Source organism: Salmo salar, chromosome 19 (genome assembly GCF_965601325.2).
Source record: "Salmo salar chromosome 19, fSalSal1, whole genome shotgun sequence".
In the NCBI taxonomy this organism is placed as follows: domain Eukaryota; kingdom Metazoa; phylum Chordata; class Actinopteri; order Salmoniformes; family Salmonidae; genus Salmo; species Salmo salar.
The window spans coordinates 45,892,637-45,964,725 of NC_138309.1; the positions used below are offsets into that span (position 1 = coordinate 45,892,637).

At 41.0% G+C, this 72,089-nt stretch overlaps 1 protein-coding gene across 1 annotated transcript; it reads right to left on the reverse strand.

Annotated features, from left to right (window-relative positions):
* Window positions 1–2,029: 2,029 nt before the first annotated feature.
* LOC106578856 (germ cell-specific gene 1-like protein) lies at window positions 2,030–50,234 on the reverse strand. The gene is made up of 5 exons (XM_014158082.3): window positions 49,739–50,234; window positions 48,525–48,572; window positions 17,636–17,788; window positions 3,334–3,445; window positions 2,030–2,712 (listed from the first exon to the last, which is right to left on the reverse strand). Exons 1-5 carry the CDS (start codon window positions 50,043–50,045, stop codon window positions 2,370–2,372), a joined length of 963 nt encoding a protein of 320 aa, XP_014013557.1. The 5' UTR covers window positions 50,046–50,234; the 3' UTR covers window positions 2,030–2,369.
* Window positions 50,235–72,089: the final 21,855 nt, after the last annotated feature.

The window sequence follows — 72,089 nt, forward strand, 5'->3', positions numbered from 1 at the left end:
ACACAAGGCCAGATCTACACTGGAGTTGCTTAGCAAGAAGGTGCTTCTACAAAGTATTGACTCAGGGGTGTGAATACTGTATTTCATTTTCAATAAAGTTGCCAACATTTTTAAAAACATGTTTTCACTTTGTCATTATAGGGTATATTGTGTGTAGATGGGTGAGGGAAAAATATATGTAATCCATGTTGAATTCAGGCTGTAACACACTAAAATGTGGAACAAGTCAAGGGGTGTGAATACTTTCTAAAGGCCCGTGTATATACACTTTCCGAATTGATCAATTTTGACCCTTAATCATCCTATATCCATCTCTTTTCTATCCATCCCTCCTCTATCCATCCCTCCTCTATCCATCTCGCCTCTGTCCATCCCTCCTCTATCCATCCCTCCTCTAGCCGTCTCTCCTCTATCCATCCCTCCTCTATCCATCTCTCCTCTATCCATCCCTCCTCTATCCATCCCTCCTCTATCCATCTCTCCTCTATCCATCCCTCCTCTATCCATCCCTCCTCTAGCCGTCTCTCCTCTATCCGTCCCTCCTCTATCCATCTCTCCTCTATCCATCTCTCCTCTATTCATCTCTTCTCTATCCATCCCTCCTCTATCCATCCCTCCTCTATCCATCTCTCCTCTACCCTCCTCTATCCATCCTTCCTCTATCCATCTCTCCTCCATCCATCTCTCCTCTATCCATCCCTCCTCTATCCATCTCTCCTCTATCCATCCCTCCTCTAGCCGTCTCTCCTCTATCCGTCCCTCCTCTATCCATCTCTCCTCTATCCATTCCTCCTCTATCCGTCTCTCCTCTATTCATCCCTCCTATTTCCATCTCTCCTATATCCATCTCTCCTCTATCCATCCCTCCTCTATCCGTCTCTTCTCTATCCATCCCTCCTCTATCCATCTCTCTATCCATCTCTCCTCTATCCATCCCTCCTCTATCCATCTCTTCTCTATCCATCTCTCCTCTATTCATCTCTCCTCTATCCATCCCTCCTCTATCCATCCCTCCTCTATCCATCTCTCCTCTATCCATCTCTCCTCTATCCATCCCTCCTCTATCCATCTCTCCTCTATCCATCCCTCCTCTATCCATCCCTCCTCTATCCGTCTCTCCTCTATCCATCCCTCCTCTATCCATCCCTCCTCTATCCATCCCTCCTCTATTCATCTCTCCTCTATCCATCCCTCCTCTATCCATCTCTCCTCTATCCATCTCTCCTCTATCCATCCCTCTATCCATCTCTCCTTTATCCATCCCTCTATCCATCCCTCCTCTATCCATCCCTCCTCTATCCGTCTCTCCTCTATCCATCCCTCCTCTATCCATCTCTCCTCTATCTATCCCTCCTCTATCTATCCCTCCTCTATCCATCCCTCCTCTATCCATCTCTCCTCTCTGCCTTTCCATTTCCAAAGCCGTGGGAAATAGGGGTGCTGAGGTTGCTGCAGCAACCCCTGAAAATACATTAAATTATTTACTTTGTCCATTTCTATGCTTTATTACTGTATCGTCTGTCTGTCTGTCTGTCTGTCTGTCTGTCTGTCTGTCTGTCTGTCTGTCTGTCTGTCTGTCTGTCTGTCTGTCTGTCTGTCTGTCTGTCTGTCTGTCTGTCTCTCTCTCTCTCTCTCTCTCTCTCATCCTCTACACATCTCTACTTCAGCTTGGAACATCAGGGAAACCTGGAGTTGGATCTCCTCTAACATGAAGTCACTGTTGCTAATGCAATTTGGTTAGTACACTGGGTGCATGTCGGAAATCATTCCAGAAGAGAGGAAATGTCTCTGTGTTATTCTATTGAAGTATATCAAAGCTGTGTCTCAATGTGGCATCAGCTCAACAGTGTTTCCACAGAGGTATGCTGTAGGAAAAATATGTTTCTCTTAGTGTTATATCCTCAGTAGAAAAGGCAAATGAGGAGTTTTCACATAAAATTCACGCTCACACACATACACACACACAGACACACAAAAGCACAGCTTCAGCAAACCAATGCATAAAGATAATACTGCAACAAATAAACCCTTAAACATAGTTACTAGATATTTAATAAAGGAAAACAGTGACTGAAGCCCATATTGAAGTTTTGTCAGGACAGGAGCACCCTGAACAGTAAGAGCACATCACTGAGCCAAGCGGCAGTGGAGGGGAGTGCAGGAGGTACCCCAAACAAGAGGTGGAATATATTGTCTCTGGTGGGATACTGTCCTGGTTTGGAAAGAACTGTGCGTGTGTGTGTGTGTGTGTGTGTGTGTGTGTGTGTGTGTGTGTGTGTGTGTGTGTGTGTGTGTGTGTGTGTGTGTATATATGTGTTTGCATTTGTATATGTGTATGTGTGTTCCTTGGTCAGTCCCCTAGTCCTCTCTCAGAAGTACTCCTCTCTTATCGGATCTGGCAGATCGTTCAGGTCCAGGAACACTGATGCGTTGGACAACTTCCTGCCATTACTGGAGAGATCCAGCAGTTCCTCTGCCGTGTTGGGCACTGAGCTGATGTACATGTCCCACACTTGCTCCACATGACCCCCATGTCCGACGTGTCCCACCCCAACCCCTGGTCCAGAGTCCAGCTCAAGTAGCTTCTGCTTGATCTTCAGGTTCTTCTGGACGTTCCTGCGCTTGTGTTTGAACTCCAGAATGGTCTTGGTGTACCGATTGATGATGGTGACCGAGGAGGCCATGCAGGCTGTGAACGAGCTCCACGCCAGGCTAGAGAAGAAGCAGGAAGGAAATGGTAGACACAGAGTGAATAAAGAAAATGTGTAACAAATTCTGACAAAAAAAAGATCTATGAGAAGTATGGTCTTCCAATCTGAGGTGACGGAATCCCCCCCCCATACAGCGTATAGAGCATAGAATCTCTGTGTGTGTGTGTGTGTGTGTGTGTGTGTGTGTGTGTGTGTGTGTACATGTTTAACTACTGTATATTTGTGGGTACCAGAAGTCCCAACAAGAATAGTAAACAAATAAAAATGTGACCAACTGAGGACATTTTGTTAGTCCCCAGGAGGTCAAATGCTGTTTCTAGGGGGTTTAGGGTTTAGGGCTAAGGTTAGAATTAGTGTTTAGGGTTAGGAGCTAGGAGCTAGGGTTATTTTTAAGGTTAGGAGCTAGTATTAGGTTTATGGTTAGGGTTAGGAGCTAGGGTTAGGTTTAGGGTTAAGGTTAGGTTTTGAGATTAAGGTTAGGGTTAGGTTTTGGGGTTAATGTTAGGGTTAAGGTTTTGTGAATTTTGTATCCCCACAAGTTTAGTTGTACAAGACCGTGTGTGTGTGTGTGTGTGTGTGTGTGTGTGTGTGTGTGTGTGTGTGTGTGTGTGTGTGTGCTTACATGTATGACCAGCTGTAGTCCCATGACTGAGGCTTCCAGTCCTCTGGCCCCAGACTGACTGTCAGCTGAAAGGCTGTGGTGAACATCATGTGGGCCACCATGCCAAGCAGACCTGGAAAGTCAAGAGAAGTTAAACGAGTCTAGTGCTGTAGAAAAGAGCATTATAGACAAGTGGGAGAGTTCTACTTTCCACCACAGGGTGACAGTATTGAGCTATAATGTCATGATAACTACTGTAGTCCTTGAGCACCACAGTGTGTGCTGCCATTTCTTCCATCCCACATTCAGTTACACTAATCTTTAATCTAATCACTCATTTAATCCTAAACTTCTTGATGATGAGTTGATTTGTTGAATCATCTGTGTTAGTGCTGGGCTGGAACAAAAGTCTGCTCCCTCCGTAGCAGCTCTCCTAGACCTGGAAACCACTGAAAAACAGCACTGAGCTAAACTGAGAAGAAGAGTTATGTCAGTATAGGGGACTGGCAGAATGACCACTCAACTGGACAATTGGCTAACTTGCAGCTGTTTTTCTGCACTCTTTCCGTCTCTCTGCCAAAACCTCAAATCTCTCCCTCTCTGCCAAATTCTCTCATTCTCCCCCCTCTCTGACAATCATCCCAGTAATTAACATGAAGTTGAAAATACATAAACTCAGCAAAAAAAGAAACGTCCTCTCACTGTCAACTCCATATATTTTCAGCAAACTTAACATGTGTAACAAGATTGAACAACTGAGACATAAACTAAACAAGTTCCACAGACATGTGACTAACAGAAATGGAATAATGTGTCCCTAAACAAAGGGAGGGGGGGGGGGGGGGGTCAAAATCAAAAGTAACAGTCAGTATCTGGTGTGACCAACAGCTGCATTAAGTACTGCAGTGCATCTCCTCCTCATGGACTGCACCAGATTTGCCAGTTCTTGCTGTGAGATGTTACCCCACTCTTCCACCAAGGCACCTGCAACTTCCTGGACATTTCTGGAAGGAATGGCCCTAGCCCTCACCCTCCGATCCAACAGGTCCCAGACTTGCTCAATGGGATTGAGATCCGGGCTCTTCGCTGGCCATGGCAGAACACTGACATTCCTGTCTTGCAGGAAATCACACACAGAACGAGCAGTATGGCTGGTGGCATTGTCATGCTGGAGGGTCATGTCAGGATAAGCCTGCAGGAAGGGTACCATATGAGGGAGGATGATGTCTTCCCTGTAATGCACAGCGTTGAGATTGCCTGCAATGGCAACAAGCTCAGTCCGATGATGCTGTGACACACCGCCCCTGACCATGACCATCCACCTCCAAATCGATCCCGCTCCCGAGTACAGGCCTCGGTGTAACGCTCATTCCTTCGACGATAAACGCGAATCCGACCATCACCCCTGGTGAGACAAAACTGCGACTCGTCAGTGAAGAGCACTTTTTTCCAGTCCTGTCTGGTCCAGCGATGGTGGGCTTGTGCCCATAGGTGACGTTGTTGCCAGTGATGTTTGGTGAGGACGTGCCTTACAACAGGCCTACAAGCCCTCAGTCCAGCCTCCCGCAGCCTACTGTGGACAATCTGAGCACTGATGGAGGGATTGTGCGTTCCTGGTGTAACTCGGGCAGTTGTTGTTGCCATCCTGTACCTGTCCCCCAGGTATGATGTTCGGATGTATCGATCCTGTGCAGGTGTTGTTACACGTGGTCTGCAACTGCGAGGACGATCAGCTGTCCATCCTGTCTCCCTGTAGTGCTGTCTTAGGCGTCTCACAGCACGAACATTGCAATTTATTGCCCTAGCCACATCTGCAGTCCTCATGCCTCCTTGCAGCATGCCTAAGGCACGTTCACACAGATGAGCAGGGACCCTGGGCATCTTTCTTTTGGTGTTTTTCAGAGTCAGTAAAAAGGCCTCATTAGTGTCCTAATTTTTCATAACTGTGACCTTAATTGCCTACAGTCTGTAAGCTGTTAGTGTCTTAACGATCGTTCCACAGGTGCATGTTAATAATTTTTTTATGGATCATTGAACAATCATGGAAAACAGTGTTTAACTTGTTTGGGATGGGGGCAGTATTTTGACGTCCGGATGAAAAGCGTGCCCAAAGTAAACTGCCTGTTACTCAGGCCCAGAAGCTAGGATATGCATATAATTGGTAGATTTGGATAGAACATTCTAAAGTTTCTAAAACTGTTAAAATAATGTCTGTGAGTATAACAGAACTGATATGGCAGGTGAAACTCCGAGGACAAACCATCCCCCCCAAAAATATCCTACCACTATTTTCAATGGCTGTCACTTTTATTATAAGGCGAAGTCCTCCCAGATTGCAGCTCCTAGGGCTTCCACTAGATGTCAACAGTCTTTAGAAAGAGTTTCAGGCTGGTTTTTGGAAAAATGAGCCAGAAATTGTAGTTTTTCTAGGTGGCTCCCATTTTAGCTGTAGTGTTTCCAAGCGCGTGGAAGAGAGCGCGTTCTTTGGTATTTTTGTCCGGTAAAGACAATAACGATTCTCCGTCTTAAATTGTATCATTTATTTACATATTAGGCTACCTAAGGTTTGATTATAAAAGTTGTTTGACTCGTTTGGATAAGTTTATTAGTAACGTTTGGGATTCATTTTGTATGCATTTTGATGGAGGGAAACTGGGTGGAATATTGACTGAAGCACGCCAGCTAAACTGAGTTTTTATGGCTATAAAGAAGGACATTATCGAACAAAATGACCATTTGTGATGTAACTGGGACCTTTTGGAGTGCCAACAGAAGAATATCATCAAAGGTAAGGCATTTATTATATCGCTATTTCTGACTTTCGTGTCGCACCTGCCTGAAATATGTTTTACATGGTTTTGTATGCGGGGCGCTTTCCTCAGATAATCGCATGGTGTGCTTTCGCCGTAAAGCCTTTTTGAAATCTGACACAGCGGCTGGATTAACAAGAAGTTAAGCTTTGTTTTGATGTATTACACTTGTGATTTTCTGAAAGTTAAATATTTATAATTCTGTAGTTTGAATTTTGCGCCCTGCAATTTCACCGGATGTTGTCGAGGTGTCCCACTAGTGGCACGCCTTTCCCCAAGATTAAACCCTTTACAATGAAGATCAGTGAAGTTACTTAGATTTTTATGAATTATCTTTGAAAGACACGGTCCTGAAAAAGGGACGCTTCTTTTTTTGCTGAGTTTATTTATATGTATTTTCCAGACATTGAAATCAGGTGCATTTTAGGTGCTGAATGAAAGGTGAAAATAAGTATTTTCCAGATGTCGAAAATACCTATGGAAAAACAAACACTTGCAACGCATGCTGGGTATTATTCTATTGAGCTCCGTCTCAAAAAACAAGTACAGATTTGTTCGGAACAGATCCAAATTTGAACTAATCATAAATGTCTAGGCAAGGGCTCTCCTTGAGAGCTACCGTCCTGTAGGTTGTTTCAGAAGTTTTAACCTGTTGGGGCTAGGGGGCAGTATTTGCACGGCCGGATAAAAAACGTACCCGATTTAATCTGGTTACTACTCCTGCCCAGTAACTAGAATATGCATATAATTATTGGCTTTGGATAGAAAACACCCTAAAGTTTCTAAAACTGTTTGAATGGTGTCTGTGAGTATAACAGAACTCATTTGGCAGGCCAAAACCTGAGAAGATTCCTTACAGGAAGTGGCCTGTCTGACCATTTCTTGCCCTCCTTGATCATCTCTAACAAATACAGGGGATCTCTGGCATGACGTGACACTTCCTACGGCTCCCATGGGCTCTCAGAAGGCGGGAAAAAGCTGAATGATGTAATTCCATCCCCAGGCTGAAACACATTAGCGCGTTTGGCAAGTGCTCTATCAGAGGGCCATTAGACTGAGGCTCGTGCATGAGGGGATAGCATGCTTTTACTTTCACTCTCTTTGTAATAAAAAACGATTTCCCGGTCGGAATATTATCGCTTTTTTACGAGAAAAATGGCATAAAAATTGATTTTAAACAGCGGTGGACATGCTTCGAAGTACGGTAATGGAATACTTAGAATTTTTTTGTCCCGAAATGCGCCGTGATCGTAACCCTTCTTTACCCTTTCGGATAGTGTCTTGAACGCACGAACAAAACGCCGCTATTTGGATATAACAATGGATTATTTGGGACCAAACCAACATTTGTTATTGAAGTAGAAGTCCCGGGAGTGCATTCTGACGAAGAACAGCAAAGGTAATAACATTTTTATTATAGTAAATCTGACTTTGGTGAATGCTAAACTTGCTGGGTGTCTAAATAGCTAGCCCTGTGATGCCGGGCTATCTACTGAGAATATTGCAAAATGTGCTTTCACCGAAAAGCTATTTTAAAATCGGACATAGCGAGTGCATAGAGGAGTTCTGTATCTATAATTCTTAAAATAATTGTTATGTTTTTTGTGAACGTTTATCGTGAGTAATTTAGTAAATTCACCGGCAGTGTTCGGTGGGAATGCTAGTCACATGCTAGTCACATGCTAATGTAAAAAGCTGTTTTTTGATATAAATATGAACTTGATTGAACAAAACATGCATGTATTGTATAACATAATGTCCTAGGGTTGTCATCTGATGAAGATCATCAAAGGTTAGTGCTGCATTTAGCTGTGGTTTGGGTTTATGTGACATTATATGCTAGCTTGAAAAATGGGTGTCTGATTATTTCTGGCTGGGTACTCTGCTGACATAATCTAATGTTTTGCTTTCGTTGTAAAGCCTTTTTGAAATCGGACAGTGTGGTTAGATTAACGAGAGTCTTGTCTTTAAAATGGTGTAAAATAGTCATATGTTTGAAAAATTGAAGTTTTTGCATTTTTGAGATATTTGAATAACGCGCCACGGGATTACACTGGCTGTTGAGTAGGTGGGACGCTAGCCCATAGAGGTTAACATCACAGTAGAGTACAGTACAGTACAGCACGGTATGGTATGGTACAGGACAGTAGAGTTTTATTCAGTAGAGTAGATTAGAGTACGGTATAGTTTAATTCAGTAGAGTACACTACAGTACAGTTTAGTTCAGTAGAGTACAGTAGAGTACGGTATAGTTTAATTCAGTAGAGTGCAGTTCAGTTTAGTTCAGTACAGTACAGTTTAGTTCAGTAGAGTACATTAGAGTAAAGTAGGGTACATGTCACGACTTCCTCCGAAGTCGGTCCCTCTCCTTGTTCGGGTCGACGTCACCGGTCTTCTAGCCACCTTTCATTTTCCATTTGTTTTGTCTTGTCTTCCCACACACCTGGTTTCAACTCCAACGGCCTTGGTCTCACCTGATTTTCTAACTGATCTCCCCCCTCACAGGGTAACACCGCGATCCTGGTCGTTGTGGATCGGTTCTCGAAGTCCTGTCATCTCCTTCCTCTGCCTGGTCTCCCTACGGCCCTACAGACTGCGGAGGCCTTGTTTACGCACGTCTTCCGGCACTACAGGGTGCCTGAGGATATAGTGTCTGATCGAGGTCCCCAATTCACGTCTAGGGTCTGGAAGGCGTTCATGGGACATCTGGGGGTCTCGATCAGCCTTACTTCAGGGTTTCACCCCGAGAGTAATGGGCAGGTGGAGAGAGTAAACCAGGATGTGGGCAGGTTTCTGCGGTCCTATTGCCAGGACCGGCCAGGGGAGTGGGCGGCATTCGTGACCTGGGCCGAGATGGCACAGAACTCGCTTCGCCACTCCTCCACTAACCTCTCTCCCTTCCAGTGCGTACTGGGGTACCAGCCGGTTCTGGCGCCTTGGCATCAGAGTCAGACTGAGGCTCCTGCTGTGGATGACTGGTTCAGGCGTGCGGAGGAGACATGGGAAGCTGTCCATGTTCACCTTCAGCGGGCCATGCTGCGCCAAAAAGAGAACGCAGACCGCCACCACAGTGAGGCCCCGGTGTTTGCACCGGGGGACCGGGTCTGGCTCTCGATCCGAAACCTGCCCCTCCGCCTGCCCTGCGGGAAGCTAGGTCCGCGGTTTGTTGGGCCATTTAAAGTCCTGAGGAGAGTGAACGAGGTTTTTATAGGTTACAGCTTCCCCCCGATTACCGTATTAACCCCTCGTTCCATGTGTCTCTCCTCAGGCCGGTGGTGGCTGGCCCGCTCCAGGAGTCTGAGGTGCGGGAGGTTCCTCCGCCCCCTCTGGATATCGAGGGGGCCCCGGCGTACTCCGTTCGCTCCATACTGGATTCGAGGCGTCGAGCGAGGGGCCTTCAGTATGTCGTGGAGTGGGAGGGGTACGGTCCGGAGGAAAGGTGCTGGGTTCCGGTCGAGGACGTGTTGGACTCTTTAATGCTGCAGGAGTTCCACCGTCTTCGTCCGGATCGCCCTGCACCTCGTCCTCTGGGTCGTCCCCGAGGCCGGTGTCGACGCGCTGCTGGAGCCAGGCGTCAAAGGGGGGTACTGTCACGACTTCCTCCAAAGTCGGTCCCTCTCCTTGTTCGGGCGAGGGTCGGCGGTCGACGTCACCGGTCTTCTAGCCATCGCCGATCCACCTTTCATTTTCCATTTGTTTTGTCTTCCCACACACCTGGTTTCAATTCCATCATTACATGTTGTGTATTTAACCCTCTGTTCCCCCCATGTCCTTGTCCAAAATTGTTTGTTGTAAGTGCTTGTGCACGTTATGCTGGTGGTTGACGGGTTTTGTACCCATTTGATTTATTGTTCTGTTAACAGTGGTTTTTATTATTAAACTGCGCTGTTGTAAATCAGTTTTTGCTCTCCTGCGCCTGACTTCTCTACCGCCAGTACGCACCCCTTACAGTACACTACTGTACAGTTTAATTCAGTAGAGTACACTACAGTAGAGTTTAGTTCAGTAGAGTACATTACAGTACGGTATAGTTTAATTCAGTAGAGTACACTTCAGTACAGTTTAGTTCAGTAGAGTACAGTAGATTACAGTACAGTTTAATTCCGTAGAGTACACTACAGTACAGTTTAGTTCAGTAGAGTACAGTAGATTACAGTACAGTTTAATTCATTAGAGTGCAGTACAGTTTAGTTCAGTACAGTACAGTATAGTTAAGTAGAGTAAATTAGAGTAAAGTAGGGTACAATACAGTACACTATATTTTACTTTTCTTTATTGTACTGTACTGTACTCTACTGTATTGTACTGTACTCTACAGTGTTTTACTGTACTGTGTTGTACTGTACTCTACTTTTCTTTACTGTACTGTTCTTTACTGTACTGTGTACTGTAATATATGGTACTGTGCTGTCCTGTGCTGTCACAACTTGTGAGACATATACTGAATAAAAATATAAATGCAACATGCGACAGTTTCAAAGATTTTACTGAGTTACAGTTGATCAGTCAATGTCAGAAAATCAGTCAATTGAAATAAATACATTTGTCCCAAATCTATGGTTTTTACATGACTGGGCAGGGGCACAGCCATGGCTGGCCCTTGGAAGGCATAGGCCCACCCACTTGAGATCCAAGTCCACCTACTGGGGAGCCAGGCCCAGCCAATCAGAATTAGTTTTTTCCCCACAAAAGGGCTTTATGACAGACAGAAATACTCCTCAGTTTCATCAACTGTCTAGGAGGCTGGACTCTGACGATCACGCAGGTGAAGAAGCGGAGTGGAGTTACATTTACATTTTAGTCATTTAGCAGACGCTCTTATCCAGAGCGACTTACAGTAGTGAATGCATACATTTCATCCATTTTTTTCTGTGCTGGCCCCCCGTGGGAATCGAACCCACAACCCTGGTGTTGCACTACAATACTGTTGCTCTACCAACTGAGCTACAGGGAAGGCTAGTTCCTGGGCTGGCGTGGTCTACGGTTGTGAGGCCGGTTGAACGTACTGCCAAATTCTCTAAAATGACGTTGGAGGCGGCATATGTTAGAGAAATGAACATTACATTCTCTGGCAACAGCTCTGGTGGACATTCTTGCAGTCAGCATGCCAATTGCACATTCCCTCATAATTTGAGACATCTCTGGCATTGTGTCGTGTGACAAAACCGCACATTTTAGAGTTGCCTTTTATTGTAATTATCATGCAATTATCATCTTCTTGTTATTCCACACCTGTCAGGTGGATGGATTAAATTGTCAAAGGAGAAATGATCATTAACAAGGATGTAAATACATTTTTGCACAAAATTTGAGAGACATTTCTGTGATCTTTTATTTCAGCTCATGAAATCTTTATCTCTCTCTTTCTCCTACATCATTCTTTCTCTCTCTCTGTTTCTCCTACATCTCTCTCTTTCGCTCTCTCTCTCTCACATCTTTCTCTCTCTTTCTTTCTAATTCTCCTACTTCTCTCTCTCTCTTGCTCTCTCTCGCTCTCTCTCTCACACATCTTTCTCTCTCTTTCTTTCTAATTCTCCTACTTCTCTCTCTCTCTCTCGCTCTCTCTCTGACCTTTCCCCTCTCTCTCTCACACATCTCTGTCCTTTCCCCTCTCTCTCTCTCTCTTTCTCTCACACACATCTCTCTCTGTCCTTTCCCCTCTCTCTCACACATCTTTCTCTGTCCTTTTCACACCTCTCTCTCTCTCTCTCTCTCCCTCTCTCCCTCTCTATTTCCGGCTGGGCTACTAACATGACAGCAGAAGCGAGGGATCTCCTCAGACTTTCATCACTCCCAAAAAAGTGAGGGAACAGAAAAAAAACATGAGGAATAACAAACCGACTCTGTGCCAATCCGATTAGTGGTTAAGTCCCCCAAATCTCAGACTGAACAAGAGCGGAGCTGATAGCAGCAAAGAACGTGTTAGCTCTCAACATCCCCCTCCTCCCATTCACTCTCAAGTTAATTCTCAGCATATTTCTACATATCTTGTTAATCAATCATGTCAGACATCCTCTTTACAAACTACCGGAGCTTCAGTACAAATCCACACACTTAGCATGAAGAGCCTTGTATGGTGTACCTAGCTTTCCTTGACAGAGTCAGCAATGGAATTCTGCTGATGTTGGTCATATGTGACTCGTTTCAGGAAACTAGGAGTATTTTGCGCGTCATAGGAGAGACATTTGAACATAAACTTTTTTTGTTTATTTTATCAAAGTGCATTTTTTTTTGTAGCTAGCTACATTTTCAGATATTACGTTTCTTATTTTGTCAGAAAGTCATTTTCATTTCAAGTTAAAGTGTACTGTTAGCTAGCTAGCTAACGTTATGTGTATGATCTGTGTAGTAATATTATTATTATCTCAGAGAGCCATTTGTATTGCTAGTCATTACCTACTGTTAGCTGGCTAACATTGAACCTGGTTGGTTAGCTACCTGCAGATTCATGCAGGGTACTAATGTCATTAGTTGGGATTATGGTTCATTGTTTAGCTAGCTACTATGCAGGTAACCATTTCAATAGAATGTTCATGATGTCACTGCGACAACTGTCGATAGACGTAGATGGTAAATTCGCTCTGGCTATCTACTCTGATTTCAAAGCACTCTCGTCTGAGTGTGCCAAAACGCAGAGTAACTGACACATTTATTGAATATGGCCGGTGTTAGTAAACGTTGACAAAACAGCTTAATTAAATTGTTGCCAGCAGCACAGTTGCAGTCACCAACACTCTAGATAACATGTGAATTGCCTAACCAGCTCTGCTAGGGTGAGTAAAATGGTCAGAGTGAGGTGTTCTTTCATTTGTGTCTGGAAGTAGCTACAGTAGCAAGCTAGCCAACATTAGCCTGTTAGCTTGGGTGCTTGACTCCTGTTGTTAGGTCAAAACATTTGGAAGAACCCTACTCCTCGGCCAGAGCGTCCTCTGAACGCTCCAAGAGCGAAATGCTCTGAATTTACGAATGGACAATCTGACAACGCTCTCAGTTTACGACCGCCGAGAGCACACTCTGAGCACACTCTGGCACTCCACATAAAATGTACGAACACACCCGTAGTATAAACCAGCCTTTAGTCTTGAAATCTTTGGTTGTTTAGTACATGTGAATCCTTAAAGAGATGGGTGGGGCTGAGGCCTAAGAGGGTGTGAACGATGCTGAATGGGTGTAGACAAAGAAGAGCTTTCTCAAAAGTGAGGTTACAAGTTTATCAGCTTTCAAAGCAGAATTACTTTCCCATTGTTCCAAAACTTTAGTGTATGACATACCATTGTCTAGCCCCGAGTCTCTACTTTTATCCACATAAGACCGAATCGAGCCAGTTGGTCATGATACATTTCCTACAGATTTAATAATATGCTTTTCAGTGGCAGTGTTTGACTGGAGTTCATTCCGCATCAAGCATTTTGGATTTTAGACATGAGATAATTCTGCTCCCCTATAGTTTCTATCTGCCTGTATGTGTATGGAGAGCCAGGTGAAGCCCCCTATGACGTTACAGTAAGACTAAGGTAAGGAATGCAAAGAGAAGGTACAGCATTAACCATAGAGAAGAGACATTGTGCCTACCCCGTCAATTACATTCATAACTTCCTTCAGGCGGCACCTCTACTTGCACAACACCTTATCTTTCCTCTCTAAAACTTAGCCAGGCTTATTTTCCAGACTGGTGTGTGACCAAAGCTGAAGCTGTTCTCTTCTTGGTAATGGTAAAGCATGAAATGAATCACCCATATGGGCTGTTTGTGCTAAAACAAAGACCTGAGATAGTGAAATTCTATTTTCTCTCTCTCTCTCTCTCTCTCTCTCTCTCTCTCTCTCTCTCTCTCTATTCCCCCCCTCTCACTTCATGCCTCCATCTCTCTCTCCTCTCCCTCCATACCCCCCTCTCTCTCCCTTCATACCACCATCTCTCTCCCTTCATATTCCCCTCTCTCTCCCCTCTCACCCTTTTTGTCTCTCTACATTCCCTCTCTCTCTCTCCCTCCCTCTCTCCATACACCCCACGATCAATTAGTTTAATAAGGGTTTCTCTGGTCTCTGGCCTCTAGCATTCCTGTAGAAACCATTACAACAAGATGCTGAGCTACATAAACTGTTTAAGCTTCTCTATAACCTAGATTAACACAATAAAAACAGTCACAAAGGAAAACCCTTTTACCAGTGGCGATTCCAGACCATTTCAACTGGGGGGGGGGGGGGGGGGGGGGGGGGGCAAGCTGGGGCCAGTTGTACTGTTAGAGGAGACAGTTACATTAGACTGGCCCCTCTAACAGGCATTAGCAGGCAAAAGACCATGTTCATAATCATCATCGTTGCCACTGTCTAATAACGGATGTAAAAAAAGAACGATAGCAAAAATGTGTTATGTAAAATTTATTTCATACTCCACATTTAGGGGGACACAAGGGGGTCCAAAATTGTTGTCACAGGCCCCCCCCCCCCTTTTACTGATTTATTTGGATCAGGGATTGGCAACTGGCGGCCCCGTTTTTTATATATATACTGCTCAAAAAAATAAAGGGAACACTTAAACAACACATCCTAGATCTGAATGAAAGAAATAATCTTATTAAATACTCTTTTCTTTACATAGTTGAATGTGCTGACAACAAAATCACACAAAAATAATCAATGGAAATCCAATTTATCAACCCATGGAGGTCTGAATTTGGAGTCACACTCAAAATTAAAGTGGAAAACCACACTACAGGCTGATCCAACTTTGATGTAATGTCCTTAAAACAGTCAAAATGAGGCTCAGTAGTGTGTGTGGCCTCCACGTACCTGTATGACCTCCCTACAATGCCTGGGCATGCTCCTGATGAGGTGGGGGATGGTCTCCTGAGGGATCTCCTCCCAGACCTGGACTAAAGCATCCGCCAACTCCTGGACAGTCTGTGGTGCAACGTGGCGTTGGTGGATGGAGCGAGACATGATGTCCCAGATGTGCTCAATTGGATTCAGGTCTGGGGAACGGGCGGGCCAGTCCATAGCATCAATGCCTTCCTCTTGCAGGAACTGCTGACACACTCCAGCCACATGAGGTCTAGCATTGTCTTGCATTAGGAGGAACCCAGGGCCAACCGCACCAGCATATGGTCTCACAAGGGGTCTGAGGATCTCATCTCGGTACCTAATAGCAGTCAGGCTACCTCTGGCGAGCACATGGAGGGCTGTGCGGCCCCCCCAAAGAAATGCCACCCCACACCATGACTGATCCACCGCCAAACCGGTCATGCTGGAGGATGTTGCAGGCAGCAGAACGTTCTCCACGGTGTCTCCAGACTCTGTCACGTCTGTCACGTGCTCAGTGTGAACCTGCTTTCATCTGTGAAGAGCACAGGGCGCCAGTGGCGAATTTGGCAATCTTGGTGTTCTCTGGCAAATGCCAAACGTCCTGCACGGTGTTGGGCTGTAAGCACAACCCCAACCTGTGGACGTCGGGCCCTCATACCACCCTCATGGAGTCTGTTTCTGACTGTTTGAGCAGACACATGCACATTTGTGGCTTGCTGGAGGTCATTTTGCAGGGCTCTGGCAGTGCTTCTCCTGCTCCTCCTTGCACAAAGGCGGAGGTAGCGGTCCTGCTGCTGGGTTGTTGCCCTCCTACGGCCTCCTCCACGTCTCCTGATGTACTGGCCTGTCTCCTGGTAGCGCCTCCATGCTCTGGACACTACGCTGACAGACACAGCAAACCTTCTTGCCACAGCTCGCATTGATGTGCCATCCTGGATGAGCTGCACTACCTGAGCCACTTGTGTGGGTTGTAGACTCCGTCTCATGCTACCACTAGAGTGAAAGCACTGCCAGCATTCAAAAGTGACCAAAACATCAGCCAGGAAGCATAGGAACTGAGAAGTGGTCTGTGGTCCCCACCTGCAGAACCACTCCTTTATTGGGGGTGTCTTGCTAATTGCCTATAATTTCCACTTGTTGTCTATTCCATTTGCACAACAGCATGTGACATTTATTGTCAATCAGTGTTGCTTCCTAAGTGGACAGTTTGATTTCACAGAAGTGTGATTGACTTGGAGTTACATTGTGTTGTTTAAGTGTTCCCTTTATTTTTTTGAGCAGTGTATATATATATATTTTTTTTTTAGGAACTCAGTCGGGGTATCAATTTACTGTTGAGAGTTAGAATAATAGAATAGACAAGGTGCAAATTTAGAAATTTGTTTGTGGATCAAGAGTTTTTCTCAGTTTTATTTACTTACAGTCACTCAATTAAAACATGTCAGCTAACATGTTTTAGATTGATAATTTAGTCTAGCCGAACTTGTAGTAATCCTGGTTGAATTACCGATCGGGGGGCAGACATTGATTTTGTTAGTCACTCTCACTCAGATATCATATTAAAAACTGCAAAAAGGTCTCTCCACCCTATGGCAGAATGTGTAGAATTGAAGGAAATTAGCGGTAACACGTAACCAACAGAACACCTAGACCATCACTTAGCCAACAGAACACCTAGACCATCACTTAGCCAACAGAACACCTAGACCATTACTTAGCCAACAGAACATATAGACCATCACGTAGCCGACAGAACATATAGACCATTACGTAGCCAACAGAACATATAGACCATCACTTAGCCAACAGAACACCTAGACCATCACGTAGCCGACAGAACATATAGACCATCACGTAGCCAACAGAACATATAGACCATCACGTAGCCAACAGAACACCTATACCATCACGTAGCCAACAGAACACCTAGACCATCACATAGCCAACAGAACACCTATACCATCACGTAGCCAACAGAACATATAGACCATCACATAGCCAACAGAACATATAGACCATCACGTAGCCAACAGAACACCTATACCATCACGTAGCCGACAGAACATATAGACCATCACGTAGCCAACAGAACATATAGACCATCACGTAGCCAACAGAACATATAGACCATCACGTAGCCAACAGTACATATAGACCATCACGTAGCCAACAGAACACCTAGACTATCATGTAGCCAACAGAACACCTAGACCATCACTTAGCCAACAGAACACCTAGACCATCACGTAGCCAACAGAACACCTAGACCATCACGTAGCCAACAGAACACCTATACCATCACGTAGCCAACAGAACACTGAAGTATTGTATCTGCAGAAGAACTCAGATGACAGGACCAGATGAATACTAATCCAGATAAAACTAGACAAGCTGTCTGAAAAAGACAATGCCTCATAGTATAAATGGAAGAGTAGATTTCAAGTCCAGCCCAGTCTGCAGACCCACAGATAGCAGTGAGCAGTGTTCCATGGGTATAAGTAAGTGCCTGTTTTAGGGCCCCTCACTGAGTAAAGCTGCCTAAAGCTGCCAGTGTGAAGATCGTGTTGATCTGCAGGGTTTCTGTAGTCCAAATCAGCAACAAACAAACAAACTAAACACTTTTCTACCTGAGAGGAAAAATGAGGAGAGGAGAAAAGTGACTGACTCAATAGCAAGAGGCACGCAAAAGAGCGCATGTAAAGTGTTGTTACCTGACAGGACAGTGGACATGGCAGCGAAGGCGTTGAGTTTGAGTCCGTTGATGACATTTCCTAAGTGACATGCCTCTATGGACATGAGGATGCCTCCGGTGGCCAGGAGGAGAATATAAAGACACTCTGCCACGATACACAGCCACAGCACTCCTACAGAAGGAGAGAGGGAGGGAGAGAGAGAGAGAGAAAGAGAGAGAGAAAAAGAGCGAGAGAGAGAGAGAGAGAGGCAAAGGGATGGAAAAGAGGGACAAATGGGAGGGAGATGAGAGAGAGGAGAGGGAGGAAGGTGAGCAAAAGAGAGCAATGAGGGAGGGAGGGAGGGGGAGGGGGGAGGGAGAGAGGGAGATGGGAATAGAGAGACACATAAATTGAGGGGGAGGTTAGGTAAGGGAGTTGGACCAGTGACCCATTCACCATATCATTAACCTCCACTGTAACGGTGAAGATTCATCTGTCTCTAAGAGACAGACAGACACACCACTTGACCTACACTTGCTGCCTGGGTTATGGATGATGGGATGAATGGTCCTTGATATGATTGCGGCTTGTAACACTACATTAAGTTGCCCCCTATTACTGTGCAACTACACAGTAATAGCTGTAGTAACAACATAGTAACAATGTCGTAACGTCGTAACAATATAATAACAAAGTAGTAACAACAAGGTAACAATGTAGTAACAATGTAGTAACAACGTAGTAACAACATAGTAATAACACAGTAACAACATAGTAACAACACAGTAACAACACAACGTCGTAACAATATAATAGCAACGTAGTAACAACATAGTAACAACACAGTAACAACGTAGTAACACAGTAACAACACAGTAACAATGTTGTAACAACAAGGTAACAACAAGGTAACAACAAGGTAACAACGCAATAACAACATCGTAACAATGTAGTAACAACACGGTAACAACAAGGTAACAATGTAGTAACAACATAGTAACAACACAGTAAAAATGCAATAACAACACAGTAACAACACAGTAACAACACAGTAACAAATCAGTAACATAGTAACAACACAGTAACAACGTAGTAACAACATAGTAACAAATCAGTACCACAGTAACAACACAGTAACAACGTAGTAACAACACAGTAACAATGTAGTAACAACGTAGTAACAACGTAGTAGCACCATAGTAACATCAAGGTAACAAAATAGTAACAACATAGTAACAAATCAGTAACACAGTAACAACACAGTAACAATGTAGTAACAACACAGTAATACCGTAGTAACAACACAGTAACAATGTAGTAACAACGTAGTAGCACCATAGTAACAACAAGGTAACAACGTAGTAACAACACAGTACCAACGTAGTAACAACACAGTAACAATGTAGTAACAACATAGTAACAACGTAGTAGCACCATAGTAAGAACAAGGTAACAACGTAGTAACAACATAGTAACAAATCAGTAACACAGTAACAACACAGTAACAACGTAGTAACAACACAGTAACAACGTAGTAACAATGTAGTAACAACACAGTAACAATGTAGTAACAACATAGTAACAACGTAGTAGCACCAGAGTAACAACAAGGTAACAACGAAGTAACAAAATAGTAACAAATCAGTAACACAGTAACAACACAGTAACAACGTAGTAACAAAAAAGTAACACCGTAGTAACAACACAGTAACAATTTAGTAACAATGTAGTAACAACGTAGTAGCACTATAGTAACAACGTAACAACGTAGTAACAACATAGTAACAACATAGTAACAACGTAGTAACAACACAGTAACAACACAGTAACAACGTAGTAACAACACAGTACCAACGTAGTAACAACACAGTAACAATGTAGGTACAACATAGTAACAACGTAGTAGCACCATAGTAACAACAAGGTAACAATGTAGTAACAACATAGTAACAAATCAGTAACACAGTAACAACACAGTAACAACGTAGTAACAACACAGTAACAATGTAGTAACAACGTAGTAGCACCATAGTAACAACAAGGTAACAACGTAGTAACAACACAGTACCAACGTAGTAACAACACAGTAACAATGTAGTAACAACATAGTAACAACGTAGTAGCACCATAGTAACAACAAGGTAACAACGTAGTAACAACATAGTAACAAATCAGTAACACAGTAACAAATCAGTAACACAGTAACAACACAGTAACAACGTAGTAACAACACAGTAACAACGTAGTAACAATGTAGTAACAACACAGTAACAATGTAGTAACAACATAGTAACAACGTAGTAGCACCAGAGTAACAACAAGGTAACAACGAAGTAACAAAATAGTAACAAATCAGTAACACAGTAACAACACAGTAACAACGTAGTAACAAAAAACTAACACCGTAATAACAACACAGTAACAATTTAGTAACAATGTAGTAACAACGTAGTAGCACTATAGTAACAACGTAACAACGTAGTAACAACATAGTAACAACGTAGTAACAACACAGTAACAACGTAGTAACAACACAGTACCAACGTAGTAACAACACAGTAACAATGTAGTAGCACCATAGTAACAACAAGGTAACAATGTAGTAACAACATAGTAACAACATAGTAACAAATCAGTAACACAGTAACAACACAGTAACAACGTAGTAACAACTCAGTAACAACGTAGTAACAACGTAGTAACAACGTAGTAACAATGTAGTAACAACGTAGTAACAACGTAGTAGCACCATAGTAACAACAAGGTAACAACGTAGCAACAACATAGTAACAAATCAGTAACACAGTAACAACACAGTAACAACGTAGTAACAACGTAGTAACAACATAGTAACAATGTAGTAACAATGTAGTAACAACACAGTAACAATGTTGTAACAACAAGGTAACAACAAGGTAACAACACAGTAACAACGTAGTAACAACGTAGTGTCATGACGTTGGCCTGTGGGTAAGGTTTATGACCCCCCCCCCCCATAAATACCTTTCTCCCTTCCCCTCTCTGACCCTACTGAAGGATTTGAATAGCCTGTGTTAAATATAGAGAGTCTGGGAACGTCAAACAAATGGGGAAAAGGAACCATATTTTGGTAATAAAACCAGTTGGAAATATGCTTGGGAACGTAATGAGTATGTATGTCAGTTCGGTTGTCATCTGAGACATTATGACTGATGACAGGACGACATAAACTGTACCTGAGAAAGTATACACCCTCTAGTTATCAGAGTCACATGGAATTGTTATGCAATTGAAATGTTTGATATTGAAATTGTTTGTTAGGAGATTAAATGTAATTTTAGCTTCCAAATGAGAGAATTGGGTTTTCATAAGGAAAGTGCCCTGCTTGATCAGTGGCCCACCCCTGTGAAGAGACAGGGGTTATAAACGATGAAACACATCCTTCCCCCTCTCCACTATATAAGCCTTTGACAAAAAGATAACCACGTTGTTCCAGTACGTGAGGTCTGCCGCCTCTACGTTAGAAGGACACACGTCAAGTACAGAACTAAGCCAACCTCGGCGTGAGCTTTGGTGGCAAATGGTATGAACTTTGAGCTTATTCACTACAGAAGTGATACTTCCTAGCCGTTAAGTTAGCAGCGGCCGCTGTAGACGGGGGCTAGGAAAGGACGGACGACGGATCCAGTCTAACAGACGGACGAAGATACCACCACGTATCCAATTTACCACCAGAGACATTCTTCCGAGGACAGGAAGATCTGTTGGCCAACCCGGCCAGCATCTACGACCAATATACCGAAGCGCAGCTCAGAGTAAATATTTATTGCATTTTCCTTTTCCCAATGGGCGGTAATTTAGTAATGCATAATATAATGTATTTACGATAGCATAGCTGCTGTTTCTTCGTTCCTAAATCTTCCCGCTCTTTCATTCAAGCCCAACCCCCTTTCCTTTGTGTAACCAGCCATGATACAGGTTCCGTCCACTAGGACGTTTTCTGTATGACATCATTTGTATTCTGTGTATATGTAATTATGTGTGATTAGTTTAGGTATTTAGTAAATAAATAATTAAACCCAATTTGGTATTGCTGATTCAACTTGTTAGCCAGGGTTCGTGAAGATAGCCAAGAATTTACAACTTTCATTATGAGACTGAAAATAAGATAAGGGTTAATATTGACTGCTACCGATGTAAAATTTTACTAAGTATTTTAAGAGTTTATTCGGAAGATAACGGCTCAATAAACGTTCTTCCGTGGTGCCCCGACTTTCTAGTTAATTACATTTACATGATTAGCTTAATCAGGTAATATTAATTAGAGAAATAATTTTATAGGTTAGCATGTCATATCACTTAATCCGGCATAGCCAAAGACACGACATTTGGTGCCCCCTGTGAGGAATCTAAAATAGGATGACGCTTTCATTTTGATTCAGCCTGTATAAAATTGAAAAGCAGATTACATAATATACCAAGTTTATTATATACATTATGGGAACTGTAGACCGGAATTATTGGTGCGTGTGTGCTCTGGAGAATCGCCTCCGTGTTGTGCTCTGACGTAGTCAGTGGGTAGCATAAACTATACATTTATGTATGATGGCTGATAAAGCTATCTGAGAAATAGCGCGTTTGGCCAAACGCTGGGCTATTTCTGCCTCTCGCGTTTCAGACGCGTGTTGGCTAGGTCATTATTAATTTCTCGAGCGAGGACAAAGAGCCAGCCGATTGAAATTTAGGAGAGATTAGCTTGACCAGCGATAAGTATCTCTCTGTCTCTCTCGCGTTTCGATGCGAGTAGACCACGGTGCATTTCGTTGTTTGCCGCGAGTTCCGGTTAAAACATCGTCAAATATCGCCGAAAAGGGTTTGAACATAATACGTTATAAGTAAAACCTTTCCCTTGCCAAGGGAATCCTATGTTGTGCATTTTCAGGCATAAAGTAGCATTAGCTTGCTCGAGATGCTAAGCTAACAAAAGGGAAAACAGCCATTTTCTTTTGTGCCACATTGTAAATCCTCCGCCTCGCTGAACGGAAGTCCCGCCCTGGGTACTTCCGCTTGATTTCAGCGTGTGCCAGCAGGGAGCTCTGAAGAGTCACCAGTACTTTCCTTCAAGAAGAATTAGTCAGGTGACACTCAAGTCGTTACTCATGATATCCAGACGGATATCGCTGTCTTATCGAATTGAACTAATAAGTGAAATTGCCAGATTTACATTCTCAAGTGGATCTTTTAAATAATATCCAAATTGATGAGTTTTCTAAATGAGACATTGTAATCTTTTTTCCACATTAACCTAGATGAATAAACCTCTCAGGTTAATTAAAGTTTAAATCCCAAATAGCCTATACAGGTTTGATTTATCATTCAAATTGATCAATCAGTAAAATTTGGTTTTTGCAAAACCCATTCAGTAATCCAGTACTGACAGAAGTCCCGCCCCCGCCGGAATCCCATGTGGCTTCGGCCCAAGGAAGAAGTGTACCATAGTGGGGAGTGTTCCCAACATTTGAACTACTGTTTACACTTATGATATCCAATCAATGGAGATTGTATGGATTATCATCTCATTCAATTTAATAAGTTAAATTGTTGAACATACCTTAATGTTCTTGCAATCAAATGAGACACTTTTAAACTTCCCATATTAACCTGGATGAAGCAACCTCTCAGGTTAATTCAAGTTTAATACCCAGATAGCCTACCCAGGTAGGATTAATCATTGGCATTGATTAATTAATTCAATTTGCTTTTGCAAATTCATTCACGTCCAACTTCCACATTACTGGTACAGTACTGATGGTTCGTCAACATCTATGAATAGATTAAACTTGTCTTTGCAGCTTCCAATGAATTCCAAACCCAAACATTGAAAAAAAAATAGGAACGTTTTTCCTCTAAATTTTTCTAATAATGTGCAAGCTACCAAAGGAGGTGGGCACCACTCCTCCGCTAATTAGTGAACCTCAGCCCATAAAAGGATCGATCTCTGACCTCAGCAGGGATACCAACCCTAATTATGACATTAGCAAAAACACAGCCGAAATTGCGAACGCTCTCCAAAATCAACCATCAAACACAGGCTTTGTGACGGTTCTCTCCACTTTAGCTTATGTACTTATGTATCGCCATCAAAGGTTGGCATCGATCCAATACCACAGTGCACAGCTGAAGCACGTGCAAGACATGGCTAACATGAGGGAAAAGGTGGAGAGAACTGAGCAACTATTGACAAAAGCAGGAAATGAAAACATTCTGCTAGTCGAGGAACTGCGTTTGAAATCGGAAGAATTAAAAGTAATTGCAAATACTTATGACGATGAACGAGCACAAACTCTCCAACAAAATCATCGTCTGCAGGAACAACTCGATTTAGCCAAAACTAAATGCGATGTAGTCCACGCCAAACTAGATAAATCTGTCAAGTTATCTACAAACAGGAACGCGCAATTTGATAACATGCAGGCAGTTTTGTTGAACGTTACTCAAGGTAACAACGTTCTACTCCAAATTCTGCAGACCAAAGACGATCAGTTGATGAACACAATGACTAAGTTGGATTACAAATCAGCAGAACTTATTGAAGTTGCTGACCAAATGAATGATGAGAGAACTCAGGTGATGAGGATGGAAATATTGATTTCTAAGCAAGCAGAGGAAATCTCATCACTGAATCTCTCGCTCCGTACTCGAGACCTCTATCTGCAAACCATGACAGATAAGTTTGAGACCGAAAGGAGCAGGTGTGACACTCACGTGTCCAAAATTTGTACTCTAAGCGCTCAAGTGGACTCTGCAATGCAGCAGAAGACCACCCTTAGGTACCATCTGGAGGAAGTCCAGAATGGTCACGCTCTACAGCATGACTACCCATCCAAGCAACCGGAGTCCGGTACTCAAAGGAGTGAAGACGATAGGTTTCAGACATTGCCACCATCATGTGTCCCTCAGTCTTCTCCTCTTGGCCATTCGGCACTGAGTAATATGGAGCCTCTTGGCCAACAAAGCCAAATCTTGGCTTCTCCTCTTGGCCTGTCGGCCCCAATTTCTCCACAGGATGAAGCCAACCCTCTCCGCCCGCTTAGCGCGGAATACCTTGACAAACTCGTCAAGAATTTCCCCACCTTTGACCCCGTTCCAGGTCAGCCAAATGATACTGAGACGTTCCTAGCTGACATAGAGGACGCGTTGGGTGGCTACCCGAATGGTACGGGTTCTGACAGGGTTTACCTGTTGAAGCGAACGTCGAATAGACACGTGACGAGGTTCATTCGCCTACAACAGCAACACGTGCTAAATGACTACGCTAAACTTGCCACAGCTTTGAAATTAGAATTCAGTGTTCCGCGACTCGCAAACACGATAGCTCACTGGCTAACACGGTCAAACAAGCTCGGAACGAACACCCACAAGCTTTCTATCATAGGCTTCGTTCAGCTTACTTTGGCCTACTCACAGAAACAGGAATGGAAGAGCTGTTACCATTCAAACAAATGTTTCTGTCGAACATGTATCCCACCTTCATTACCTACTTGGGCCCTGCAGCCCACGTTGGCTTGCCTATCTTACAACTCAGAGAGCTTGCAAGCACAGCTTTTGAGGCATCAAAAGCTCGCAACGCTAAGAGCCCTGACCACTCGGTTTTGAAGTTTGACCAGGAGCACTCACTCCAGTTAGAGGGTACATTATCTGGTATTGGAGCGTCGAGAGATGACGCACAACAACAGTTTCTACCACGAAACCATGATTCCAATAACCGCCGCGGTCGAAATAACTGTAAAGTACGTCGCTTTCAAAACGACTACCGCTACAATCGACCTGTTCGCTACGTTCCTGCACCTAACCCACACAAAGTGTCAGAGCACAAGGGTAACAAAGGGTTGAAGGACGATCAAAACGTAGACCAATGTTCTCCAGAAGTCCCACTACGGGAAGAACTAAAGCGAGAACAATTTGAGAAAAGGGTAAAAGATAAGTCACAAGGACTAGACGGGGAATTACCGGACACCAGGTCCGCAGAAATTAACACCCATAACAAGGACGTTAAAGTTCAAATTTCTCCCGCTCTCATTCAAGACCCTATCCAGGGCCCGCTTGATCAAGAAACAAGCCCCCGGGCTTTGTCTGTAGACTCTGATACAAAAGTTGCGAAGAAAAAGGTCAAACGCTTCGTTAAAGCCAAGCCCACTCAAAATCGGAAAAGTCAATCTGCTTCCACCTTGAACAGAAAGGGCACATCACATCGTTGCGAACGACCACTTTGTGGGGAATATGTCCACTAACCACGAATCTAAACGGCCATACCTGGAAACAGTCCTGGAGGATTGCTTAACTTGTCATGCGCTAATTGATTCGGGTGCGACAATATCACTCATCTCTCTAACATTGTTTGATGATCTCAAAAGGGCTTTGAAGCCAACTAAACGTTGGTTAAAAGTGGAGCGATGCGAAACTACACTTCGAGGGGTCACTCAGACTACCTCGCCTCTCACGTTGAGAGTCATGCTGAAATTACACTTCAAGGACGTATCGCTCGTTCACCCTGTGTATGTTACCAGCTTCGAAACTGTACCCCTGCTACTTGGAGCAGACTTGATGGATCGGTTACTCCCATTGATGGATTGGAAAACCAACCAGGTATGGTCACAGGCCACAGTGCCTTCTCCACTGACCACACTGTCTTCCCCTAACGCTAGCTGCAATGCAGTCATTCACGAGGGGTATCTGTCGAAAGCACCGCTTGGGAAAAAGACGTTTAGAAACCTCTTGGTGCAGAATCCGATCCAAGGAGATATTACGATATCTCGACACATTCCATCAGCCAATCTGATTGACCATTCTTTTCATGATTTTGAGCCAGCTGTCTCTGTGAAGGAGCAACTTCCCTCCTCCTTGCAGTCGTGCAATACGGTAGTTGAGATGAACTTCTCTTGCCCTTCGGACACTTCCGCAAGCACTGCGGCCGTCTCAGCAAGAAAAATATTGATGCGCAGAGTACACTCTGCTTCCGATGATACACCTTCTGCTTTGTTGGGGACTGTCACCCCTTACAATGACACTAATGGCGTCAGTCCAGCAACTGACCCGATGACTCCCACTGGTGAAACACTTTGCGATATCACAGACCGATATCCTCGTCTCAGTTTGCAGGTACTGAAGAGGTTGCCACACGCGGACGCGGTGGTGACTGACAGACCTCAGCAGCCACTGAGGGTGTTGAAGCATAAACACCAGGAGATTTGGTTGAAAGGTTACAGCCATTCTCATAATAACGCGGCCACTGACAACTCATACATAGGGTCCGACCTTATCGTTTGCGCCTCGGACACCAACACCACCCGCTGGTGGGGGGGTCCCGAGACACAAAGGGGGGGAATAGTAGCCCAGACCCATGATGAGCCTCATCGAGGCCGGTGGGGGGGGGGGGGTCGAGCCTACGGACAACACCGTACGAGGCCGCCAGAGCATAAATCAAATCTAGTTGTAAACTCCCCTATGAGAACAGTGAGGAGCAGACAGGCCCCTAGACAGGGATTATCTTAGAACACATCTAAGATAGTACCGACCAGTGTACCACACTGGTCGTAAAGGAAGTCCAATGGACTTGTCCACCTCCAAAACAAATGGCAACAATAATCATTCCTTGCCATGTGTAGGTTCAACTACAATACAACTAGTAATATGCTCCAATCATGTGTTCCGGTAGATAATATTTCAGAATAAATCGGTAGGAGAACTGGACCCCTTGAATACCAGTACCAATACCACAGTCAGTCCAGCAACACTCAGTAAGAGGATTAGTAACCTCACAAGTTAAATTGCTATTGATAATAGCGACATAGGAGTCACTCAGAGTGCAACACGGGGAAGGGAATCTCCATTGCACTCTTCCAATGGTTAACACATGCCACTAATAAATAGAACACTCCGTTCAGGAGAAAAGTTATTAGAAGTCACGAACCATGATCACACCACGTACGACTGGTCTAATACTTAGAGTACTTCCGTCGTGAAGTTAGCTCCTCCGTGGATAACATAGCTATGAAATAGACTTCATACCTACCGCCACTACAATAGTGGAAGACACCGTGACTTGTAGAAAACTACTACAGACTCCCTTGACACCAATTCTGACTGACCTCCAGGCATTGACCTGAAAATTACCTGACTATGTCAGACTCATTCTGAACAAGTTGTAATCTGCCAGGATACTTGGTTTTCTTCCCTTGACATGCGCGATTGTGTAAGCATAAACGCACATGCACAATGGAACATCCAATTAGGATTTATGCTAGGATCACTTAAGGGTCCAAGCAAAATACCAGCCTTAGTAAAGTTGAACATTTACTTCCAGGCCTTTGACTCTACAGCACTCACCAGTTTTCTAACCAGAAGTCCATAGGTCATCCCTGTAGACTGCCCAAAACTAGTGCCTTACAGCGGTAGACTTATCATATAGTTGTCAACTTAGGATAGTACCCTAAGCGCCACCCCGCAAATTAGGAAAGCCCTAGATATGACATTAGACAATGCCATTATAGGGTCATTTTGCCAAGACCATGGACGTAGATAGAATACAGTCCAATTAGATGATTAAGGTGGCATAACTATATTTTGTTTTGTTTATGCTTTCATTCATTTTGTTTCATTTTCTTCAGCACATAGAAAGTGATAGAGCCATAAACAACTCCCCCATACAACCATCAGTTAGTGCCACAACGCCGCTCATTTGGGAGGAAATGTAATGATATATTTCATGAGTGTGTGTGCGTTGTTAACATCTGCCTAAGTTACTGCCCAGATATTCCAGTCTGGACGACCAGACGACGGGTCCGGAACGGCGATCCCAATCCGGACATCCGCTGCCGAGCCATGGAAAGGACTTCTTCATTTGCAGAGACCCTACCCGGGTCGACCACCAGAGGGGGGACTGCAATAGCAACCTCCAACTGGACATCTGCTGCCCAGCCTTGGAGCGGACTTCTTCATTTGCAGACACCCTAGCCGGGTCGACCGCCAGATGGGGACCACAACGATGATCCACAACCAGGACAACCCACGTTAATTTTTATGTTTGTTTACAACATAAAGTTTAACCTGTTAGGGCTAGGGGGCAGCATTGACACGGCTGGATAAAAAACATACCCGATTTAATCTGGTTACCACTCCTACCCAGTAACTAGAATATGCATATACTTATTACATATGGATAGAAAACACCCTAAATTTTCTAAAACTGTTTGAATGGTGTCTGTGAGTATAACAGAACTCAAATGGCAGGTCAAAACCTGAGAGATTCCTTTACAGGAAGTGGCCTGTCTGACCATTTGTTGAACTTCTTTTCCATCTCTATCATTTACTAAGGATCTCTGCTCTAACGTGACACTTCCCACGTCGTCCATAGGCGCTCAGAGCCCGGGAAAAAACAGAATGTCGTCATTCCAGCCCCAGGCTGAAACACATTATCGCCTTTCTCAAGTGGCCGATCAAGAGACACTGGCTTATGCGCGTGACCCCGACCGCCCCCGCCTTTGGGATTTTTTCCTCTGTTTGCCGAAAAGGAGATTCCCTGTCGGAATATTATCGCTTTTCTACGAGAAAAATGTCGTAAAAATTGATTTTAAACAGCGGTTGACATGCTTCGAAGTACGGTAATGGAATACTTAGAATTTTATTGTCACGAATTGCACCATGCGCGTGACACTTCTTTACTATTTCGGATAGTGTCTGGAACGCACGAACAAAACGCCGCTATTCGGATATAACGATGGATTATTTTGGACCAAACCAACATTTGTTATTGAAGTAGCAGTCCTGGGTGTGTATTCTGATGAAGACAACAAAAGGTAATGAAACTTTTATAATAGTAAATATGATTATGGTGAGTGCTAAACTTGCCGGGTGTCTAAATAGCGAGCCCGTGATGCCTGGGCTATGTACTTAGAATATTGCAAAATGTGCTTTCACCAAAAAGCTATTTTAAAATCGGACATATCGAGTGCATAGAGGAGGTCTGTATCTATAATTCTTAAAATAATTGTTATGCTTTTTGTGAACGTTTATCGTGAGTAATTTAGTAAAATGTTAGCGAATTCCCCGGAAGTTTGCGGGGGGTATGCTAGTTCTGAACGTCACATGCTAATGTAAAAAGCTGGTTTTTGATATAAATATGAACTTGATTGAACAAAACATGCATGTATTGTATAACATAATGTCCTAGGGTTGTCATCTGATGAAGATCATCAAAGGTGAGTGCTGCATTTAGCTGTCTTCTGGGTTTTGGTGACATTATATGCTGGCTTGAAAAATGGGTGTCTGATTATTTCTGGCTTGGTACTCTGCTGACATAATCTAATGTTTTGCTTTCGTTGTAAAGCCTTTTTGAAATCGGACAGTGTGGTTAGATTAACGAGAGTCTTGTCTTTAAATGGCTGTAAAATAGTCATATGTTTGAGAAATTGAAGTAATAGGATTTTTAAGGTTTTGAAAATCGCGCCACAGGATAGCAGTGGCTGTTACGTAGGTGGGACGAATTCGTCCCGCCTAGCCTAGAGAGGTTAATCGCAAGATTGAACCTAACATGGGGGGACTGTCATGACGTTGGCCTGTGGGTAAGGTTTATGACCCCCCCCCCCCATAAATACCTTTCTCCCTTCCCCTCTCTGACCCTACTGATGGACTTGAATAGCCTGTGTTAAATATAGAGAGTCTGGGAACGTCAAAATAATGGGGAAAAGGAACCATATTTTGGACATAAAACCAGTTGGAAATATGCTTGGGAACGTAATGAGTATGTATGTCAGTTCAGTTGTGATCTGAGACATTATGACTGATGACAGGACGACATAAACTGTACCTGAGAAAGTATACACCCTCTAGTTATCAGAGTCACATGGAATTGTTATGCAATTGAAATGTTTGATATTGAAATTGTTTGTTAGGAGATTAAATGTAATTTTAGCTTCCAAATGAGAGAATTGGGTTTTCATAAGGAAAGTGCCCTGCTTGATCAGTGGCCCACCCCTGTGAAGAGACAGGGGATATAAACGATGAAACACATCCTTCCCCCTCTCCACTATATAAGCCTTTGACGAAAAGATAACCACGTTGTTCCAGTACGTGAGGTCTGCCGCCTCTACGTTAGAAGGACACACGTCAAGTACAGAACTAAGCCAACCTCGGCGTGAGCTTTGGTGGCGAATGGTATGAACTTTGAGCTTATTCACTACAGAAGTGATACTTCCTAGCCGTTGAGTTAGCAGCGGCCGCTGTAGACGGGGGCTAGGAAAGGACGGACGACGGATCCAGTCTAACAGACGGACGAAGATACCACCACGTATCCAATTTACCACCAGAGACATTCTTCCGAGGACAGGAAGATCTGTTGGCCAACCCGGCCAGCATCTACGACCAATATACCGAAGCGCAGCTCAGAGTAAATATTTATTGCATTTTCCTTTTCCCAATGGGCGGTAATTTAGTAATGCATAAGATAATGTATTTACGATAGCATAGCTGCTGTTTCTTCGTTCCTAAATCTTCCCGCTCTTTCATTCAAGCCCAACCCCCTTTCCTTTGTGTAACCAGCCATGATACAGGTTCCGTCCACCAGGATGTTTTCTGTATGACATCATTTGTATTCTGTGTATATGTAATTCTGTGTGATTAGTTTAGGTATTTAGTAAATAAATAATTAAACCCAATTTGGTATTGCTTGATTCAACTTGTTAGCTAGGGTTCGTGAAGATAGCCAAGAATTTACAACTTTCATTATCAGATTGAAAATAAGATAAGGGTTAACCTGTTAGGGCTAGGGGGCAGTATTTACACCGCCGGATAAAAAAACGTACCCGATTTAATCTGGTTACCACTCCTACCCAGTAACTAGAATATGCATATACTTATTACATATGGATAGAAAACACCCTAAAGTTTCTAAAACTGTTTGAATGGTGTCTGTGAGTATAACAGAACTCATTTGGCAGGCAAAAATCTGAGAAGGTTTCATGCAGGAAGTGGCCTGTCTGACAAGGTGTCGTTCTTCTTGTCTCTGTTTATTGAAGAGTGAGGATCTTAGCTGTCCCGTGCCACTTCCTACGGCTGCCATAGGGTCTCAGAAGGCGGTAAAAAGCTGAATCGTGGCTTTGCAGGCTCTGGCTGAAACAAAGTAGCGCGTTTGGGTAGTGGCTGGTTACAGTACTGTGAGACTCAGGCTCGTGCCCGCGTCGACCGAAAGCTGTGTTTTCTTTCCTCTGTTTAGCTAAATGGACATTCCCGGTCGGAATATTATCGCTTTTTTACGAGAAAAATGGCATAAAAATGGATTTTAAACAGCGGTTTACATGCTTCGAAGTACGGTAATGGAATATTTAGATTTTTTTGTCACGAATTGCGCCATGCGCGCGACCCTGATTTACCATTTCAGATAGTGTCTGGGACGCACGAACAAAACGCCGCTATTCGGATATAACGATGGATTATTTTGAACCAAACCAACATTTGTTATTGAAGTAGCAGTCCTGGGAATGCATTCTGACGAAGACAACAAAAGGTAATCAAACTTTTATAATAGTAAATCTGATATTGGTGAGTGCTAAACTTGCCGGGTGTCTAAATAGCTAGCCCGTGATGCCTGGGCTATGTACTTAGAATATTGCAAAATATGCTTTCACCAAAAAGCTATTTTAAAATCGGACATATCGAGTGCATAGAGGAGGTCTGTATCTATAATTCTTAAAATAATTGTTATGCTTTTTGTGAACGTTTATCGTGAGTAATTTAGTAAATTGTTAGCGAATTCCCCGGAAGTATGCTAGTTCTGAACGTCACATGCTAATGTAAAAAGCTGGTTTTTGATATAAATATGAACTTGATTGAACAAAACATGCATGTATTGTATAACATAATGTCCTAGGGTTGTCATCTGATGAAGATCATCAAAGGTTAGTGCTGCATTTAGCTGTCTTCTGGGTTTTTGTGACATTATATGCTAGCTTGAAAAATGGGTGTCTGATTATTTCTGGCTTGGTACTCTGCTGACATAATCTAATGTTTTGCTTTCGTTGTAAAGCCTTTTTGAAATCGGACAGTGTGGTTAGATGAACGAGAGTCTTGTCTTTAAATCGCTGGTAAAATAGTCATATGTTTGAGAAATTGAAGTAATAGCATTTCAAAGGTTTTGAAAATCGCGCCACAGGATTCAACTGGCTGTTACGTAGGTGGGACGAATTCGTCCCGCCTAGCCCAGTGAGGTTAATATTGACTGCTACCGATGTAAAATATTACTAAGTATTTTAAGAGTTTATTCGGAAGATAACGGCTCTATAAACGTTCTTCCGTGGTGCCCCGACTTTCTAGTTAATTACATTTACATGATTAGCTTAATCAGGTAATATTAATTAGAGAAAGAATTTTATAGGTTAGCATGTCATATCACTTAATCCAGCATAGCCAAAGACACGACAGTAGTAACAGTAACAACACAGTAACAATGTTGTAACAACAAGGTAACAACAAGGTAACAACGCAATAACAACGTCGTAACAATGTAGTAACAACACGGTAACAACAAGGTAACAATGTAGTAACAACATAGTAACAACACAGTAAAAATGCAATAACAACACAGTAACAACACAGTAACAACGTAGTAACAACATAGTAACAAATCAGTAACACAGTAACAACACAGTAACAACGTAGTAACAACACAGTACCAACGTAGTAACAACACAGTAACAATGTAGTAACAACATAGTAACAACGTAGTAGCACCATAGTAACAACAAGGCAACAACGTAGTAACAACATAGTAACAAATCAGTAACACAGTAACAACACAGTAACAACGTAGTAACAACACATTAACAATGTAGTAACAACGTAGTAACAACAAGGTAACAATGTAGTAACAACGTAGTAACAACGTAGTAGCACCATAGTAACAACAAGGTAACAACGTAGTAACAACATTGTAACAATGTAGTAACAACGTTGTAACAACGTAGTAGCACCATAGTAACAACACAGTAACACCGTAGTAACAACACAGTAACAATGTAGTAACAATGTAGTAACAACGTAGTAGCACCATAGTAACAACAAGGTAACAACGTAGTAACAACATAGTAACAACATAGTAACAACACAGTAACAACGTAGTAACAACACAGTACCAATGTAGTAACAACACAGTAAACAATGTAGTAACAACATAGTAACAACACAGTAACAATGTAGTAACAACGTAGTAACAACGTAGTAGCACCATAGTAACAACAAGGTAACACCGTAGTAATAACATAGTAACAAATCAGTAACACAGTAACAACACAGTAAAAACGAAGTAACAACACAGTAACAATGTAGTAACAACGTAGTAACAACACAGTAACAATGTAGTAACAACGAAGTAACAACATAGTAGCACTATAGTAACAACAAGGTAACAACGTAGTAACAACATAGTAACAACGTAGTAACAACACAGTAACAACATATTAACAATGTAGTAACAACTCAGTAAAAAAATATTAACAACTAAGTAACAACGCAATAACAACACAGTAACGACACAGTAACAACGTAGTAACAACACAGTAACAACACAGTAAAAACACAGTAACAATGTAGTAACAACAAGGTAACAACAAGGTAACAATGTAGTAACAACATAGTAACAACACAGTAAAAATGCAATAACAACACAGTAACAACACAGTAACAACGTAGTAACAACATAGTAACAAATCAGTAACACAGTAACAACACAGTAACAACGTAGTAACAACACATTAACAACGTAGTAACAACGTAGTAACAACAAGGTAACAATGTAGTAACAACGTAGTAACAACTTAGTAGCACCATAGTAACAACAAGGTAACAACGTAGTAACAACATAGTAACAATGTAGTAACAACGTTGTAACAACGTAGTAGCACCATAGTAACAACACAGTAACACTGTAGTAACAACACAGTAACAATGTAGTAACAATGTAGTAACAACGTAGTAGCACCATAGTAACAACAAGGTAACAACGTAGTAACAACATAGTAACAACATAGTAACAACGTAGTAACAACACAGTAACAACATATTAACAATGTAGTAACAACTCAGTAAAAAAATATTAACACAGTAACAACGCAATAACAACACAGTAACAACACAGTAACAACGTAGTAACAACACAGTAACAACACAGTAAAAACACAGTAACAATGTAGTAACAACAAGGTAACAACAAGGTAACAATGTAGTAACAACATAGTAACAACACAGTAAAAATGCAATAACAACACAGTAACAACACAGTAACAACGTAGTAACAACATAGTAACAAATCAGTAACACAGTAACAACACAGTAACAACGTAGTAACAACACAGTACCAACGTAGTAACAACACAGTAACAATGTAGTAACAACATAGTAACAACGTAGTAGCACCATAGTAACAACAAGGTAACAACGTAGTAACAACATAGTAACAAATCAGTAACACAGTAACAACACAGTAACAATGTAGTAACAACACATTAACAACGTAGTAACAACGTAGTAACAACAAGGTAACAATGTAGTAACAACGTAGTAACAACGTAGTAACAACATAGTAGCACCATAGTAACAATGTAGTAACAACGTTGTAACAACGTAGTAGCACCATAGTAACAACACAGTAACACCGTAGTAACAACACAGTAACAATGTAGTAACAACGTAGTAACAACGTAGTAGCATCATAGTAACAACAAGGTAACACCGTAGTAATAACATAGTAACAAATCAGTAACACAGTAACAACACAGTAAAAACGAAGTAACAACACAGTAACAACGTAGTAACAACGTAGTAACAACACAGTAACAATGTAGTAACAACGAAGTAACAACATAGTAGCACTATAGTAACAACAAGGTAACAACGTAGTAACAACATAGTAACAACGTAGTAACAACACAGTAACAACATATTAACAATGTAGTAACAACGTAGTAGCACCATAGTAACAACAAGGTAACAACGTAGTAACAACATAGTAACAACATAGTAACAACACAGTAACAACGTAGTAACAACACAGTACCAATGTAGTAACAACACAGTAAACAATGTAGTAACAACATAGTAACAACACAGTAACAATGTAGTAACAACGTTGTAACAACGTAGTAGCACCATAGTAACAACACAGTAACACCGTAGTAACAACACAGTAACAATGTAGTAACAATGTAGTAACAACGTAGTAGCACCATAGTAACAACAAGGTAACAACGTAGTAACAACATAGTAACAACATAGTAACAACACAGTAACAACGTAGTAACAACACAGTACCAATGTAGTAACAACACAGTAAACAATGTAGTAACAACATAGTAACAACACAGTAACAATGTAGTAACAACGTAGTAACAACGTAGTAGCACCATAGTAACAACAAGGTAACACCGTAGTAATAACATAGTAACAAATCAGTAACACAGTAACAACACAGTAAAAACGAAGTAACAACACAGTAACAATGTAGTAACAACGTAGTAACAACACAGTAACAATGTAGTAACAACGAAGTAACAACATAGTAGCACTATAGTAACAACAAGGTAACAACGTAGTAACAACATAGTAACAACGTAGTAACAACACAGTAACAACATATTAACAATGTAGTAACAACTCAGTAAAAAAATATTAACAACTAAGTAACAACGCAATAACAACACAGTAACGACACAGTAACAACGTAGTAACAACACAGTAACAACACAGTAAAAACACAGTAACAATGTAGTAACAACAAGGTAACAACAAGGTAACAATGTAGTAACAACATAGTAACAACACAGTAAAAATGCAATAACAACACAGTAACAACACAGTAACAACGTAGTAACAACATAGTAACAAATCAGTAACACAGTAACAACACAGTAACAACGTAGTAACAACACATTAACAACGTAGTAACAACGTAGTAACAACAAGGTAACAATGTAGTAACAACGTAGTAACAACTTAGTAGCACCATAGTAACAACAAGGTAACAACGTAGTAACAACATAGTAACAATGTAGTAACAACGTTGTAACAACGTAGTAGCACCATAGTAACAACACAGTAACACTGTAGTAACAACACAGTAACAATGTAGTAACAATGTAGTAACAACGTAGTAGCACCATAGTAACAACAAGGTAACAACGTAGTAACAACATAGTAACAACATAGTAACAACGTAGTAACAACACAGTAACAACATATTAACAATGTAGTAACAACTCAGTAAAAAAATATTAACACAGTAACAACGCAATAACAACACAGTAACAACACAGTAACAACGTAGTAACAACACAGTAACAACACAGTAAAAACACAGTAACAATGTAGTAACAACAAGGTAACAACAAGGTAACAATGTAGTAACAACATAGTAACAACACAGTAAAAATGCAATAACAACACAGTAACAACACAGTAACAACGTAGTAACAACATAGTAACAAATCAGTAACACAGTAACAACACAGTAACAACGTAGTAACAACACAGTACCAACGTAGTAACAACACAGTAACAATGTAGTAACAACATAGTAACAACGTAGTAGCACCATAGTAACAACAAGGTAACAACGTAGTAACAACATAGTAACAAATCAGTAACACAGTAACAACACAGTAACAATGTAGTAACAACACATTAACAACGTAGTAACAACGTAGTAACAACAAGGTAACAATGTAGTAACAACGTAGTAACAACGTAGTAACAACATAGTAGCACCATAGTAACAATGTAGTAACAACGTTGTAACAACGTAGTAGCACCATAGTAACAACACAGTAACACCGTAGTAACAACACAGTAACAATGTAGTAACAACGTAGTAACAACGTAGTAGCATCATAGTAACAACAAGGTAACACCGTAGTAATAACATAGTAACAAATCAGTAACACAGTAACAACACAGTAAAAACGAAGTAACAACACAGTAACAACGTAGTAACAACGTAGTAACAACACAGTAACAATGTAGTAACAACGAAGTAACAACATAGTAGCACTATAGTAACAACAAGGTAACAACGTAGTAACAACATAGTAACAACGTAGTAACAACACAGTAACAACATATTAACAATGTAGTAACAACTCAGTAAAAAAATATTAACAACTAAGTAACAAAGCAATAACAACACAGTAACAACACAGTAACAACGTAGTAACAACACAGTAACAACACAGTAAAAACACAGTAACAATGTAGTAACAACAAGGTAACAACAAGGTAACAATGTAGTAACAACATAGTAACAACACAGTAAAAATGCAATAACAACACAGTAACAACACAGTAACAACGTAGTAACAACATAGTAACAAATCAGTAACACAGTATCAACACAGTAACAACATTGTAACAACGTAGTAGCACCATAGTAACAACAAGGTAACAACGTAGTAACAACATAGTAACAAATCAGTAACACAGTAACAACACAGTAACAACGTAGTAACAACACATTAACAACGTAGTAACAACGTAGTAACAACAAGGTAACAATGTAGTAACAACGTAGTAACAACTTAGTAGCACCATATTAACAACAAGGTAACAACGTAGTAACAACATAGTAACAATGTAGTAACAACGTTGTAACAACGTAGTAGCACCATAGTAACAACACAGTAACACCGTAGTAACAACACAGTAACAATGTAGTAACAATGTAGTAACAACGTAGTAGCACCATAGTAACAACAAGTTAACAACGTAGTAACAACATAGTAACAACATAGTAACAACGTAGTAACAACACAGTAACAACATATTAACAATGTAGTAACAACTCAGTAAAAAAATATTAACACAGTAACAACGCAATAACAACACAGTAACAACACAGTAACAACGTAGTAACAACACAGTAACAACACAGTAAAAACACAGTAACAATGTAGTAACAACAAGGTAACAACAAGGTAACAATGTAGTAACAACATAGTAACAACACAGTAAAAATGCAATAACAACACAGTAACAACACAGTAACAACGTAGTAACAACATAGTAACAAATCAGTAACGCAGTAACAACACAGTAACAACGTAGTAACAACACAGTACCAACGCAGTAACAACACAGTAACAATGTAGTAACAACATAGTAACAACGTAGTAGCACCATAGTAACAACAAGGTAACAACGTAGTAACAACATAGTAACAAATCAGTAACACAGTAACAACACAGTAACAACGTAGTAACAACACATTAACAACGTAGTAACAACGTAGTAACAACAAGGTAACAATGTAGTAACAACGTAGTAACAACGTAGTAGCACCATAGTAACAACAAGGTAACAACGTAGTAACAACTTAGTAACAATGTAGTAACAACGTTGTAACAACGTAGTAGCACCATAGTAACAACACAGTAACACCGTAGTAACAACACAGTAACAATGTAGTAACAATGTAGTAACAACGTAGTAGCACCATAGTAACAACAAGGTAACAACGTAGTACCAACATAGTAACAACACAGTAACAACACAGTAACAACGTAGTAACAACACAGTACCAACGTAGTAACAACACAGTAACAATGTAGTAACAACATAGTAACAACACAGTAACAATGTAGTAACAACGTAGTAACAACGTAGTAGCACCATAGTAACAACAAGGTAACACCGTGGTAATAACATAGTAACAAATCAGTAACACAGTAACAACACAGTAAAAACGTAGTAACAACACAGTAACAACGTAGTAACAATGTAGTAACAACACAGTAACAATGTAGTAACAACGAAGTAACAACGTAGTAGCACTATAGTAACAACAAGGTAACAACGTAGTAACAACATAGTAACAACGTAGTAACAACACAGTAACAACATATTAACAATGTAGTAACAACTCAGTAACAACATATTAACAACACAGTAACAACGCAATAACAACACAGTAACAACGTAGTAACAATGTAGTAACAACGTAGTAACAATGTAGTAACAACACAGTAACAACATAGTAACAACGTAGTAACAACACAGTAACAACGCAGTAACAACGTAATAACAACACAGTAACAACACAGTAACAACTTAGTAACAACTTAGTAACAACGCAGTAACAACGCAGTAACAACACAGTAACAACACAGTAACAACACAGTAACAACATAGTAACAACTTAGTAACAACATAGTAACAATGTAGTAACGACGTGGTAACAACATGGTAACAACATGGTAACAACGTAGTAACAACATGGTAACAACATGGTAACAACATAGTAACAACACAGTAACAGCACAGTAACAACATAGTAAAACCATAGTAGCAAATTAGTATTACTATGCTATTACATGGTAATAGGGTTTAGTGGGATCAGTCATAAAGACGTCAAGAACAAGGACTGTGTAATTACACATCCAACTGCTGAAACCTATTCCAGCAGAGATGTGTTTCCATTAAACTGACTATTTGCAGAAAGCTGTGTGTGATGACGTAGCATATATAAAATAACTTTTGCTGTTAAATTCCCATGTACCCGAATGAAAAATACAAGTTTAATTGGTTTCCATCGCATTTTCAACACAACTGATGGTTTTGTCACAAAAACTGTTGTGTTATATAGCAAATGTGCCCACTCTGGTCTTGGCATATGCGTTGTAGCCAACAGCTCGCAGATACAGTGCAGGTAGGCTACCTTTACTGAACAAAAATATAAACGCAACATGTAAAGATCCCAGAAATTTTCCATCCGCAAAGAATGATTATTTTTCTCAAATTTTGTGCACAAATTTGTTTACATCCTTGTTAGTGAACATTTCTCCCTTTGCCAAGGTAATCCATCCACCTGACAGGTGTGGCATATCAAGAAGCTGATTAAACAACATGATTATTACACAGGTGCACCTTGTGCTGGGGACAATAAAAGACCACTCTAAAATGTAGTTTTGTTACACAACACAATGCATGCAATTGGCATGCTGACTGCAGGAATGTCCACCAGAGCTGTTGCCAGAGAATTGAATGCTAATTTCTCTACCATAAGCCACCGCCAACGTCGTTTTAGAGAATTTGGCAGTATGTACAACCGGCCTCACAACCGCAGACCACGTGTAACCACGCGAGCTCAACACCTCCACATCCGGCTTCGTCACCTGTGGGATGGTCTGAGATCAGTCACCCAGACAGCTGATGAAACTGAGGAGTATTTCTGTCTGTAATAAAGCCCTTTTGTGGGGAAAAAATAATTTTGATTGGCTGGGCCTGGCTCCCAAGAGGGTGTGCCTGTCTCCCCAGTGGGTGCCCAGTCATGTGAAATCCATAGATTAGGGTCTAATAAATATATTTCAATTGAATCATTTCCTTATATGAACTGTAACTCAGTAAAATTGTTGAAATGATTGCATGTTTCTGTTGTTATATGTGAATGAATGCACGGGGGAATACTAGCTAGCTTAGTGACCCTGTGTTTGTACATTTTACTCACTAAAGTAGTATTGTTATGAGTCTGAAACAGGGAAATGAATTTGAATGCTTTGAATATTAATCTTTGTTAAACCTATTAAAGAAAAGTCAAACAGAACATTATCTCCTGTCTCCTTATTGCTCCTAGTAAGTCTATTGACTGCAAAGGTTGTTACATTGTAATTACATAGCAATTAACAAGTTCTCATTTTACATTAAATTACACTGTAAATACATGTATATAATTTGTAACATTGTAATAACATGCGGTTAAAGATTGTTATATTGTAAGTACAATGTAACTAAAAGGGTTATACTGTACCTAATATTCTCCTGTCTCCGCATTTCTCGTGGTTAACCATGTTTCTCCAAAAATGTTGTTACATTGTAACTACATAGTAATTAAAACATTATTTCACTTTACATTGAGTTGTTTACTCCGGAGTGTGTCCATTATAAATAAAAGTGTATCCATTTTAACAACATTGTCATTACATAACTTTTGATTAAATATACCCTTTGAGCCAGGTTAGAACATGGAAATGACCAAACAGAAAACAATCTGCCTTGTTACAATTGTTGTTGCCAACTCCTAGGCTGTTAGGGCACGATGGTATCAACCCTGGGTACATGTAAGAAGGTCACAATTTGGCTGGCGTTATTAACATGGTCATTAACAGGTGACTTTCAAACGTGTAATTACAAAACAGTAGTGACATAGTGGAAACAAGAAAATGTGGAATAACCTTCAGCAAGTGGGATCTGTGGTTACACAGTCCTTGTTGCAATTGTGTAATAAGTGATGTTGTTACTAGGGTTTTTACTACAGTTATTACTGTGTAGTTACATAGTAACATGGGGCAACTTAATGTAACGTTTTACCCCATGGCATGACAATAATACCTACATGTTACTACTAAGCAATTACAGTGCAATTACATAGATTATAACACTGTTAGTTACTGTGCTATAAGACCTGTAGAAAAAGTGCTGCCAAAAATAGTTAGAATTTAAAAGTTAAAAGTAGGCCTAGATGAATAATTGAATCTATTCATATCTCTTAGCGATAGAACAATCCTTTTTACTTGTTCTGACCAAACTCTTAAATGGGATTTCAATGATTAATCAAAGGTGATCATTTTTATTACACGGCAGGATTAAGGTGCATATTAAAAAGATGAAGGTAGTGTGTGATTTATTCAAATGAATCTCACATACGTGCCTCTTTCGCAGTTTTGTACTATTTTTTGTCTACCTGAGAGTATTCCTTTAGCTATTACTATAACTTAAGAATCCTAGCCAACATATCCCCCGTCACAAAAGCACAGAGAAAGGACTTATTGGATGAAATCAGAACTGAGATCAATTACATTAAAACCAACAAAACTCAGTTAGAAATGTGTCATAATAATGCCCCTTTTGGATACTGAGACAGTGACATTGGACTCACACACACAATGGAGACGTGGTAAACGTGTGTGTGTGTGTGTGTGTGTGTGTGTGTGTGTGTGTGTGTGTGTGTGTGTGTGTGTGTGTGTGTGTGTGTGTGTGTGTGTGTGTGTGTGTGTGTGTGTGTGTGTGTGTGTGTGTGTGTGTGTGTCTGCGTGTTGAACAGTATTTTGTATTGAAGTGAATTAGGCACGGAAAGAATGTGCCGACACAGAGGAGGTAAAACGAATAAAGGAGGGATGATGGAGGGATGTCTGACTGATGAAGGGCGGAGTGCGGCACACTATCTAACCATCCTCTCATCCTCTTCGTCAGGATGAAGGAGGGATGTCTGACTGATGAAGGGCGGAGTGCGGCACACTATCTAACCATCCTCTCATCCTCTTCGTCAGGATGATGGAGGGATGTCTGACTGATGAAGGGCGGAGTGCGGCACACTATCTAACCATCCTCTCATCCTCTTCGTCAGGATGAAGGAGGGATGTCTGACTGATGAAGGGCGGAGTGCGGCACACTATCTAACCATCCTCTCATCCTCTTCGTCAGGATGAAGGAGGGATGTCTGACTGATGAAGGGCAGAGTGCGACACACTATCTAACCATCCTCTCATCCTCTTCGTCAGGATGAAGGAGGGATGTCTGACTGATGAAGGGCGGAGTGCGGCACACTATCTAACCATCCTCTCATCCTCTTCGTCAGGATGAAGGAGGGATGTCTGACTGATGAAGGGCGGAGTGCGACACACTATCTAACCATCCTCTCATCCTCTTCGTCAGGATGAAGGAGGGATGTCTGACTGATGAAGGGCAGAGTGCGACACACTATCTAACCATCCTCTCATCCTCTTCGTCAGGATGAAGGAGGGATGTCTGACAGACATGCACGGTGCTTCTAGAGGCAGTTTGGAACTCGGTGGTGAGTGTTGCAACCGAGGACAGACGATTTTTATGCGCTACGTGCTTCAGCAATTGGTGGTCCTGTTCTGTGAGCTTGTGTGGCCTACCACTTCGCGACTGAGCCGTTGTTGCTCCTAGATGTTTCCACTTCACAACAACAGCACTTACAGTTGAAAGGGGCAGCTCTAGCAGGGCAGAAATTTGACGAACTGACTTGTTGGAAAGTTGGCATCCTATGACAGTGCCACGTTGAACATCACTGAGCTCTTCAGTAAGGCCGTTCTACTGTCAATGTTTGTCTATGGAGAATGCATGGCTGTGTGCTTGATTTTATACACCCGGTGTGGCTGAAATTGCCAAATCCACTAATTTGAAGGCGTGTCCACATACTTTTGGCCATGTAGTGTATCTCAGTCACAGCAAGTAAAATATTTCTGTAACCGTTACTAGGAACATTGCTGTAGTTCACAATATATAGGTCTTCAACATACCCTGTATTTATACATGGCTTAATATTCAACGTAAACAGTTTAGGAATTATTATCACTCTAACCTGTCCCCTATATGTATTACATTATTATAGGGGGATTATCACATATCACTTGAATTGGTACAGCATTCTCATTAACGGGTGCAACAAATATAGCCACTTACATGGCAAGCCTCCAAAGATGCTAATGAGCCAGCGATTCTTTCCCCCTCCCCAAACATTTTACCGCAATGCACTATAATTTACAGAATGCTGCAGTAAATATTCAGCAAAACAGCAATATAGTACTTTGATAAATAGTATTTTAATAAAACTGCAGCAATTGCTAACAATTAAGTAATTCTATATTACAGTATACCAATTAATAATTTGTATTTTATATCACTACCAGATATAGTAGAGTGCTTAAAGGGTAAATAGTCAACCATTAAACAATTTAAAGGTCCTGAACAGTAATTCTAAAAAGTACTTTTTCTCTCATGGCTAACTACCAGGAAGTTTGAAAAGACAGGCTGAGTGGGCGGGGAGCTAATTTTCATGAGCTCACCTTGACTGACAGCTCTTTGAAAACGCCTATGTTAAGCAACTTGGATGCAGTGAGCAATATTGCAGTAAAATCATCTCAAGCTAATTTGGTGATAAACAAAGCAACTCAAACAACATTGACATTGCATCAATGAGATTATATATATATATATATTATATATATATATATATATATATATATTATATATATATATATACAGTGCATTCGGGAAGGATTCAGACCCCTTGACTTTTTCTACATTTTGTTACGTTACAGCCTTATTCTAAAATGGATTAAATAACAAAAAAATCCTCAGCAATCTACACACAATACCCCACAATGACAAAGCAAAAACAGGTTTTTACAAATGTTTGCAAATGTATTACAAATTTGAAACAGAAATACCTTATTTACATAACTAATCAGACCCTTTGCAATGAGACTCGAAATTGAGCTCAGGCGCATCCTGTTTCCATTGATCATCCTTGAGATGTTTCTACAACTTGATTGGAGTCCACCTGTGGTAAATTCAATTGATTGGCTATGATTTGGAAAGGCACACACCTGCCTATAAGGTCTCACAGTTGACAGTGCATGTCAGAGCAAAAACCAAGCCATGAGGTTGAAGGAATTGTCCGTAGAGCGCCGAGACAGGATTGTGCCCAGGCACAGATCTGGGGAAGGGTACCAAAACATTCCTACAGCATTGAAGGTCCCGAAGAACACAGTGGCCTCCATAATTCCTAAACGGAAGAAGTTTGGAACCACCAAGACTCTTCCTAGAGCTGACCGACCGGCCAAACTGAGCAATCAGGGGAGAAGGGCCTTGGTCAGGGAGATAAGTAAGAACCCGATGGTCACTCTGACAGAGCTCTAGAGTTTCTCTATGGAGATGGTAGAACCTTCCAGAAGGACAACCATCTCTGCAGCATTCAACCAATCAGGCCTTATGGTAGAGTGGCCAGATGGAAGCCACTCCTCAGTAAAAGGCACATGACAGACCGCTTGGCAGTGGTGTTACTTAAGTAAACATACTTTAAAGTACTACTTTACTTAAGTTGTTTTTTGGGGTACCTGCACTCTACTCTACTTTACTATTTATATTTTTGACAACTTTTACTTTTACTTCACTACATTCCTAAAGAAAATTTACTTTTTACTCCATACATTGCCCCTGACACCCAAAATTACTTGTTACATTTTGACAGGAAAATGGTCCAGTTCACACACTTATGAAGAGAACATCCCTGGTCATCCCTACTGCCTCTGATCTGGAGGACTCACTAAACAGAGAACATCCCTGGTCATCCCTACTGCCTCTGATCTGGCAGACTCATTAATCACAAATGCTTTGTTTGTAAATTATGTCTGAGTGTTGGAGTGTGCCCCTGGCTATCCGTCAATAAAAAAAATAAAAAAATTGTGCCGTAGGGCTTGCTTAATATAAGGAATTTGAAATTACTTATACTTTTACTTTTACTTTTGATATTTCAGTACACTTGAGCAATTACATTTAATTTCGCTACTTAAGTATTTTAAACCAAATACTTTTACTCAAGTAGAATTTTACTGGGTGACTTTCACTTTTACTTGAGTCATTTTCTATTAAGGTATCTTTACTTTTACTCAAGTATGACAATTGAGTACTCTTTCCAGCACTGCCGCTTAGAGTTTGCCAAAAAGCACCTAATTAATGAGAAACAAGATTCTTTGGTCTGATGAAACCCAGATTGAACTCTTGAATGCCAAGTGTCACGTCTGGAGGAAACCTGGCACCATCCTTACGATGAAGCATTGTGGTGGCGGAATCATGCTGTGGGGATGTTTTTCTGCGGCACAGACGGAGACTAGTCAGGATCGAGGCAAAAATGAACGGAGAAAAGTACAGAGAGATCGTTGATGAAAATCTGCTCCAGAGAGCTCAGGACCTTAGACTGGGGCGAAGGTTCACCTTCCAACAGGACAACAATCCTAAGCACACAGCCAAGACAAAGCAGGAGTGGCTTCGGGACAAGTCTTTGAATGTCCTTGATTGGCCTAGCCAGAGCCCGGACTTAAACCTGATCGAACATCTCTGGACAGACCTGAAAATAGCTGTGCAGCAATGCTCCCCATCCAACCTGACAGAGCTTGATAGGATCTGCAGAGAAGAATGGTAGAAACTCCCCAAATACAGGTTGCCAAGCTTGTAGCGTCATGCCCAAGAAGACTCGAGGCTGTAATCACTGCCAAAGGTGCTTCAACAAAGTACTGAGTAAAGGGTCTGAATACTTATGTAAATGTAATATTTAATTTTACATTTTTTATAAATTAGCAAACATTTCTAGAAATCTGTTTTTGCTTTGTCATTATTGGGTATCGTGTGTAGATTGAAGAGGGAAAAAAACAATTTAATCCATTTTAGAATAAGCCTGTAATGTAACAAAATGTGGAAAAAGTCAAGGGGTCGGAATACTTTCCAAAAGCACTGTGTGTATGTATATATATATATATATATATATATATATATATATATATATATATATATATATATATATATATTTAGATATCTCCCATTTGGCATGTATTTTGTGATGTGCTTTACAGCACCACTGACAGATGTACTTACTTGACAACTGCGTCAGAGATTTGAATGATCTAGTTGTATAAACCATGCCCCTCTGCAAACACGCCTTCTCTGATGTTGGTTACAAGGCAGTACTTATTTAAATTAGGTAAGAGAATATATTATGTTACCATTGGTGTATTAAAATGACAGTCACCTTGTCCCATTAATAATTAATCCAAGTGTTTGTCATGGGGGAGGGGACCAGTAACTTTATGATCAAACTTTATTAATGTGGAAGCAACAGTCATTTTTCATATTTTATGAAGTTTACTTCAAATATCATGCAATTTCATGAAAAACATGATTTTGGCTGTTGATGACATGTAAGAAACTCTTCTAAACTGACAGTGACTACAAGGCAAAACAGATCAAAAGCACATGGCTAAACGCTCAGCCATTATTTAAGGTTTGAGACTTGCTGCCACTCTGATCTAATTCTGATATGCAGTTTATTGTTAATTAAGGCACTACTACCACATATCACTTAAATTGGTATAGCACTCTTACTAACAGAGCAACAAGTATAGCCTCTTACAAGGAACACATCAAAATGTGTTAATGAGCCACAACAAAACCATGCAGCAACAAACGTTTTTTTTCCACTCCAAATGTACAGTATGGTACTGTGCCCTGTGGGTGGAACTGAATTACCGTAAATTACTGGCAGCACAGTAGACAATAAATTACTCTAGATTTACAGAAGAAGGTTTTTAGACTGCAAAAATACAGTATGATAATCTATTATGTGGGGTGTTAATGAATTACAGTAAATTACTGTAGATTTACAAGATAAATTCAAAAATAAATACGAAATTGTAGTTTATTCAGTGGGGTACAGCATTTTCACTAATGGTTGCAACAAATATAGCCGCTTACAAGGCTCGCCTCAAAATATGTTAATGAGACAGAGATTATTTCGCCGCCCACAACATTTTCCTACAATGCACCATAATTCGCAGTATGCTGCTGTAAAAACAGCAAAACAGATCATACAGTAATTTACTCTAAAATTGTATTATAAAAGTACAGCAATTGTTGTAATTTTACAGCAGTTTAGAGGAATGGTAATTGAGCCCCCAAAATGCATTGGCCTTTACAGCACTGTACTGTAATATAGAGTTACTGTAAAAGTGCTGCTGTGAATGTACAACAATTTGTTATAGTGCAGTAGCTCCCCAGGAAAACGCAGCATTTCTAATCCTCTTAAATTCTGCTACTGTAGGTTTGCACTTTTTAATTGACACTTCCAAATAAATCTAAGGATAATTAAATCTCAGTTGAGCCCAGCATGAGACCATACTCCAGGATTATTAAGTGACTGGGTTCAATTTGCACCCTTCGAGCTGCACTTGCAATTCTTAATATGAGAGATGACTGGAATCTTTAAATAATAAAACAACACCCATAGCCATTCACAGATTAATAGAAAAAGTGTAATAACATGTTATTATGCAAAACCTACCTCTTTCGTGTGAGGGCGCAACATAAATGAAACTTCTGCAGTTTTCACCTGAAATAGAATATGCCACACAATCAAACACAATACAATCAAACACTCAATCATCAGATTTCTAAGGCGCATGTCTGGGTAAAGGGGTGGCTAAGCCAGTGCAGTCTTTAGCTCCATCCCTGTTGAAACACCTGATTCTACTAGTCAGCTTCTCATCAAGTCAAATCGAATGTTATTTGTCACATGCGGCGAATACAACAGGTGTACCGTGAAATGCTTACCTACAAGCCCTTAACCAACAATGCAGTTCAAGAAAGAGTTAAGAAAATATTTAATAAATCAACTAAAGTAAAAAATAAAAAGTAACACAATAAAATGGCATAACAATAACGAGGCTATATACAGGGGGTACCGTTACCGAGTCAATGTGCGGGGTACAGGTTGGTCAAGGTAGTTTGTACTTGTAGGTTGGAATAACAAACAGCGAGTAGCAGCAGTGTAAAAACAAAGGGATGGTCAATGTCATTAGTCTGGGTGGCTATTTGATTAATTGTTCAGCAGTCTTATAGCTTGGGGGTAGAAGCTGTTAATGTGCCTTTTGAACCTAGACTCGGCGCTCTGGTACTGCTTGCCATGCGGTAGCAGAGAGAACAGTCTATTTACAGGACATTGACCTAGAATGTTGATATGGATGGTCAGTCCTTGCATCCATAGCTCTGTCTATGATTTTGAGAGCGGTTACATTTCTCCAGCCCCATCCCTCGGTTGTTTAACAAAATAGTGGCGGGGTTTCAGATGTGTTATTGCTTGAACTGTAGATTTCCCCATTAAAGTAAACAGCTAAATGAAATATGCTTGTTGTAGTTTCTCGTATGTTTAAAAAAAAAAAAGTTTTTGTTTATTTTTTTTGTATGTAAAATGCGCCTATATGGTTGTGAAAATCTCAGAGAAAAAACAACCACAGTCACATTTTTATGAATTTTGCGTAAGTGCGTAATTAAGTACAGACGATCGTTTTAATGATTGTGTGAATGTGCTGGCAGCTCACAGAAAATCATTGGACATTTCACTCAAAAGACAAGAACAATTACAAAAATTAGCATAGTCTATAATTCTGAGAACCCAATTCTAACTTTCCATTAAAATGACAAGCTAGTTCCATGCGTACAGCTGCGTCACATCGCAGTGCGCGAAAAAGTTTTGTTCCCGGAGTTTATCTCTCTTACCTGTCATATTGACGTTCTCCTCGCACGAAAACCAGATCCCGGTGTGGAATTTCCTCATGAGGTACTTGTCCTCGCCGGTCTCCCAGATGTACTGGACCAGTCTGCTGTCATTAATGTTCGAGCTGTTGAACCTGATACAGAACGACTGTCTCGTGGTGGTGACCGGTCCCGTACAGAAAGGTTTCGCCACTTTCCGTGTCCCCTCGCACCAGTAGCTTGTAGTCAACGCGACCACGGCTAGAATCAGCGCGAGGAAGTTCAACGTAATAGCCAGAGATACTCGCCGCCGCCGGTCTATCCCCCCCATAACAGCAACGGGGAAAGGGAGACGCGCTAAACCCAAGGTTTAACACAGTATATGGCGATTTTTCCTTAGATCCTCCTACTGTAGCATAATCGGTCTTTCCGTTACTATACTGCTGGTAATTACAGTTGCGTGAGACTCCTGCATGTCGAGCTAATCCCCAGATATGCTCTTTTGAGCCTGATACTCAGAGACTTTGTAGATACCACTCCTCCTCATCATCATATTCCCCCTTCTCCCCCCCCTCTCTCATTCTCTCATTCCCTCTCCCATTTATTTTGTATTTTTCCCCCCTCTCTCCTCCATCATATCAATTATGGCGTGTGTGTGTGTGTGTGTTGTGGAATTGGTTGAGTCCCTTGGCATCAAAGTCAGCAGTCCTTCTTCCTAACCCTCCTCCCTCTATCATGACCTCCCCACACACCGACACACACCGACACACACGGGGACATTCTATGAGTGTACTGATGTGTCATCACCCATGGCAACACACACTAGTTTCCACACACTCACACTCATACACACTTGCTCACATCAAAACAAGATTCATTACAGCAGTAATGACAGTAATGTATGAAACCAGATTCATTACAGCATTAATGACAGCAATGTATGAAACCAGATTCATTACAGCATTAATGACAGTAATGTATGAAACCAGATTCATTAGAGCATTAATGACAGTCATGTATGAAACAAGATTCACTACAGCAGTAATGACAGTAATGTATGAAACCAGATTCATTACAGCATTAATGACAGTAATGTATGAAACCAGATTCAATTAAAGCATTAATGACAGTAATGTATGAAACCAGATTCATTAGAGCATGTCTCTTCATTACAGCATTAATGACAGTAATGTATGAAACCAGATTCATTAGAGCATGTCTCTTCATTACAGCATTAATGACAGTAATGTATGAAACCAGATTCATTAGAGCATGTCTCTTCATTACAGCATTAATGACAGTAATGTATGAAACCAGATTCATTAGAGCATGTCTCTTCATTACAGCATTAATGACAGTAATGTATGAAACCAGATTCATTACAGCATTAATGACAGTAATGTATGAAACCAGATTCATTCACTTGCGGTGCATGGGTAAAATCATTGGGGAAGCCAATCCACGAAATAAATCCATATTACAACCTATGTGTTGTGATAATTGGGTTGTTTGCTCTATAACCTGTTAGTTCATATGCCTTGACACCCTGATATATAGGCCTAAGGCTGAGACAATAAGAAGACACAGGGCAGAATAAATTCAACCACACATTTGTTTCATTACAAAACCGGAGAGCAGGGTTGAAAGTCAGGTGGTACGGTCCTGTATGGTACCGCATCCTGGCAAAAATAAATAGTGGGGGTACGCCGTACAGGTAAAACATGAGCTTATCACAGTTAATACAACATACCAAAAAAACTATAGGCTATTATACCAGTATTTAACCCTACTGCATGTCAGCCGCATAAACATGTTTCTAATTGACTGGAAACCGGGCGGTATTTGCTCCAAATTGCATTGTGGTTTGGGGAGAACACTCAAGGTGGAGATGAGTGGCTGAGACCGAGGCACGCGTGGACAACAGTGGATGCGTCAATTCAGACTACAAGTGTAGGTCTAATGACAATCTCAGAATGTCACTACAATACACGGAGGTGTTTTGTAACAGATGTCTCTTTCCGTTTATTAAATCGCGGGTGCACAGTGCACGGTTGTGGTTTGGATGCTGAAATTATTTTGTGAGTGAACGAATGTGCGACAGGTAGCCTACAGGAGGGCCATTGTGTGACAATCAGATGAAAACATCATGACTGGTTGTGTTTATTCCACATTTAAAGGCATAGGCGGTGTGTCCATAAAGCTAGGGAAAGCTTCCCCTAAAGTAAATTGCCAAAACGATAGTATAGCCTAATGTCTATACATAAATAAATAAAATCATTCAATACGGGCTACTACAACAGAAAGCATGATTTGGCCACAGGGGATCCTTAGCTTCTAAATTTTTTTTATCTGTGGATTGTTTAAAATCGCATAGCCTACAGTCGGGAGGGCCCGCAATTTGGGCAGCGTGCGCTGCAAATATCAAATCGATGATTGTTGAGTTGCGACTGTCAGTGAAAAGCAGAGACCCAGCCAGGCATATCGCAATATTTAAAAATACAATTGCGGAAAAACTGTTGACAATGAAAAGACTCCAATCTGTCTTTTAGTTATAAAAATTCTTAACTTACTTGAGCGAACAGTATCCTATCTTATTGACACCAGCGGAGAACATCGGCCAGTCGCAATGTTCTTTGTGACTTGCGGTAACTCTCTGTAGTTCTAAATCAATAGTTGTTTAGTAGTCTGAAAATGTCATAAACATTACCTTGCTTGACCATGCTGTAGGTCATGTAACTGTTTGTTATACGCAATATGTTTTATGGACTTCACGGGGCAGATGTTGCTCTCCAGGTTGAAAGTAGAATTCATTTCTTACCGGTATGGGACACCCAAGTCCACACACACATTTTTTTTATACTACACAAATGACAGCCTACTCTGCTGACACACTGACAAACAGATCAATAAAAACGACGTTGTATGTTCCATATAATCGGCCTACGAAAAGGGGAGACACAAATACAATATGACCTCAATCTAACCTGGAGAAGGAGATTGTTGTCCAAAAGCAAACAAGTGACACTGACACAACCATAAAGACAGTGAAGAGCAAACAAACAGTTGCATGACCTACAGCATGGTCAAGCAAGGTAATGTTTCTGACATTTTCAGACTACTAAACAGCAATTGATTTAGAATCACAGAGAGTTACCGCAAGTCGCAAAGAAAACAGGAGCTGCCTCCACTATTCCAGCACCATTTCAACTTCAACATTTCAACATCATCTAATCACCTATGCTTAGTCTAATACAGTAACAACTAAAATATAGCAAAAACTATTTAGTCCAATCAACGTAATGAGGTGGCTGTCCATGGTACTGATTTCTCTCTCTCTCTCTCTGTGTGTGTGTGTGTGTGTGTGTGTGTGTGTGTGTGTGTGTGTGTGTGCGTAAATAGAAAAAAAACATGTTGACTCACCCTACCTGTAGAGAAACGCCAATGCCATCCTCCTCTTTCATGTTGCCTAAACATCTATGACTCAGTCATACAGTACACACTTTTAGTTGTTGTTTTCCTAGGCTACCTGGCTAAAATGCTTGCTCTCTAGCCTAACTTCCTTTCATGGGCAACAACACGTCATGCCAGCTGGTTAACATTAACCTACTACATCTACCTACATATTGAACTTCCATCCTCTCAGGCCAGGGCCACAATCTATGAATTTATGGTTGGCACAGAATCGGAGTTATAATCATTGGCCAGTACAGAGAATTAAGTAGAACCACAAGTCCAAATCCCTATCTCCATCCATGGCTAATTTATGAAAGAGACTATTTTAGCTTGCTAGCTAGCTAGCTAGCCACCGGAGCACAACAAGACAACAAGATGTAACAATAAAAAAAATCTTGAAATTTGGCTTTTGATGTGATTGGTCTGAAGCCAAATCCAAACTGGCTTCTCTTGAAACTTTATTTTTTGGTGCCCCAGGACCTTTCACAGCTGCGCTCACTCAGTTAAGGTCAATGCTGATTGGCTATTGCTGTAAATATTTTTTTTATCAAGGGAGGCCAAATGCTTGTGGAGGGGTGCTGTTTTGTCTGCGCAGATGCTTTCTGCGGTGAGATACATTCAACCTTTTGTGAATTGAAGGAAATTTACGAGACACAGAGAGACGAAAGATACAATATTGTGTATTTTTTTTTCTTGGTACATTTTTGGGGTAAGCCTGGCTTCCCAAGGCATCCACGAATACACACCATTGGATTCATTACAAGCATTAATGACAGCAATGTATGAAACCAGATTTATTAGAGCATTAATGACAGCAATGTATGAAACCAGATTCATTAGAGCATTAATGACAGCAATGTATGAAACCAGATTCATTACAGCATTAATGACAGTAATGTATATGTCTGGCCTCTCTCTCTCTCTCACGACTTTCCTTCTCTCTCTCTCTGTCTTTCCTCCTCTCGCTCTCTCTCTGTCTTTCCTTCTCTCTCTCTTTCCTCCTCTCTCTCTGTCTTTCCTCCTCTCTCTCTGTCTTTCCTCCTCTCTCTCTCTGTCTTTCCTCCTCTCTCTCTCTGTCTTTCCTCCTCTCTCTGTCTGTCTTTCCTCCTCTCTCTCTCTGTCTTTCCTCCTCTCTCTCTCTGTCTTTCTTTCTCTCTTTACAGTCTCAATGCAACTAAATCATCCCCACCGGGGGTGTGTGAATATACCCAAAACGATTTAGTCCAAGCAACGTAAACTAAATATGATGTGGCTGTCCATGGTGCTGATTTCTGTGAGTGTATGTGCGTGCGTGGTGTGAGTTTGTGTGTGTGCACATGCGCACCCAAGTGTTTGTGTGTAGCCTACACAGTAAATTCCCTAGTGTTAAATTAATACTGAAAGTGTGGACCCGTATAGATATTTTACAGTGATGAATTAAAGCATGGCATAGCATAATGCTTTATTTGCATATTTCCCAGAGTGCCTTGCCTTCAAGTGAATTGTACAGTTACAACCCATGACTGAAGTTGTTAGTGACAGAGACATAGTTGTTGCATTCAAATATACATATATTGCTCTCCTTTGTGAAGTGAGGTTATACATGAATAGGTTATTCAAATGTCATTATTTAACACAACACTCAGTGTATTTCATAAGGCCTTGTTTTAAGGGCTTACACAAACAAATACTTGGATGACCCAACTGCTGGGTCGCAGGCATTTGGTCACTGACTTGAGTTGTTTTCTAAAAAAAGAGTAAGGTTGGCTTGTTGAATTTGGATTATTGAGCTATGATCCAGTGGGTCAGATCAGAAGACTGGAGGCTTGGTTTAGTAGGGGCATGGCTTTCAGGACGTTATTTTTGGCTACCTGTGAGAGTAAATGTCATTCTGGTTTATCTGTTCTGTTGAATTGTTGTCACATGACACAGTCAAACGCTGACACCTTTATCACTTTGATGACGTGAATAGAAGTGTATGAAAATCTTAGAAACTTATCCATATTACAATGAATTAGTAAATACTTTATTGCAGTATGTAAATTAATTTGTATTGGAATATGTAACGTGCAATAATATTAAAGGAAAATGTTACAAACTTTACATTCTCTAAGAGGTGGCCAAAAATAAATATATAATGGCTTTGCCCCTAATAAACCACACCGCTTGGTCAACCCAGAATAAAAACCCAATTGTTCGTTAAATTAACCCATGTTTGGGTAAACCTAGCCTCGTCGTCAACCTAGCCTGGTGAGGTGGGAAGTGCTGATGGCTCGATTTTGAAGTGGAGGGAGTACAGAGCTTAGCATGTCTCTCAAGGAGGCTAAAAAGAGATTTGAGCTTGGAAAAGTTGAATATTTTCAGAAGGAGTCGGGTAATTGGTTAAGGGAGGAAGATTGGAGGGAAAGAGAGAAGAGGTTGAAAAGACTGAGGGAGGCAGAGGATGGGTTTGAATCTGTTGAAGCTAGCAATAACAAGGGAGAGGGTATTTCGAGGAAGATTGGTGTCAAGTTCAAACAGAGTGAGCCGGACACCTTTTCAAGTTCTGGAGGTGAAATGGAAAGGGTAGAAGGTGTGGTGAGCAGCTCGGAGCCTGAGCATGGCATTGATGGACATGGTTATGATAAAGATGAGTTTGGTCCAGTGGGATTGAGATTTTTGAAAAGGGTGGATCCAGACCTTTTAGCTGATCCATGGGTGGTTTGAGGTTGGCTGGAAAAGATGGTGGGTGCTGTTGAGTTGGTTAAGTTAACCCAAAGGGGACTTGTGATGTTTGTGTGTGTGTCTTCAGATCAGAGGGAGTGGGGGCTCTGTATGATGCAACTTGGGGAAAGACCTGTATCTTGCTTTGCACTTAGGTACAGGACACAATTTAAGGGAGTGATTTCTGGGGTAGTGTTAAGTGTGGAGGTGGAACAATTTAAGTTGAAGCTTCCTGGTGTTTGTGAAGCCTGCCATTTGGTGCGACGCAGATCCAGTGGGATTGTGGTGAAACAGAGGTGACACACAGTCTGTTCTTTTAAACTTTGATTCATAGTCTTTACCCGACAAAGTAATGTTAGGATATATTATTAGTTATGCTGTTAGAGCCTTTGTGCCGAATACACTGCAGTGTTCTAGGTGTCACGTTTATGGGCAAGTCGCAGCAGTGTGTAGAAGGGAGATTCCAAGATGTGGGAAGTGTCCAAGAGGACTTGAGACAGAGGAATATGTAGTTTCGGTGGAAAAGTTGTGTGTGTCAACTGTAGGGGTTTCCATGTTGCTGGGGATCGGGAAGCATCCGGTGCGGGAGAGGCAGGTTGAGGTAGCCAGGGTCAGAGTAGTGCAGAAGATGTTGTATGATGAGGCAAGTATAAAGTAGAGGAGGCTGGATCAAGGATGAGCAATTCTGAGAAGATCTCTGTGAATAGTAGATCTGTGCCAGAACAGAGGGATAGGCCAATGAGTGATATACAGTGCCTTCGGAAAGTATTCAGACCTCTTGACCTTTTCCACATATTGTTAGTTTACAGCCTTATTCTGGAATTGATTAAATTGTTTATTTTCCTCATCAATCTACACACAATACCTCATGAAGACCTCAAGTCTTGAGTATAGGGTTAGTTGGTAAGGTAATTAGACATTTAATTACATTTTTCCAGTTTCCTCTTTTCTATCACAAAGTGTAATGGATTCATACTGTAGTTCAGTTGGGGGCGGTAATGCAATATATTAGATGCCGACCGACATTAAACACGTGGTCAATGATGTCTGAAGCTTTGTTCTGTTGAACAACCACCTGATTGGTTTGGTAGAAGACAAAAAGGCTACCCTGCGCACGTGCTACGAGGTGTGGGACATCATCTATAATAATTTGGCTGTTCTAAATTATTTTGACCAGCAGGTGCCACTAGTGTACAACATCCTATTCAAGCCTTGACTTATGAACCTATTTTCAACACAATTAGCTGGAAATGCTCAATGCTTCAGGAAGCTTCATTTCCTCATCACTAGCTGTGTTAGCCCAGTCGCTAGCTTATCCAGCGTCAGTGATACATAAAGAAACCATGTACTATCTACGGAAACAACTGCAACCTTTTTGCAAGCAACATTGTTAAAACGAACAAAATAACATAAAAATGTACCTCAGCCTAACTGTTAGCTGTAATACTCATCTTCTGTAGCCTAACTGTCATCTCCTTATTTCCATACTGTACCTAAATTACAAGGGTTGGATTTGCACTAAACAAGTGTATATGTCAGAATCTGATATATGGTTCACCTCATATACATTGTGCACATGGTATCGTTTTTGACAACACAGAGCTCAACATGTATACAATGTGTGAGTTGAGCTATTCTCTGCTTCAGATGACAGATGCCCATAAAGCCAGTAATGCCATCGTACTGTAGGCCTATGGCTGCATTGGCGATACATGTCATATGATAAGCTGCACAATGGATTCACATAGCTGATATACTGAGAGAGAGAGAGAGAGAGTGACAATCAAATAAAACAGATTGGAGATCTTACAAATGTTCATTTTAGAATACAACACAGAAACACAGACACATTAGAGACAGATCCCCTTGCCCCTCTTTATTGCAGGATTGTGATATGTTGACATTAGAATTACATTTTTAATAATAGTTTAACAATTAAAACAAGTTTAAACACTTTAATTCAAAGAATCGACACAAAATCTAAGATTAAACATCTTAGTCTAAACTACAATAGATCATTGAGTTGTAACAAGTAGGCTATTATTGCTAGATATTAAAGCATCATTTTCAGGTGAACAAAAAATAACCTATAGCATATAGGATATACCCTTAGTCTCTTGGGACATTGATTGGGACCTCTCTTCATCTGCAAACAGTTTTTCACTTTCTGAGGAAAGAAAACAACACAAAGCAACAGGCTCCATTATTAAATTAGACGGCACTGAATATTAAGTTGCTATTATTTCTCTGCCCTCAAAGTTATCCCCTCTAGAGGGCGTGTGGGGGAGGGCTGTTGAAATGTAACATCCAACCAAAATCTTGCGGACCACTCAATCCATTTTTGCAATACAACATTCTCCAGAACTCCAAGGGAGACGTGACAACAACGTGATTTTGTAAATATGGCAATGCGAGACTAGGGTAATCTGAACAACGCAACCTGTCACATTATGCAGTCGATGGTTAAATTAACCCATGTTAAGGTAATATGAACAACACAACCTGCTAGAATTGTGTTGACTTTCAAAGCATTACATAATACCTAAAGAAGACCTAACAGAGGTATTTTTTAACACCTTCAAACCATCTAAACTGGAACAACCATTTCAGTAACGGGTGCAATAAATCCAAGTAATTTATTGGATCAGTTTAGAAAATGTATGTAATTTATATTTGAGAAGCATAACATTAATTAATCAATCAATGTACATGCAAAAACATAGATATTCAAATAAACAATTCTTAAAACATGCCTGCTATAGAGCATGCTGGGAAATATGCTAATGATGGCCGTGAATACGTTATAACTGCGTTAAATCAAATCAAATCAAAGTTTATTTGTCATGTGCGCTGAATACAACAGGTGTAGACCTTACAGTGAAATGCTTACTTACAGGCTCTAACCAATAGTGCAAAATGCTTGAATTGCCATGCCAATGTTGTTCTCAGTCCATTTTGAAATTATATTTATAAAAAAAAAATGGTATATGTTCACACTGGTAATAGTCCATGTTTTGTATTATTTGTGAGGCACAGCTGAGTGAGCATAATCATTAGCTTTTCTTTATTGGACTGATGGCCTGCATCTGATGCTCAGGGAGGGAGCAGCGGTGAGGCTGCCACTTACCGGACTCACTGTCCCTCTGCTCTCCCTCCCTCCCGCTACTGAGCAAAAGGGAAACAGTCTTCCAGCTGATGGAGAAACTTAAGTCGCACTGCGTTATTTCTGCCTCATGCACCCATTTATGTTTTTATTTTAAATTGAACTTTTATTTAACTAGGCAAGTCAGTTAAGAACAAATTCTTAATTACAATGACGGCCTACATTGTAGTACCAAAAAAGGGTTCTGCTATGGTTACAACCCTTTTTGGAGCTATATAGAACCCTTTTTTATGGTTCTTTAAGAAGAATGGTTCGCAATCTGAAAGGTTCATTGTAGATCATTTTGAAGATCCATACAGGGTTCTTTATTCTGGTCAGCCGTATTATATAGTTAAAATTCCATAGGTGTGATTATTGTGTTAATTAACAAGAGGAATCACGTGAGCTACCTCTGAGGAGAGAATTGAGAACTACTGACCGATTAAGTCAACTGTTCTCAAGTGACACAAGGTCATACATGAGTTGGTCACACAACATCATCACCAGCGATAGTTATATATAACACAACACTTTAGATAAACTGGAATGACACTCTCACTCACGGTTGCACAAAAAGAGCTGAGCGCAAACCATTATTACAGTTTTTCTCAATTGCTAAAACACAATTTCTGAAACCTTGCTCCATTTCCTGAAAACATTAAACACAAAACCTCATCTTCAAGCACTATTTACATAACCTCAGACTCCTCTCGCAAAATGAAACATTCGCCTCAAAACAGTTTTACCTGTGTTCAAAATCCAACACTGCTCTCAAATCATAAACAAAGTGATCAAAATGATATACACTCTCAAGCAGTCAGTAAACAATACACCGAAAAATAGAAAACACATTGTTCAAAACATACAATTCTCAGGGAGAAGTACATTTTTATCTAAAAAAAGATTCATATTTTTCCGTCATTGTCTTTTGATGAACGAAAACATGTTCTATCATAGTAGCTCAAAATTGATCAGAAATTACTACTCAGCTTTGCTCTTTGCAATTTTGTTTTTGTTCTTCCTCCTCCTTGTACCCCTATTTATACAGTACTGTACCCTGCATCTCACAAACTTGTCCTTTGTCTCTGTGATACTCTGATTCTTGTTCTTTGTTGATATGAACCTGCAACCAGTCAAAATCTATTGAACAGTCAGTACTGTTAATAAATGGAAAGCACAATGTTCAGGGCCATTGATGTTAAACCATTCCCTTACCTGAGCAGCTCGGTGGAAACTGACATTGTCCCACACTATCACATAGGTGGGAATGGGATTCTCATTTAGCTCTTGACCCTGCTGCTCCTGAACCTGCTGCTCAAATAAAATATATCTTAGATTGGCAATAAATCTTAGAAGGTGCTGGGTGTTATATGGCCCGAGTGTAACATGGTGATGTAGAACACCATGGTTGCTGATAGCAGCACAGATTGTGACATTGCCACCTCGTTGACCAGGGACTTCAACAATGGCCCGCTGTCCAATCATGTTTCGGCCTCTCCTTCTCCTCTTTGTTAGATTGAAGCCTGCTTCATCAACAAAGATGAACTCATGGGGTTTGTCCAAGGATTCCAAGTCAAATATTGTCTGTGTAGAAATACAATATACTGTATGTAGGATTTTGTAAGTCGTACAGAGACAGTGCTATACTGTAGAGTACAATTAGGCATACTGTATGCACTTCTGATTCACATACATTGTATGTACTGAAGAGTAATGTCATTCACATAGTATGTGTTAGTACTGTAGACAATCTGGATTACAGTAAATGTTTCTGAATGTACACTTACTTGCACATACTGAGCTCGCAGTTCTTTCACTCTTGGTGAGTTGCGCTCAAAAGGTACTCTGTATACTTGTTTCATTCGCATCCTGTTACGATGGAGGACACGGTCAATTGTGGAAATGCTCACACTGTCGATTCCCTGGAAGTGTGTGTTGTCTTGTATCACTCGTTCCTGGATTTCTCTGAGTCGTATTGCATTATCTTGAAGGACCATGCCAACTATAACGGCCTCTTGCTCCCGAGTGAATATAGCTGTCCTTCCACCTGCATGTGGCAGCCTTGCAATTCTACAAAAAGTAGTTGTGCAGTTACAAAACATATTCATGCAGTACAATACATACAGTGATTAACTTTACAAATGTCTATTGAAACAGCTGCATATAGTGTAGTACAGTAAATTTGCAATTACAAAAATACAGTAGTATACTGTACCTGTTCTCTTCTCTGAATGTCCTTACTATGGTGGACACAGAAAATCGGCTCAAATTGGGTTGCACTCCAAGTCCTGCTTCCCTCATTGTCAGTCCATGGACAAGAACATGGTCTATAACTGTTGCTCGATTTTCATCAGATATTTCCACTCTTTGTCTTCCTTTTCCTCTTCGTCCTCCTCTTCCACTTTCTTGCCCTCCTCCTCCTCTTCCTCCTCGTCGCCCACCTCGCATACACACTTGTCCTCGTCCTCTCACATTGCTTCTTCTATCCATTCTCAGACTTTCTCCTTCACACCTTCAACAACCTGTTTGCTTTCTGAACTGGCTTATATTGGTGTGGCTTATATTGGTTATATTGGTGTCGCATCATTTGAAACAGGTTAAATCAATTTTGAGTGGTTGTGTTCTATCAATGACATGTGTTCTCTATTTGTATTCGATTGTTGCCACTTGTGTTTACCAGTATGGATGACGTGTATTAGAGTGCAGAATGTGTTTTGAGAGTTTTGCTGAAAAGTCTAAGTGAGATCTGCAAATTGTGTTTTACCATGTGAAATGGTTTAAGGTATTGACAACAGACTGCATAATTAGCTAAATGAGTCCAGGCAACTGAGAACTTTGTTTGGCCAATGGATTTTAGTGTTTTAGCAATTGAGAAAAATTGTAATGTGGATTCTACTCTTTTTGATTCTCTGAACAGCATATTGTTAGAATTAACTGAATTCCATCTGGTTATTGGGACAGACATGAATGCCATTTTGGACATGCGGGACAAATCTAATATAACCAACTACATTCCACACGAGTTATTTCCATGTTAATCCTCCCAGTCGTTTACTGGCCAACAAGCTACGCAGTAATGATCAATTAGTTGATAGAGTGGCTATTTAATCTGAAACAGGGGAATTACAGTGCCTTTAGAAAGTGTTCACACTTCTTGACTTTTTCCACATTTTGTTGTGTTACAAAGTAGGATTAAAATGGATTTAATTGTATTTTTTATTTTTTTTAATTACCTACACAAAATACTCTGTAATGTCAAAGTGGGAAAATAATTCTAAGATCTGTATAAAATGTATTCAAAATAAAACACTAGATACATATTAGATAAGTATTCATCCCCCTGAGTCAATACATGTTAGAATCACCTTTGCCAGTGATTACAGCTCTAACATGCTGACTACATTGCTCGCGACACATGTGCGTCGCGTTGCAAAATAAATTTAAACATACATGCTATTCAATTATTTCACCCACACTGCTCGCGCGCACGAACGAGTGTCTGCGTTGCCAAGCGCTAAAATAGAAGTCAGTTCTATTTGTGACGCAGAACGCGGTGCAAGTCCTGCCTCTCCCATCTCCTCATTGGTTTATAGAAGCAGATACCCACGTGCCATCTCCTCATTGGTTATACCCACATGGGCGATTGAAAGACAACTGAGTTCGTCGGTCGTCGTGGTAATACTATGAAAGTTTAGATGCCAATCGCCATATAAAGTCCAAAGAAGAAACAGCCTGGAAGGAGGTTAGATGACTAGAAATGAGCTAGCTAAATTGCCATACTGTTTAATGCTTTTCGACCTGTCCCCAAATTAATACAATTGGTTCAGAGTTTGTTTTGACATTTTAACCTGCGTGTCGTGATCATGCTTGGTGTGTGGGGACAAAATGAATTTGCGCACGATGGTGCACGTTGGTGCCCTGCGTGCAGCCAGTTTGGGTACAGTGTAAATCTCTAAGAGCTTTCCACACCTGGATTGTGCAACGTTTGACCATTATTCTTTTTTAAATTCTTCAAGCTCTGTCAAATTGGTTGTTGATCATTGCTAGACAACCGTTTTCAGCCATAGATTTTCAAGCAGATTTATGTAAAAACTGTAACTCGGCCACTCAGGAACAATCACTGTCTTCTTGGTAAACACCTCCAGTGTAGATTTGGTCTTGTATTTTAGGTTTTTGTCCTGCTGAATGGTGAATTCATCTTCCAGTGTCTGGTGAAAAACAGACTGAACTAAGTTTTCCTTTAGGATTTTGCCTGTGCTTAGCTCCATTCCATTTCTTTTTTATTCTGAAAAAACTCCCAAGTCCTTAAAGGTCATGACCCGTCTAGGTAGGTCTTCTGCCACCATGTAACAAAAGGGGGGAAGGTTCATTCAAACTGTCAAGCCAACACGTCCGTCAGTGCTGCTGTGAGCTGCATCACAAGAGACATACCAAATGGGATATGTATAATAAAAATGTATATATATCATATTCATGTATTTTCAATGTTGTCTGAGTTGCTTTGTTTATCACCAAATTAGCTTGAGATGATTTTACTGCAACATTGCTCACTGCATCCAAGTTGCTTGACATAAGACTAATATGTAAATATATACTGAACGTTTGAAAGAGCTGTCAGTCAACGTGAACTCATGAATATAAGCTCCCCACACACTCAGCCTGTCTTTTCAAACGTCCTGGTAGTTAGCCATGAGAGAAAAAGTACTTTTTAGAATGACTGTTCTGTACTTCTAACAGTAACATACCAATAACATGATGCAGCCGCCACTATGCTTTAAAATATTGAGTGGTACTAAGCAGTGGTGTAAAGTACATAAGTAGAAATACTTAAAATTACTACTTCAGTTGTTTTTTGGGGGTATCTGTACTTTACTTTACTATTTATATTTTTACTTTTACTTTTACTTCACTACATTCCTAAAGAAGATTATGTACTATTTATGTACTATTTATTATATACATTTTATTCTATACATTTTCACTGACTCCCAAAAGTACTAATTACATTTTGTATGCTTAGCAGGACAGGAAAATTGTCTAATTCACACACTTATCAAGAGAACATCCCTGGTCAAAATGTTGCCATCTGGTTTGCTTAATATAAGGAATTTGAAATGATACTTAAGTATATTTTAGCAATTAGGAGTAGGATTTTACTCAGTGACTTCCACTTGAGTCATTTTATGCTAAGATATCTTTACTTTTTCTCAAGTATGACATTGGGGAACTTTTTCCACCACTGGTACTAAGTTACGACCAAAAGTTGGTTGCTTTGCCACATTATTCTAGTGCCTTGTTGCAAACAGGATGCATATTTTGGAGTATATTCTGTACAGGCTTCCTTATTTTCACTATGTCAATTAGGTTAGTATTCTGGAGTAACTACAATATTGTTGATCCATCCACGATTTCTCCTATCATAGCCAATACACTCTCTAACTGTTTTAAAGTCACCATTGGCCTCATGGTGAAATCCCAGAGTGATTTCCTTCCTCTCCAGCAACTGAGTTAGGAAGGACGCCTGTATTGTCTGTAGTGACTGGGTGTATTGATACACCATCCGAAGTATAATTAATAACTTCACCATGCTCAAAATATTCATTTTCTACCAATAGGTGCCCTTCTTGGCGAGTCATTGGAAAACCTCCCTGGTCTTTGTGTTGTATCTGTGTTTGAAATTCACTTCCTTGACTGAGGGACCGAACAGACACTATTGGTTTTCTACATGATTCCATATGTGATATTCCATAGTTTGGATGTCTTAAATATTATTCTACAAATGTATAAAATAGTAAAAATAAAGAAAAATGTGTGGGGTACAGAGATAAGGTAGTCATTCAAAAATCAGGTTAAACACAATTATTGCAGTCCAAGCAACTTATTGGGTGACTTATTAGGTCACATTTTTATTCCTGAATTGCCATAACAAAGTGGTGGAATACTTATTGACTCAAGACATTTCCGTTTTAATTTTCAATTAATTTGTAAAACTTTCGGCCTCAAAAAAATCTAAATTTAATACATTTTTATTCAGGCTGTAACACAACAAAATGTGGGGTGTAAATACTTTCTGAAGGCACTGTACTATAAGAACCCAAATTAATCAATCAAAGATTCTCCCACTCTATAAAGAACTGTACATCGCTGATTGTAAATCCACACCAAGCCAGACTAAGTCCTTTCTAAAATAATTAAGAATGCTTCTTCTCTCAACAGAGGAAGCCACCTCGCTGGAAGCTCCAATATCTCTCAATTAACTTAAAAGCACATTGGATAGCATTAATTAAGGCAAATCGCCTCAATGCGAGGGTATTCCCCCAGAGGTCTATTAAAAAATCTGGAATCAATTAGCTCCACTATTGCTCAAAATTAATAAAACAGCCATTCACAAAGGTTCATTTGGGAGAGATGTGAATACAGCACTAATTTCCATAAGCATGCCACCCAGTGTTCTTACTAGTTTTGATAAACACAGATATTGAACTGTTTTTCCAACAAAATGTTGTCGTCCCTTCTTGAGACTTACTTATCCAAATTGGTCCACACGGACCAAAGCGGGTACAATGTTTATCCTCGGATAACCTCCGTGGACTATTACATATCTTAGATGCTTCATCAGAAACAACAGGTCCTTGGGCTGTATTATCTTTTGATGCAGAAAAAGCTTTTGATAGACTAGAATGGTCATATCTCTGGTCTGTCTTGGAACATATGGGAATTGGCTCCAATTTCATTAATATGACTGAAATGCTGCATGCCAATCCCTCAGCCATAGTTATAACAAGCAAAACCTGCTCCGTTCAGAATCACTAAAGCAGCCGACAAGGCGATCCAATTTCCCTTTTGCTATTTTTATTCTCCATGGAACCCCTGGCCCAAGCAATTTGTGAATCGAAGGAAAGAACACCAATTTCCCTAAAATCTACTGATCACTTCATCTCATTATACGCAGACAGTTGCTTTAAGCAATAGAATTATTGTCAAAAATAATATATTGCCAAGGCTGAATTTCTGTAGGGAAACATGCTTCCCATGGCTCACACTACTGGCTATTGGAACAAAATATATATGGCAAGGTAAGCGATCCCGGATAAAATGAACAAACTTAGAAAGAGGGAAAGATATAGGAGGATTATCCGTACCAAACTTTAAATTGTATGTCCCGGCACTAGCATTTTGTAGTGACGTTTGATACTGGAGCTCCATGTCTAAATTGCTAAGCAGTTAGCTTTGAAGCAGTGTGCCAATACCTGTATCACTTCATCAGAAGCATGTGATCAATGACGTCCAAAACTTTGTTTCGTCGAACAACTACCAGAATGGTTTGGTAGAAGACAAAAAGGCTACCCTGTGGACACACTACAGCGTGTGTGTCACATCCTGACCATAGAGCTTTTATTTTCTATGGTAGAGTAGGTCAGGACGTGACAGGGGGTTTTGTCTAGTTTATGTCTATGTTGGTTCTAGTTTCTTTTTTCTATGTTGGGTTTTTTGTCTAGTTTATGTATTTCTATGTGGGGTTCTAGTTTCTGTATTTCTATGTTATTTTTTGGGATGATCTCTAATTGGGGATCATATTTAAGTTGTTGTTTTTCCCGCTAGGTTTTGAGTAAGTGTATGTTGCACCTCTTTGTCATGGTTTGTTGTTTTGTTTATTAGTTTATTTGTATATCTTGCATAGTTTCACAGTTTAAATAAAATGTGGAACGATACACATGCTGCGCCTTGGTCTCCTTCGTACGATGACCGTGACAGTGTGGGATGTCATCTATAATAATTTGGCTGCTTTAAATTATTTTGACCAGCAGGTGCCCTATGAACCTATGTTCATGACAATTGGCTGGACATCCTGAATGCTTCAGGAAACTTTGTTTCCTTATCACTAGCATTTTGCCCCATCCTTAATTGGTTTAGACATGATTCTTCCGCTGCCTGGCTGAGTATAGAGAGAAATATGGTGTATCCTATTGTCATGGAAGAGGTGTTCACTGATATATCCCATAAACAATGTAAGCTTTGGTCCTATTATTGCGCACACAATTTCGAATTGGGGCCAAAAAATAATAACTGAAAATCAAAGTGGCCCATACTCTGAAGGGCGGCCTTATGCATCTCCCTAATGGTCCAAATGTGGAATCCATACCCTTGCCGATATCATGGACAGTAATGGTTTGAGAACATTTCAAGATACATACACATTACCAGGCAACAATTTTTTAGGTCAGCTATGCTAGCCTATGGAGTCGCTTGGGAAACCCAACTACCGAACCATCCAAAGATGGGATTTATGAATAAATTAGCTGGGCTCCTGAAAGGAATGATCTCTATAATATTAACTCAGCAAAAAAGAAATGTCCTCTCACTGTCAGCTGCATTTATTTTCAGCAAACTTAACATATGTAAATGTTTGTATGAACATAAGATTCAACAACTGAGACATAAACTGAACAAGTTCCACAGACATGTGACTAACAGAAATTGAATAATATGTCCCTGAACAAAGGGGGGTCAAAAAAGTAACAGTCAGTATCTGGCATGGCCACCAGCTGCATTAAGTACTGCAGTGCATCTCCTCCTCATGGACTGCACCAGATTTGCCAGTTCTTTATGTGAGATGTTACCCCACTCTTCCACCAAGGCACCTGCAAGTTCCTGGACATTTCTGGGGGGAATGACCCTAGCCCTCGCCCTCCGATCCAACAGGTCCCAGACGTGCTCAATGGGATTGAGATCCGGGCTCTTCGCTGGCCATGGCAGAACACTGACATTCCTGTCTTGCAGGAAATCACGCACAGAACAAGCAGTATGGCTGGTGGCATTGTCAAGCTGGAGGGTCATGTCAGGATGAGCCTGCAGGAAGGTTACCATATGAGGGAGGAGGATGTCTTCCCTGTAATGCACAGCGTTGAGATTGCCTGCAATGACAACAAGCTCAGTCCGATGATACTGTGACACACCGCCCCTGACCATGACGGACCCTCCACCTTCAAATCGATCCCGCTCCGGAGTACAGGGCTCGGTGTAACGCTCATTCCTTGGATGATAAACGCAAATCCAACTATCACCCCTGGTGAGACAAAATCGCGACTTGTCAGTGAAGAGCACTTTTTGCCAGTCCTGTCTGGTCCAGCGACGGTGGGTTTGTGCCCATAGGCAACGTTGTTGCCGGTGATGTCTGGTGAGGACCTGCCTTACAACAAGCCTACAAGCCCTCAGTCCAGCTTCTCTCAGACTATTGCAGACAGTTTGAGCACTAATGGAGGGATTGTGCGTTCCTGGTGTAACTCGGGCAGTTGTTGTTGCCATCCTGTACCTGTCCCCCAGGTGTGATATTCAGATGTACCGATCCTGTGTAGGTGTTGTTACACATGGTCTGCCACTGTGAGGATGATCAGCTGTCCATCTTGTCTCCCTGTAGTGCTGTCTTAGGTGTCTCACAGTACGGGCATTGCAATTTATTGCCCTGGCCACATCTGCAGTCCTCATGCCTCCTTGCAGCATGCCTAAGGCACGTTCACGCAGATGAGCAGGGACTCTGGGCATCTATCTTTTGGTGTTTTTCAGAGTCAGTGGAAAGGCCTCTTTAGTGTCCTAAGGTTTCATAACTGAGACATTAATTGCCAACTGTCTGTAAGCTGTTAGTGTCTTAACGACCGTTCCACAGGTGCATGTTCATTCATTGTTTATGGTTCATTGAAAAAGCATGGAAAACAATGAAGATATGTGAAGTTATTTGGATTTTTACGAATTATCTTTGAAAGACAGGGTCCTGAAAAAGGGACGTTTCTTTTTTTGCTGAGTTTATAAACAGATTTTGAAAGCTCATATTCTGAGCTAGCCATTAAAAAAGTATGGTCCACAGATCTAATTCAATCTGAACAACTCTTTAACTGGAACAGAATATGGAAAAATATGACTTTGGCATCTCATAATCCAAACCATGAAGGTAGAGGCCTTTTTTATTTTATTTTCCTGGTTATACTGAATTTATTATTACTTAAACTCTGTATGCATTTCTTACTTTTGTTTTTCATTTGACTGGACATGGGTAAATTTTATATGAAGTGAATATATTAATTGAAAACTAATAAAAGCTTTCCCCTATGGTTACAACCCTTATTGGGGCTTTATAGAAAACGTTATGGTTCTTGAAAGAACCTTTATGGAAAATAGTTCTATAAAGATTTTACTTTCAATCTGAAAGGTATCACATTTCAGGTAAGACCCAGATGCAGAAGTATCTGTCGAAGTAACAAAAGTTTATTACTATTACAGGGGCAGGAAAAACAATAGGTCAACGGCAGGCAGAGGTCATTAATCCAGATAGGGTTAAAATGGTCCATTTACATTTCAGTCATTTAGCAGACGCTCTTATCCAGAGCGACGTACAAATTGGTGGATTCACCTTATGATATCCAGTGGAACAACCACTTTACAATAGTGCATCTAAATCTTTGGGGGGGGGGGGGGGTTAGAAGGATTACTTTATCCTATCCTAGGTATTCCTTAAAGAGGTGGGGTTTCAGGTGTCTCCGGAAGGTGGTGATTGACTCCGCTGTCCTGGCGTCGTGAGGGAGCTTGTTCCACCATTGGGGTGCCAGAGCAGCGAACAGTTTTGACTGGGCTGAGCGGGAACTGTGCTTCCTCAGAGGTAGGGAGGCGAGCAGGCCAGAGGTGGATGAACGCAGTGCCCTTGTTTGGGTGTAGGGCCTGATCAGAGCCTGAAGGTACGGAGGTGCCGTTCCCTTCACAGCTCCATAGGCAAGCACCATGGTCTTGTAGCGGATGCGAGCTTCAACAGGAAGCCAGTGGAGAGAGCGGAGGAGCGGGGTGACGTGAGAGAACTTGGGAAGGTTGAACACCAGACGGGCTGCGGCGTTCTGGATGAGTTGTAGGGGTTTAATGGCACAGGCAGGGAGCCCAGCCAACAGCGAGTTGCAGTAATCCAGACGGGAGATGACAAGTGCCTGGATTAGGACCTGCGCCGCTTCCTGTGTGAGGCAGGGTCGTACTCTGCGAATGTTGTAGAGCATGAACCTACAGGATCGGGTCACCGCCTTGATGTTAGTAGAGAACGACAGGGTGTTGTCCAGGGTCACTCCAAGGTTCTTAGCACTCTGGGAGGAGGACACAATGGAGTTGTCAACCGTGATGGCGAGATCATGGAATGGGCAGTCCTTCCCCGGGAGGAAGAGCAGCTCCGTCTTGCTGAGGTTCAGCTTGAGGTGGTGATCCGTCATCCACACTGATAGGTCTGCCAGACATGCAGAGATGCGATTCCGCACCTGGTTATCAGAAGGGGGAAAGGAGAAGATGAATTGTGTGTCGTCTGCATAGCAATGGTAGGAGAGACCATGTGAGGATATGACAGAGCCAAGTGACTTGGTGTATAGCGAGAATAGGAGAAGGCCTAGAACAGAGCCCTGGGGGACACCAGTGGTGGTCCAGAATGGCAGGCAGTCTCAGGGTCAGAGCAGGCAGTGGTCAATAATTCAGTGTGGTGTGACAAGTTACAGAACGGCAGGCAGGCTCAGGGTCATGGCAGGAAGAAAGGTCAAAACTAGAAAAGCCAGTATTAAGTTGTAAAAACCGCTGGTAGGTTTCACGAAACGAAACGAGCTGGCAACAGACAAACAGAGAACACAGGTATAAATACACTGGGGATAATGGGAAAGATTGGCGACACCTGGAGGGGGGTGGAGACAAGCACAAAGACAGGTGAAACAGATCAGGGTGTGACAAAAGGTTCTTTGTAGATCATTTCGAAGATCCATATAAGGTTCTTATTATGGTCAGCCATATCATATTGTTAAAATTCCATAGATGTTATTGTGTTAAAAGTGAGCTACCTCTGGAACAGCTGGGGGACCCTGAGAAGAAAATTGGAAACCACTGACTGATTTAGTGAAAAGTTCTCAATTGACACAAAGCCATACATGAGTCTTTCACAAGACACCGTCACTGGCCATGGTCATATATAATATGTAACGACATAACACAACCCTTTTTTTTTTTCCTGAATGGTTCTTTGGGAAGGGTGATGGTTCTATGTGGGTGGAACCATACTGACTCAAAGAGCCCTTCAATGGTACTTTGCAGTTCAAAAAAAGGTTTATTTCCTCTTTTAGTAATAATTAAAATGTAGGGCCGACGGCTCATTTGAATATTTTGGGGAGTGGTTTATACATAGCTCTTTTGTGCAACGGTGAGAGAGAGTGTCATTCCAGTTTCTCTAATCTGTTGTTATGGCATAACGTGCTGTGTTATAATCCCTATATGTTCCAGAGCTGGCATACCTGATTCAACTTGCTAATAAATGATTTTTTTTTAAACTATGGAATTTAAATTATATAGTATGTTTATTAAACCAGAATGAAAAAAACTATTCATGGTTCTGTAAGTAACCTTTGATATTGAGAACAGTTCTTCATAGAACAGTTCTTCTTGGAGGTTCTATAAAGAACCCTAAAAAAACATTTCTATGTAGCCCCAAAGATTTGTAACCATAGCAGAACCCTTTTTTTGGTGCTACATGTAGCCTTTTTAATGGATTTTTATAGAACCTTAGGAAAGGGTCCTTTATAGCAGCATACAGGTTCCATTTAGAACCTTATAAGCATGGTACTTTATAGAACCTTCAAAAAAAGGTTCCGCTATGGTTACTATATAGAACCATTGGTGTATTGCACAAAAAAGAGCACATCGCTCGGCTCCGTTTGACTGGCATTCTCAATATCCAGCAGAGGGATGGGTAGAGCTGGATGGCTGTTTGAATCACTGTCTGTCCAAGGTGAAACATCTTCCAAGGTGTCACGTCCTGACCAGTATAGGGGTTATTTGTTATTGTAGTTTGGTCAGGACGTGGCAGGGGGTGTTTGTTTTATGTGGTTCAGGGTGTGTTTTGTGTATGTGTTTAGGTAGAGAGGTATTTGATTTATTTGTCCGGGGTTTGTTAGTCAATGTTCTATGTTAGTATATTTTCTATGTTCTATCTAGTTTTTGTATTTCTATGTTTAGTTAATTGGGGTTGGACCTTCAATTGGAGGCAGCTGGTTATTGTTGCCTCTGATTGAGGGTCCTATAATTAGGAGTTTGTTT

Bases quoted from the DNA above. Each gene is read 5' to 3' on its own strand.
- LOC106578856 (XM_014158082.3), bottom strand. From the start codon at position 50,045: ATGGGGGGGATAGACCGGCGGCGGCGAGTATCTCTGGCTATTACGTTG. The intron at 48,573-49,738 runs GTAAGAGAGATA...ATTCTATTTCAG, and splicing joins GGAGAACGTCAATATGACAG to GTGAAAACTGCAGAAGTTTC. The intron at 3,446-17,635 runs GTAACAACACTT...TTGACTTTCCAG, and splicing joins CATGTCCACTGTCCTGTCAG to GTCTGCTTGGCATGGTGGCC.